This window comes from Gracilinanus agilis, chromosome 1, assembly GCF_016433145.1.
Source record: "Gracilinanus agilis isolate LMUSP501 chromosome 1, AgileGrace, whole genome shotgun sequence".
Classification (NCBI taxonomy): Eukaryota; Metazoa; Chordata; class Mammalia; order Didelphimorphia; family Didelphidae; genus Gracilinanus; species Gracilinanus agilis.
In genome coordinates, this window is record NC_058130.1 from 204137504 (window position 1) to 204209592 (window position 72089).

General features: G+C 39.2%; 1 protein-coding gene across 1 annotated transcript; it reads left to right on the forward strand.

Annotated features, from left to right (window-relative positions):
• Positions 1-21515: 21515 nt before the first annotated feature.
• Positions 21516-51203, forward strand: KPNA7 (karyopherin subunit alpha 7). Its single transcript, XM_044657412.1, has 10 exons — positions 21516-21581; positions 24875-25003; positions 28881-28963; positions 29375-29643; positions 32893-32975; positions 34818-35081; positions 37287-37520; positions 39210-39392; positions 43308-43454; positions 51108-51203. Exons 1-10 carry the CDS (start codon positions 21516-21518, stop codon positions 51201-51203), a joined length of 1554 nt encoding a protein of 517 aa, XP_044513347.1.
• The last annotated feature ends 20886 nt before the right edge of the window (positions 51204-72089 follow it).

Below are 72089 nucleotides of genomic sequence, written 5' to 3' on the forward strand. Positions count from 1 at the left end.
AGGGCAGAGATATATCTCAGCTAAACTAAGTATCCAGCACAGTGCTCTAGGTACAATTTGTTGCTTAATGAATATTAATAGAGCAGCAACAATTGGGACAACTAGGTGGCACCATGGGTAGAGCATTAGACCTGGAGTCAGGAAGATGAGTCTTCCTGAATTCAAATCTAGCCTTAAATATTTACTAGTTTTGTGACCCTGATAAGTCACTTCACTCTCTTGGCCTCAGTTTCCTCATCTATAAAATAAATTGGAGAAGGAAATGGTAAACCACTCTGATATCTTTGCCAGGAAAAACCCCAAATGGGGTGTAAAGAGAATTTACACCCCTCTCCTAGGGTCCCGCATGGGATGTTGTCTTGCCTGTGTCCCTGTGTTCCTGGAGCTACATCACTTATATCACCTAGGCTGGTCACCTAGTGTAGGCTATGTGACTCTGAATTTGAACTGGATGTAAAAAGAGAGGATAAGAGAGGCAAATGAAGAAGTGCTCTCTCTCTCTGTCTCTGGTGTCTGGCCAAGGAAGTTGCTACTGGAGATCACACTGGAAGCAGCCACATGGGAGCTAGATTAGGCTATTTTATTCTATCTTTCTACCTATTTCTCATCTTTTACCTATCCAAGTAATTCTAATAAATTTTATTAAATTATAAGGACCAGAGTCCTACTTTTACTATAACAGGAGTCACAAAAAAATCAGACATGAATGAACAATACCACCACCATTTAGTAATAACAATCTTCAAGCATGTTTTTATAGGACTTAAAGGTTTACAAAGCTCTTCCCCTAAAACAATCTGTGGGACAGAACAAGTACTCTTATTCACATTTTACAAATGGAGAAACCTGAGACTCAGAAACCTTATATATCATTTCCATGGTCACACAGCTTATGAGTAAATTCAAATCCAGGTCCCTTTTTTTTTTTTTCCTTTCTTTTCTTTTTAAACCCTTACCTTCTGAATAATGAAATGGAGGAATTCCATGTGAACTGGAATGACCTCCAGGAACTGATGCAGAGTAAAAGGAACAGATCCAGGAGAACATTGTACACAGAGACTGATACACTGTGGTAAAATTGAACGAACATAATGGACTTCTCTACTAGCAGCAATGCAAGGATCCAGAGCAAGGCTGAGGGACTTATGAGAAAGAAAACTAGCCACATTCAGAGGAAGAACTGTGGGAGTAGAAACACAGAAGAAAAACAACTGCTTGAACACAGGGGCTGATAGGAATATTATTGGGGATATAGACACTAAACGATAATTCTAGTCCAACTATCAATAATATGGAATTAGGTAAAACCCTTACCTTCTGTCTTGGAACCAATAAGGCAGAAGAGTGGTAAAGGCTAGGCAATGGGGATTAAGTGACTTGCCCAGGGTCACACAGCTAGGAAGTGTCTGAGGTCAAATTTGAACCCAGGACCTCCCATCTCTAGGCCTAGCTCTCAATCCATGGAGCCACCTAGCTGTCCACCCCTGCCCCCTCTTGATAATAATTCCTATGGTTTTTCTACCAAATCATACTTCCTTTTAGAGAAGGAGACATCAGTTTAGTTCCCGAAGACTATATTGGAGACCTTTCCCTTAAGAACCTGCTATCTTTTTCCTGTTGTTCATTTTCCTTTGAAAAGCTTTGAAGATAGATGGTTAATTCCTCAGTCTTTCAAGAACTCATCATTTCAACAGTGTAGGTATCCACTCACTGACACAAGTCACAGCATCTTGACATCTCAGGAAATAATCTCACAATTGACATTCCCCCCACTCAAAACCCCAGCCCATCACCAGTTGGTTAACTTTTGGGGGAGAACCCTTCCCACACTTAAGTCAGTTTGGTCCTCAAATAATAAAGTTTATCACAAGACTTGTCCTTAAAGCCATTCCAGCTTAGTAGTCACTTGATGTTTTGAAGGAAACCAGGCTAGGGAGCACGGTGGGAGAGAGTGGATTCCAGGCACTAGGGAAATGCATAAGGCAGGGAAGGTAAGCTGAGGCCAGAATGTGAAGAAATTTAAATGTCATCATGAGGCATAGAAGACTTGAGAAGAGAAAATAACATCAGTCCTTTGATCCTTTGAAACTACTGTTTCCCTGTTCCTAGATACTCTTCTTCATCTCCTTGCTGCTTGAAATGGGCAATCTTTTCTCCTGTGTGTTTCTCTATTTTTGCAAAAGAAGATTCAAGGATTCTCCTTTTATTTTCTAATTTCAATGTTTTTTACTTATTTTGGTGACAGCTGTCAGGTGTGCTAATTATTACATCTTTATAAATATTATTGCCACATTTTATTTTGACACAACAAACACTTCCCAAAAAAAATTTTTAATCATTCTCCATAACATACATTACTTAAAAACAGTTAAATAAAGTTGCCTCAAATTATGACAATACAGGCAGCTTTGGGGCAGTTAAGTGGCATAGATAGAATGTTGGGCCTTGAATTAGGAAGACCTGTGTTCAAATCCAGCCTCAGACACTTATTAGGTGTGGCTCTGGGCAAGTCACTCAACTTTTTTTGCCTCAGTTTCCCCATCTGCAAAATGAGCTGGAGAAAGAAATGATAAACCACACCAGATTTTTTTTAAGAAAACCCCCAAAAGAGATCACAAAGGGTCAGACATGACTGAAGTTACTTGAACAATAAAAATTGTCAATTTTCTTTTTTATAGTTCAATAATTGCTATTAAAATTATAAATACCACTCTTCTGCCTTGGAACCAATATACAGTATTGAGTCTAAGACAGAAAAGGAGGAGGAGGAGGAGAAGATAGTTGTAGTAGTAGTATAGGGGCAGCTAAGTGGTTCAGTGAATTGAGAGCCAGGTGGTACACATGGGAAGTCCCAGGTTCAAATGTGACCTCCAATACTTCCTATCTGTTGAGTCACTTAAATCTCTATTACCTACTTATAGTTCTTCTGCCTTGGAACTAATATATAATAAGGGAAAGAGAGAGAGAGAGAAAGAGAGAGAAGGAGGGAATAAGGAAGGATATATGCTTTAACTTTGGTAGTAAGATACTAAAATTGTCCATTGTACTTGATCCAATTTTTGTTGGCTCACGCCTTCATTGACATTGTTGTGTCTTCTGTGCATATTCTTTTGGTCCCGTTTTGTTAATCCTGTTTCTCTAAATTCTTCCTTGTCATCATTCTTTGAGGTGTGGTCATATTTCATTATATGAATATGCTACAATAGATATTTCCCAAACAATGGACCAGGTGACATAGTAGATACAATGCTAAGCCTGGGCTCAGGATAAGTCTGAGTTCAAATGCAATCTTAGACATTTACTAGTTGTGTGACTCTGGGTGAGTCACTTAACCTGTGTCTGCTTCAGCTTCCTCAACTGTGAAATGAGGATAATAATAGCACCTACTTCCTAGGCTTGCTGTATATTTGTAAAGCAACTGGCACATGGTAGATGCTAAGTATGTATGAAATATAGCACATGGCAGGTGCTAAATAAATGCTTTTTCTCTTCCCTCTCACCCTATTCCTTATCCTGAACCTTCTTCCTCCATCAATGGCTCTTTTTCTACCTCCCACCTATGTTAACTCAATCAGAAATGTAATCCATGGCACAACTTCAACTATCTCAATTCATTTCACAAATAGCTAGTAAGTCCTTGTACTGTGTTCAGGGCAGCATGGATTAATGGAGAGAATTAGCCTTGGAGCCAGAAAGACTTGGGTTCAAGTTCTGTCTCTGATATGTATTCTCTGTATGACCCACAAGGACAAGTGACAGAATTTCTCTATGCCCCCAAATAACTAAGAAGGTTAGACCTGCATTAATAGATATCATTTTCTCTATCAGTGAAATCACAGGGCTAATTCCTATTCCTATGTGCAAAACATTGAGCTACAAATCAAAACAACTCTAGAAAAGAGAGGTAGGTCCTGGGTTCAAATCTGAATTTATTTATTTAGTTTTTTTTTTTAAAAACCCTTACCTTCCATCTTAGAGTCAATACTGTGTATTGGCTCCAAGGCAGAAGAGTGGTAAGGGCTAGGCAATGGGGGTCAAGTGACTTGCCCAGGGTCACACAGCTGGGAAGTGTCTGAGGCCAGACTTGAACCTAGGACTTCCGGTCTCTAGACTTGGCTCTCAATCCACTGAGCTACCCAGCTGCCCCCAAATCTAATTTTAAATACTTCCTAGCTGTGTGAACCTAGTCAAGTCATTAACTCCAATTGCCTAGCCCTTGCTGTTTTTCTGCATTGGACCTGATACTGATACTTAGTATCAATTCTGAGACAGAAGGTAAGGGTTTATTTACCTTTTCATGTTTCTCTTGATTTTTGTGGTTGGATATCGAACTTTCCATTTAGTCCTGGTCTTTTCTGTGCAAATGCTTGGAAATTTTCTATCTTGTTGAATGCCCAAACTTTCCCCTGGAAGTATATAGTCAGTTTTGATGGGTAGGTGATCCTTGGTTGTAAACCCATTCTCTTGCCTTTCTGAATATCATATTCCAAGCCTTGCGGTCTTTTAGTGTGGAGGCTGCCAGATCCTGTGTGATCCTGATTGGTGCTCCTTGATATCTGAATTGTCTCTTTCTGGCTTCTTGTAAAATTTTTTTCTTTTAGTTGGAAGCTCTTGAATTTGGCTATTATATTCCTGGGGGTTGTCTTTTCAGTGTCTAGTGTAGAGGGTGATCTATGGATCCTTTCAATGTCTATATTGCCCTCTTGTTGTAGAACTTCAGGGCAATTTTGCTGAATAATTTCTTTTAGTATGGAGTCCAAATTTCCATTAATTTCTGGTTTTTCAGGAAGACCAATGATTTTCAGATTGTCTTTTCTAGACCGGTTTTCTTGATCTATCAGTTTCTCATTGAGATATTTCATGTTTCCTTCTATTTTATCTGTCTTTTGACTTTGTTTTATTTGTTCTTGCTGTCTTGATAGATCATTGGCTTCTACTTGCCCAATTCTTGTCTTTAGAGACTGGTTTTCTGCTATAAGCTTTTGATTTTCCTTTTCAGTTTGGTCTGACCTGTTTTCCAGCTGTTTGATTTTGGTCTCCAATTTGTTTATTAATTCTTTTGATTTGGGGGCATCTTTTTCTAATTGCCCAATTCTAGCCTTTAGAGACTGGTTTTCAGCTACAATCTTTTGGTTTTCCTTTTCCATCCGGTCATTTCTGGTCTTTGATTTACTTGCCTCACTTTCCAATTGTGAAATTCTGCCTTTTGAACTGTTAGTTTCTTGCCAGATCTCTTCCATCTTTCTCATGATCTCAGATCTAAACTCTTCAAGACCTTGTGACCCATTTTCATTGTTTTGGGAAGGTTTGGATTGTTTGTTCTCCTCTACTGTTTCCTCTGTTGTCTGGATTTTTTCTGTGTAAAAGTTGTCAAGTGTTAAAGGTTTTTTATTCTTCATCTTTCTCTTTTTGTTTTCCTGATGGCTTGCCATTGTAAGCTGAGTTCCCTCTCAGCTTTATGCTCACGCCCAGGATCTGTCTGTGGCTCTTTAGAGATTCCTGAGATCTCAGGTCTAGTTGTTCTGGGACAAGCCTCCTGGTGGTCTCCTTGCTCATTCTTCTGCCTGAAGCTCCTTTAACAGTCTCAGGGAGCTGCTTCTGCAGTCAAGCACCCCTCTGTGCTGGGTCCCCACTCAGGGTCCACTCCTGCACTCAGAATCAGCCCCTTCGTCAGCGCCCCAGTCCACGCTTTAATCCGTGCCTCAGCCTGCGTCTGTGTCAGCCCCTTTGCCTGCGCCTGGGCTCAGGGTCTGTGCTCAGAGTCCGAGAGTTCCTCAGCCTCCCAGGGGGTCCCAAGTCTTGCTGCTCCCAGGAACAAGCCCTGGTGAGCTGCCAATGACCCAATGAGTGCCCCAAACCTGCTCCGACTCCCGTACACTGGCTTTGGCATTGTAGGTGGTGTGGGGTGGGGGAGGGGGTTGCTCTGCTCTTGTTTTCATGGGAGCTGTTTCACCCCTTTATAGCATGGAAATGCCCCATTTCCATGTACCTCTGATGCTGCACCCTGTTGTGGGGTCCCTTCTTTCCTCTGGATTTGTTTTTATGTCTTCTTGAGGAGTCCTATATGTGTGGGTTAGGAGAAGTCAAGCAGCTGCTTTTTACTCTGCCGCCATCTTAACCTGGTGTCAGAAGGTAAGGGTTTAAAAAAAAAAAAAGAAATTAAAACAATTCTGAGGTACCATTTCGTCTCTATCAGATTGGCTAATATGACAAAAAAAGAAAATGACAAATGTTTGAGGGAATGAGAAAATTAGGACACTAAAGTACTATTGAGGAAGCTGTGAAATGATCCAACCATTTTGGAGAGCAGTTTAGAACTGTGCCTTCAGGGCTATAAAACTGCATATCCTTTGACCCAGTAATACTCCTACAGGGTCTATATCCCAAAGAGATATTATTTTTTCATTTTTTCTTTAGAGTATTTTTCCATAGTTTCCTAATTCATGATCCCACACACACACTCCAGCTCTTTCCTTCCTGCTCCTGAATCCAACAAGCAGTTCCACTGGCTTATACATGTATCATTGTTCAAAACATATTACTGTGTTATTCATTTTTTAAAATTTTTATTTTTAATATTTTCCCTAGTTACATGTTTCATGTTCTTTCCCTCTCCCCCAAATCTCCCTAGCCCTGATTAACCAATGCACAATTCCACTGGGTTTTACATGTATCATTAAGGCCTAATTTCATATTATTGATAGTTGGACTAAAGTTATCATTTAACATCTACATTCCCAATAAATCCCCATCAGCCCATGTGTTCAAGCAATTGTTTTTCTTCTGTGTTTCTCCTCCCACAGTTCTTCCTCTGAATGTGGCTAGTTTTCTTCCTCATAAGTCCCTCAGCCTTGCTCTGGATCCTTACATTGCTGCTAGTAGAGAAGTCCATTATGTTCGATTGTACCATAGTGTATCAGTCTCTGTGTACAATGTTCTCCTGGATCTGCTCCTTTCACTCTGCATCAGTTCCTGGAGGTCATTCCAGTTCACATGGATTTCTTCCAGTTCTTTATTCCTTTGAGCACAATAGCATTCCATCACCAACAGATACCACAATTTGTTCAGCCATTCCCCAATTGAAGGACATTCCCTTTTTCCAAATTTTTGCTACCACAAAGAGTGTGGCTATAAATATTTTTGTATAAGCCTTTTTCCTTATTATCTCTTTGGAGTATAAACCAAGCAGTGCTACGGCTGGATCAAAAGGCAGATAGTCTTTAAAGCCCTCTGAGCATAGCTCCAAATTACCATCCAGAATGGTTGGATCAATTCACAACTCCACCAGCAATGCATTAATGTCCCAATTTTGCCACACCCCCTTGTGTTATTCATATCTGCAGTAGAGTGATCCTTTAACATTAAAATCCCAATCATATCCCCGTCGCACTATGTGATTGATCACATATTATTCTAATGCGTTTCCGTTTCCACAATTCTTTCTCTGGATATGGACAGCATTCTTTCTCCTAAGTTCCTCTAAATTGTCCTGGGTCATTGCATTGGTACTAGTACAGAAGTCCATTATATTCTATTTTACCACAGTGTATCAGTCTCTGTGTACAATGTACTCCTAGTTCTGCTTCTTTCACTCTGTATCAATTCCTGGAGTTCTTTCCAGTTCACATGGAATTCCTCCAGTTCTTTATTCCTTTCACCACATAGTATTCCATCACCAATATATATCACAATTTGTTGAGCTATTCCCCAATTGATGGGCATCCCCTCATTTTCCAATTTTTTGCTACCACAAAGAGCGGGGTTATAAATATTTTTGTACATGTCTTTTTCCTTATTATCCCAAAGAGATTTTTTTTTTTAAAGAAAGGGGCCTTTATGTACAAAAATCCCATAGCAGCTCTTTTTGTGGTGGCAAAGAATTGGAATTTGAGGGGATGTCCATCAATTAAGAAATGACTGAATACATTGAAGTATATAGTGATGAAATACTATTGTGCTATAAGAAATGATGAGCAGGATGCTTTCAGAAAAACCTGGGAAGACTTATATGAACTGATGCAAAGTGAAGAGAGTAGAACCAAGAGAGCATTGTACTCAATAGCACCAATATTGTATGATGATCAACTATAGATGATTTAGCTATTCTGATCAATACAATGATCTAAGTCAATTCCAAAGGACTTATGATGAAAAATGCTATCCACTTTAAGAGACATTACTGATGACTTTTGAATGAAGATTAAAGCACTTTTTTCACTGGATTTTTCTTTAATTTTGCAACATGGCTAATATAGATATATATTTTGCAGAATTTCACACATATAATTGATATCACATTTCTTGCCTTCACAATAGTTCAGAGAGGGGAGGAAAGAAGGAAGAGAATTTGGAACTAGAATTTTTTAAAATGAATATTAAAATTAGTAATGAATTATTTTTTTTAAAAGTATTGTGTTAGGTATCAAGAATCTAAAGATATACAATAATAACAACTAGCATTTATATAATGCTTCAAAATTTGCAAAACACCTATTTGAGGAGAGTTGGAGAAGTCATACAAGGATTTAAAAAGAGATCAAAACTAGGGTGTGGGGGGAACAGCTAGGTGGCTGAATGGATATCGAGCCAGGAGATCCTGGGTTCAAATATGACCTCTGACACATCCTGAATGACCCTGGGCAAGTCACTTAACCCCCATTGCCTAGCCCTTAACCACTCTTCTGCCTTGGAACCAATAAACAATATTGATTCTAAGACAGAAGGTAAGGGTTTAAAAAAACTTGGAAGGGGGCAGCTGGATAGCTTAGTGGATTGAGAACCAGGCCTAGAGACAGGAGGTCCTAGGTTCAAATCTGGCCTCAGATACTTCCCAGCTGTGTCACCCTGGGCAAGTCATTTGACCCCCCATTGCCTAGCCCTTACCACTCTTCTGCCTTGGAGCTAATACACAGTATTGATTCCAAGGTGGAAGGTAAGGGTTTAAAAAAATAAAAAATAAATAAAAAATAAAAAAAACTTGGAAAGACCTCTCTGAAATAATGAAGAAGGAAATGAACCAAGGAAATATTACATAAAGCTATAGAATTAATATTAGAAAAATACTTATGAAGGTCCACTCCCAGAGAATGAACTAAGAAATGCAAACATGAAAGACAATCTATATATGTATATCATTCTTGTTTAATTGTTACATTAATTAATTTAGCAATTACATATAATAACAAATTTCCACATAAGTTTTCTGAAGTTATATGATCCAAATGGTCTCCCTTTTCCCCTTCCTTCCCCTCTCCTGAAGCTGGCAAGCAACTGAATCAAGATTATATATGTATTATCTTATCTTTTTGTTGACTGATGCCTTCTAAGGTTCAGGGATGGAAGGGGGAGGCTGGGAATAAATTCTATTAAATAAATAAATTTTAAAAAGAAAAAAATTTTAATAGAACAAAAAAATCAGTCAGTTTATAAACTTCGATTAACTGCTTACTCTATGTCGGCATGATGTTTAGCTGGAAATATAAAGAAAGGCAAAAAATATAGCCCTTGTCCTCAAGGGCTTAATGAAGGACACAACATTTAAACTACTATATATGCATACAAGATGTATATGTATGTATATATGGATATATAGTGTATGTCTCTATATATGCACATGTATATATATTATATGTATACACACATTCATTCATTACATACACATATATGTATACATTAGAGGTTATTTCAGAAGGAAGGCACTCTACTATTCTTCCAGTAATAATATTAATAATGATAATAAAGAACTTGTTATTATACGTCCTGCCTGGTTAACAAATTGGTCATTAACCAAGGCTCACATTTACCTCTACAACCCCACCCAGATACGATCTCATCCAAATAAACATTATCTGCAGGGATGTGCTGGGGACTGCTTAAACCTGCTTGTTAAATTTTACACCCAGGAAAATCAGCAATTCCTTCAAATCAGAGCCTGATTTAGTGGTTTGTTGATTGCCTAGACTTAGGAGAGTGCTGGAGAGAATATAAATAAGGTAGATTAAACTTAAAAGTGTGCGTGTGCATACATTTTTTTCTGACATTTAAACATTAACCAGGACATTCCTTCCTGTAAAACACTGTGCTAATCACTGGGGTACCCAAAGTCATAAAAAAAAATAGGTCCTCTCCTACTGGGAAAAAAAAAGGCTAATTGATCTTGCCCAAATCAGAGAAGTACTGGAGACTTTTAAACAGTCTTAGGAGGGGCAGTTAGATAGTACAGTGGCTAGAGAGCCAGCCCTGAAGACAGGAGGACCTGGAGTCAAATCTGGCCTTGGATAATTCCTAGCTGTGGGATCCTGAGCAAGTCATCTAACACCAATTGCCTAGCCCTTTCCACACTTCAGCGTTTATTTGGGAAGACATGAAACGATGTGGCCATCTCCATCATGTCTCTGTCCTCAGCCTGCTATTCTAGAGACCTTGGGGAGTTTCCTTTTGAGTGAGATCAAGGGCAATTTCTCTTGGTTGAGCTGAGTTATCTCATTCCCAATAAAAGAGCTCTTTCATTCTGGAAAAAAAAAAAAAAGATAAGAGTTTAAAATGCTTTAAAAAAAAAAAAGAAAACCTACAAGGAAGCTGAGTGGCTCAGTGGATAGAAAGCCAGCCCTACAGAGGAAAGGTCCTGAGTTCAAATGTGACCTCAAACACTTCCTAGCTATGTGATCCTGGGCAAGTCACTTAACCTCTAATTGCCTAGCCCTTACAACTCTTCTGCCTTAGTATCAATTCTAAGACTGAAGGTGAAAGTTTAGTTTTTTGTTGTTTTTATTCTTTTAAATCAGTTTTTTCATTGTTTTTATTCTTTTAAATCATTGTTTTTTATTTTTTATTGTTTAAAAAAAATTTTTTTAACCCTTACCTTCCATCTTGGAGTCAACACTGTGTATTGGCTCCACGGCAGAAGAGTGGTAAGGGTAGGCAATGGGGGTCAAGTGACTTGCCCAGGGTCATAAATCATTGTTTTTTGGTGTTTTATTCTTTTAAATCATTACCCTTTGTCTTAGAATTGATACTGTGTATTGGTTCCAAGGCAGAAAAGCAATAAGGGCTAGTCAAGGAGGTTAAGGGACTTGCCCAGGGTCACACATCTAGGAAGTGTCTGAGGTCACATTTGAACCCCATACTTCCTGTCTCCAGGCCTGACTCTCCACTGAGTCACTTAACCATCCCTGGGGTTAAAATGAAAACAAAACAAAACAAAAGAACCAACCCCCCACTATTAGGATTGTTGCCTCTGACCTCGGGTAAAGTTTCCCGTGTGAAATTGTTCTCTTGTTATTGGTAGGACTTTTGGGGTTTTGCCCATCCAGTCCATGAGAACTTAGTTTCTCAAATTCTAAATGGCTACACAAACGCTTTCTAAAAGTCTCTTATTTACTCTCCTCGAAGAGGATAGCTAGCTACCACGGGTTCCTCACTGGCAGAACTCTTTCAGAGGATAGCGACATTTCAGTTAGTTTTGAAAAGCCCTGAAGACATTTCCCCCTTTTGCTCAGGCCTGAAGGCCATGTGCGTGATGGCTGCTTTCTGCAGATGGGCTTCCAGAGTGAGGAAATCAGGCTCTCAGAATCTCTACCATTCAGGGCTTTGTTAGCTTAGTTCATCATTGGGCGAACTAGAAAATACCAAAACAGGTTTTTTAAAAAAAAGTCCATTATACAGATATTTGACTTGTCTTTCCCCAGGCCAAGTTAACAAAACTCAGGAGCTTGTGGCCAAAGGCTCCTGCCTCTCCTTTCCATTTAATGTTTATAAGTATAGACATAGTTTGTATGTGTATAAATATATACATGTGTGTGGTATATATGCATACACACATATATATATAATTATTCTCACTCTTTCCACTTGACAGGGCATGTATCTGTGGGAGCCTGAGCCTCAGGTTTATGCGGGAGGTGGGAGTTAATGGCCTTTTATGAATCTTCTTGCTCTACTATTTCATTAAAATAGTTTGCTTTGAGAGCAGCTAGGTGTCTCAGTGGATTGAGAACCAGGCCTAGAGATGAAAGGCTCCTGGGTTCAAATCTGGCCTCAAACACATTCAGTTGTGTGACCCTGGGCAAGTCACTTAACTCCCCTTGCCTAGTTTTTACCACTCTTCTGCTTTGGACATAATACATAGTATCGATTCTAAGAAGGAAAGTAAAAGTTTTTAAAGGAGGGAGGGAAGGAGAAAGAGAAAGACAGAGACAGAGAGAGAATGAATCCCACAGGTGTGAAACATTATATTTATTTTTAGATTTTTTTTCCACCTGTATTTGCTAATTTCCCCTTCTCTCTGTCTCTCTCTCTCTCCCTCCCCTGTAAGGAGGTGGAATAAGATGTTTTCTCATATCTTTTCTTGGAGACCAAGTCTATTCTCATCAATTTTGCAAAATTCATTTTGTGTTATTTTGTGGCAATTTTTTTTTCCCCATTTAAATTGTTGGAGTCATAGATTTGTATTCTTGGTTCTGCTTCTTTCACTTTGTAAGTCTTCCCATGCTTCTTTATACTGATCATACTTTCTTACAGCCTAGTAATAATACTCCATTATATTTGCATGCCACAACTTAATTAGCCATTCCTCAGTGGATAGGCACCTTCTTTGCTCCCGGTTTTTTGCTGTCACAAAAAGTACTGCTACAAATAATTCAATGTGTTTGGGACTTTTCTCCTTATCAATGACCTCCTTGGGTTATAAGCTGGGTCATGGGATGTCTGCATCAAAGGGTGTGGATATTTTAGCCTATAGCAACCTTCTCAAAGTTGGAAGAGCCAGCCATTCAGAGGCAGCCTGCTGCTTCCTTTCTACTGATTTTCACTGGGGTTAAAGGTTGTTTTATTTTTTTTTTTTAAACCCTTACCTTCCATCTTGGAGTCTTGTTTCTAGGTCTGGCTCTCAGTTCACTAAGCCACCTAGCTGGCCCCTGTCTGTCTCCTTTCAGGCTTGGTTTTTGATCCTAGAAAAATGATAGGACTGCAGTTGTTGAATGTCAGCTGAAAATTCAAGTTAGCCAATCTTCAAGTACCTAGTAAGTGCAAGGCACTGGGTCTGTTACCAGGAATAGAAAGAGGAAAGGAAAACTCTGCCCCTGTCCTCAAGGAACATACTTACCAACTAGGGCCTTTCTAATGGTTGGGTAAGTCTTCCTTTTCTCTCTTTCAGAGGTCTGCATAGGGGTCTCCTTGGGAAGTGTCCTCCCTCCCTGGAGAGGGTCCTTGTGCTTTGCCTTTACTAGAGGTAGTCAATCAGTAGAATAATCAGGGGATCACCAACTGGTGTGTCTGCTGGAGGCCCAGTTATCTGCTTTTTCTTTCTTTAAAATTGGCCAGAAGGATGGGGCAGTTTGCTTTGGGGGAGTACTTTGGTTTTTCTCAGTTTGGGACTTCTTCAATGAATGAAGACAATATTTTGATTTGCTGAAGCAACTTCTGGTGAGTGTAAAGGGAGTTAATTTGTGGTCTCTCCCCAAGATGCTGAAAAAAACATTCTTTCTCTGCTTGTAGAGGTTTCTTATTTCTTCCTCTTGCTTCCAGTCCTAGAATACTAGTAGCTCCTTCTTTCTCTGGGTGATTAGAGAGCTTACGTGCCATGGGACCCTTGGGTAAGATAGGCTAGAAGTTTAGGGTGAGCTCAAAAAGGGGGACTATTAAAACCAAATCTACTATTTAATTCTGTAAACTAACAGTGTTTTTCACTCTCGATATTTTTTATTTTACTTTACCTTACATTTTATTTTACATTATTTCTAAATACAAATAATCTGCATTTGCCTGTAAATTAACCTAAATCAGAGTTAATTACACAGCACTGGGTTGAAGACTTGGGTTTGAATCTAGACCTAGAGCAAGTTCTGTCATCTATAACATGATGGGATTGGGCCAAGTTTTGTGGTAAACACCTGTAATCACTGATGCTGGGGAAACTGAGGCTGGCATATCTCTTGAGTTTGGGGTTCTGAGCAACAGTGGGTGTGAAAGTTAATCAAACATCTTACCACTCTACTGTCTCACAACAGATGCTAAGATGGAAGGTAAGAGGGAGGTATATGTTACAAGGTATTAAAGGAAAGGGACTAGAGAGGATAAGAGTCAATTATTTTATGGAACTTACTCAAACTCAGTTAAAGGAATATTTTTAAACCCTTACCTTCTGACTTAGAATCAATACTGGGTATTGGCTCCAAGGCAGAAGAGCGGTAAGGGGTAGGCAATGGGGGTTAAGTGACTTGCCCAGGGTCACCCAGCTGGAAAGTGTCTGCAATCATATTTGAACCCAAGACCTCCTATCTCTAGGTCTGACTCTCAATCCACTGAGCTACCCAGCTGCCCCCTATATTTAGTGATTTTGCTGGATAGATGTAGTAGAAAAGTTCTGTCTCCTATTTAAAATGGCATCGGTTTTTTGCTCTAGTGATTTTTATCAAACAATTTTTTTTAATAGCCAGATTAGGTAGACTGTGAAAAGGGTTCAATCTGTGACTTATTAATTTTATGCTAGAAGTCATTAGCAAGGTAGAATCATAGAGCTTTAGGGATAGAGACTTCAGGGGTCATCTAGCCTAACCCCTCCATTTTTACAAAATGAGAAACTGAGATCTAGAGAAGTGGCATGTCCAGCTAATAGGTATCTGAGACAGTATTTAAGCCTAAAGCCTTTGGCTCAAAAGTCCACAGTACTAGGGGGAAGCAGGTTGACTCAGTCCTGGGTTCAAATATGACCTCAGACACTTCTTAGCTGTGTGACTCTGAGCCTAGCCCCATTGCATAGCCCTTACCTCTCTTCTGCCTTTGAACTAAAACCGGTATTGATTTTAAGATGGAAAGTAAGGGTTAAAAAAAAAAGTCCACAGTCCTGGGGCAGCTAGGTGGCTCTGTGGATAGAGATCTAGGGCTATAATGGGGAGGTCCTGGGTTCAAATGTAGCCTCAAACACTTGGTAGCTGTATGACCCTGGGCAAGTCACTTAACCCTGTTTGGGTTAAGTATTGATTCTAAGACAGATAATAAGGGCTTAAAAAAAAAGAGTTAGCCTCTTTCATTCTAGTTGTTTAAAATGTAAAAACACATTCCCGCCTGGCTTCATCTTGTGTATTTACAACCACTTTAAAGGACCAGATCTTCTCTAATTTAGACCCTGCTATTTCGTATTGGTTTGATTTGTTTCTACCCTCTAAAATAGGCCTACAACATAATTACTGTACTTAAGACCATTGAGACTTCTTCTGGATATACTCAATTTCACTTTTTTTAAAGCTCTGCCTCTTAATGAGAGGTTTCCACTGACTCTGAGAGAACAAAATTCAGCTGGATGTGTGTGATTACTCAACAGCGAAAGAATCTCCAAATTGGGCAGCCCCAAATTTATTAAAGGCTTGCAGCAAGAATCTGGGGGTGGAACGGGGAGAATCCATATTGCTTTCACATATACAGAATAGTTTAGAACAAAACTTGATAAATTGAGGAGCCCAGTGATTTTCCCCTCTTCTGTCTTTCCTAGAAATCAAAGGGAAATTGAGGTAAGGGGAGGGGGGGGGGGAGAGACAATGGCTACCTTATATTGTTGTACAGTACTGAATCCCAGTTGCATTTTTGAGACCCCCAGCTACAGTCATTAGGGATCTACAAAAGAGTTCTGAAAGCCCTTCTGGAAGGGTTAAGGGGGAGCTGAGCACTACTGGCTAGGGAAATGACTGGGGCTGTAGATAGCAAGCTCTTATAGCACAACTCTTCTTCCTCAGTCTCAGCCAGAGGGGTCAGCTATGAATTATTTCATCCAGGGGAAAGGCCAAAAGAAAAATCCAGTTGGGAAAGGGGAGGCAGGACCACAAAAAGAGACCTTAAAGCTCTATATACCACTTATACTCTAAGTGAGATAAAAGGATGCACAGGAAGGAAGAACAAGACTGGGCCAGAAAGGAGTCCACCTGGGGCTAAGCAGATATGCTAAACTCTACTATTATTCACTCACTGAAGGAATAAATGTCATCACCTTGATCTCAATTCTTGTACCGGGGAGCAAAGCCCTGGTTGCAATAACCTAGTTATAGCTCTCTCCCCGCTATTCCTTCCTTCTCTACTACTTCTGCAAGTAATCAAGTCAAAGTAACTAGCATTTTCTTAAACATTTTTTTTTAACTCTGACTTTCTGTCTTAGAATCAATACTGTGTATTGGTTCCAAGGCAGAAAGAGCCAAAAGGGCTAGGCAATGCGGGGGAAGTGACTTGCCCAGGGTCACCCAGCTAGGGAGTGCCTGAGGTCAGATTTGCACCCAGGTTCTCCCCTCTCTAGGCCTGGCTCTCAATCCATGAACTATGATCCTTTAAACCAGTAAATGACATCTTCATTGCTTGGCTTAGAGTCTTTAGCTCCTGAGCTAGTGCTGTAAACACTGTCTTCTTCACCTACCATTCATTTCCCTGCATTATTTAAGCTTTGACACACTGCCGGTAGTAAGGCTAAGTGCAACTCTGGAGCTTTTCCCAAGTTTTTGTGAAGCTGATGCTTCTTTAAATAGGACAAATGATGGTGATATACTATTCTTGACACTAAATGACAATCACTTTTTTTTTTCCAATGCTGGAAACCATTCAGAATTTTACCTTCCCTTCCTGGGCTGAAAATGATGACTAATATAACTGGTAACTGGGATGATAAAAGCCTTGTTAATGTTAGCTACTGTGGCATGCTGGGCCCTTGTGCCTTCCCTAGTGTTTACTTTGTAAGTGGCACGTGAGCTATGGGGATGCTTTAAAATAAACTTTTTTTTTTTTAAACCTTTACCTTCCATCTGAAAATCAATATTGAGTATTGGTTCTAAGGCAGAAGAGCAGTAAGGGCTAGGCAATGGAGGTTAAGTGACTTGCCCAGGGTCACCTAGCTAGGAAGTGTCTGAGGCTAGATTTGAACCCAGATTCTCCCAACTCTAGGCCTATCTACTGAGCCACCCAGCTGCCCCTTAAACTAAACTTCTAATCAAAAAACATATTTTGCCAAGATGTGGCTTATAATCTCTGTGTGAGCTATTTGTAAACCTCTGAGGAAAAGAAGATAGCCCTTTCTAGACCCTTGCCTTTGAGGTAAGGAGAGAAAATTCCATTCCATCAAGTCTGCTTCTTTGGAGGAAGGAGAATAATGCCATTCCATGAAGTACTAGATTCCCTCCTCTGTGATTCTGGGGAAAAGGAGAAAGAGCCACTTGGGGGAAGGGGGGTCAGAAATATTCCTTTAGTTCCTAGCACTTATCTATCCCCTTACTTGAACCTTCCAAGAACTGAGAGAATGCCATCCAGAGTTCAAACTTCTATGGAAAACGAAAAACAATCTGAACTCATTCCTTAAGATTAACAACCTCTCCCCCTCCCCTGACTTAACCCAGATGGCAGGGATTCTAAACTGCTGTTATCATTCAAAGGCCATCCTCAGTTTTCCATTGCCATTTTAAAATTCAAAACTATTTTCCCAATTTGCATGTAACAACAATTTTCCACTTACCTTTTCTGAAATTATAAGATCCAAATTGTTTCCCTTCCTTCCCTCCTTATTCTGGGAGACAGTAAGTGATTTGATCTGAATTATACACATATTATCATGCAAACTATACGTCCATATTGGTCATTATTGTAAGAGAATACTCCTCAGCTGGGTAGCTCAGTGGATTGAGAGCCAGGCCTAGAGATGGGAGGTCCTAGGTTCAAATCTGACCTCAGACACTTCTCAGCTGTATGACCCTGGGCAAGTCACTTAACCGCCATTGCCTAGCCCTTACTGCTCTTCTGCCTTGTAGCCAATACACAGTATTGACTCGGAGATGGAGGGTAAGGGCTTTAAAAAATTAAATAAATAAAACCAAATCTCCCAAATAAAAACACAAATAACCTAATGTGAAAGATCATATGCTTTGACCTGCATCTGACTCTAACAGTTCCTTCTCTGGAGGTGGAGAGCATTCTCTGTCATAAATCCTTCAGAATTGTCCGGGATCATTATCCTGTTGAGAGTAGCTAAGTCTTTCACAGTTGATCATTGTATAATATTGCCGTTACTGTGTACAATGCTCTCTCAGTTCTGCTTATTTCTCTCTGCATCAGTTCATGTACATCTTTATTCCACAATAATATTTCATCATCAATATATACCATAATTTGTTCAGCCATTCCACAATTGATGGACATCCCCTCAATTTGTAATTCTTTGCCAGCACAAAAAGAGCTACTATAAATTTTTTTGTACAAGTAGGTCCTTTCCCCTTTTTTATGACCTTTTTGGGATACAGACCTAGTAGTAGTATTACAGGATCAAAGGGTATGAATTGTTTTATGGGTATATTCTAGATTGCCCTCCAGAATGATTGAATCAGTTCACAACTCCACCAACAATGCATTAGTGTCCCAATTTTGCCACATCTCCAACATTCATCACTTTCCTTTACTGTCATATTGATCAATCTGATAGGTGTGAGGTCCTCTGTCCTCTAACTCCATCAATGTCCCATTCTAAAGCTACCTATTCCTTGTTATTTCTATGAATTTTCTCCAATTTCACTACAAAGAGAGAGGGCCTCAAATTTAGCCTAGTCTATAAAAAATAAGTTGTTATTTTGTTTTAAAAACCATTTTAATATTTTAAACTTAAGAATTGAAATGACAAAATTAAATATCCCATGGATTAAACAGAGGAAGGAAAAAAGACTGCCAATTAGGTTCTTGTGCACAGTGCTTGGCACATAGTAGGCACTTAATAAATAAGGAAAGAAGTAAGGGAGGGAGCAAGGAAGGAAAAAAGGAAGGAAGGGAGAGAGGAGAAGAAAAGAGGAAGGAAGGAAGTTGGATGCCATGGGAGAAACAAACTATCCAAAATGGGATGAGGTGTGCATTTTTAAAAATTCATAACACTAAGCTTCCTTTTGGATTAGAAATTAAGAGAATCCTAGGAAGTTATAACTAAGTACTGCCTATCTAAATTCCCTCGCAACTATTGACAACTTTGGAATCTAAGAGACTTTGAATAAAATAATATAACCCTGCCCCTCCCAATAAATAAAGATACCTACTCCTAATGTGCCCTCTAGAATGCCTGCTCCAAAGGTAACAAACTTGCTTTCATCTTAAGTCTTTTCCTTTCCCAGTCCTTTCATCCTTTGGCTCTCACTGAGACCTAGTTTCCTCTTGATGATATACACCTTCCTGGCTTCCCTTTCCGACACTGGCTGCCCTTTTTACTCATTCTCCTGACTCAATGGGAGAGATGGGAGAGTTGGATTACTCATTGCTCCCCAATGCCACTTTCAGGTTCTCCTTGTACCACTATCTCTCTGTAATTTCCTCTTTTGACTTTCACTCAAACCTTCTCTACCACCAGAAAAGTGCTGGTAAATGTTTAACAACTAGTTCTAATGAAATAATACACACTTTTAGGTTTAATCTACAATTACATTTTTTCCCCATCACTTTCCTAAATCTATAAAAATCAAGATTTTTATGAGCTGACTCCAACATGCCCTTCCTTAGCTCTCAATCAACATTCTGGGAGAGATTGCTTACAGACCTCCAGGATAGTCCCTCCACTTCTTCCTTCAAAGAATCAATCTCTCTTCTCCTCAATTCTAGCCCTCTAGATTATTTCACTTGGTGATTTTCTGGCTCCCATGAATTCAATTATCACCCCTATGCTGATGATCCTCAAATCTACTTATCCAGACCTAAATTCTCTGCTGATTTTCAATCTTGCATCACCAGCTGTCTACTGGACATCTCAAACTGGATGTTTGGTAGACATCTTAAACTCTTCATGTCCAAAACTGAACAAGTTATTTCCCTCACCCCTACGTCCTCTCTTCCTTACTTCTCCGTAACTCTTGAGGGCATACTGTCTTTTTAATTACCCAGAATTCCAACCTAGGTATTGTACAGTCAGCTATTAGGACAGAGTCAGTCTGAGTGAGTGACTCCAATGTCTTTGCTCAGCTTTGGAGCACACATGGAGAGAGTCATTTTAGGACTAATTCCATCTCCTGCAGACTATCTCCATCATGTAATGGATGCTGTAATGGGAAAGGGATAAAGAGAATCAAATCCTACTTCCTCATTGAAAGGTAGCCCAATCAGGATTGCTTTACCTGTTTATTGGGTGTTCAGGGATGTCTAGCACTTCTGGTGTGAGGACTTTCCAGCCATTTTCACCTTTGGTGTCCACCCGTCACCCAACTCTTACCTGTGGCTCCAAGAACCTACAGCAATGCTCCAGCAACTACACTGGTTGGCAGGCTAAACCCAGGTTGAGGGTAACTGATGGGCCTCAAACCTGATAGTAACTTAGAGGGATGTTTACTTCAAGCATATGAAGGTTCACCCTTTACCCCCCCAGGAATGAGTGGACCAGAACAAATTACATTTAGAGAACTTGTTTTACTCCAGCCTAATAAAAGCCTCCCCCATTCCAACTGTTTGATGCCTTAGGGCCAGGATTTCTTTCCTTCCTTCCTCTCTCTCTCTTTCTTCCTTTCTCTCTGTTCTTCTTCCTTCCTCCCCCCTCCCTTTCTTTTTCTCTTTCCTTCCTTCCTCCCTCCCTTTCTTTCTCTCCTTCCTTCCTTCCTTCTTTCTTATAAACCCTTACCTTTCGTCTTAGAATCAATACTAAATATTGGTTCCAAGGTGGAAGAGTGATAAAGTCTAGGCAATTGGGGTTAAGTCACTTGACCAGGGTCACACAGGTAGGAAGTGTTGAGGCCAAATTTGGACCTAGAATCTTCCATCTCCAGACCTGGCTCTGTCCTATGAGCCATCTAGCTGCCCCCATGTAGTAAGCACTTAAGGGTTTATTGACTGGCTGTCTGGCCTTGAAGGCTAGACATTTAAGATAACAATTGTTGGCCGGTTCTTGTTTTGTATAGAGGCCTACTCTTACTTCTGCAGCATTTACTTAATCATCCCTTCTTTCTGAAACTCTTCCTTTTGGCTTCTGTGATAATATGTTATTTGGATTCTTTATCTTTATACTCTGAAAGGCAATGAAGTACAGTGACTTTTTTTTTAACCCTTAATTTGTATCTCAGAATTGATACCAAGTCTCCATTCCAAGACAGAAGAGTGGCAAGAGCTAGGTAATACCATTGTGTTATAAAATCATAGCCTTTATTGTCTATATGAGTGATGGGCAAACTATGGCCAGTGGGCCAGATGCAGCCCCCTGAAATGTTCTATCCAGCCAGGCAAGTAGAATATAATACATTGAAACTTCGAAAGAGTTGCCTTAGAAACTGACTGACAGATGAGCATTTCCTTTCCTTTGGCCCCCTCTTTAAAAAGTTTGCCCATCACTGGTCTATACCACTCATCTGGCACTAACTTTTTAGCCTGTCTTGTATTTTTATTTTTGGATGATAAAAAAATCATGCTTTAAGCTACTTGAAGACAGGAGTGAGTATATATCTTTGTATCTTCACCAGGGCTTGACACAAAGTAAGTGTCCAGTAATTATCTATTGATTCTCTTTTGCCTACAGGTTATTTGTGTCTTCCACAGCCAACATGTCTGCCTCAGGAATCCAAAATGAGAGGATAAAAAAATTTAAGTACAAAGGACGAAATACAGATGTAAGTATAGAGTCATGGAAGAGAAGATTTAGTAATTTAGCATAAAAACTACTTGAAATGAGCAAAGTCTTTGGGCATTTAGAGGAAAGACAGAATTTCAAAAGTCCATGGATCTCCATGAAAACTTTTTGGCCACCTCTTCTTTTTCATACATGAAGAAAATCTGTCAGCTTAAAATATGATAGCTCTGGGTTAATTAAATTAATTTTTTTTAAACCTTACCTTCGGTCTTAGAAGCCATGCTAAAGAATGGTTCCAGGGCAGAAGAGTGGTAAAGGCTAGGCAATGGGTGTTAAGTGACTTGGCCAAGATCATACCAAGCCAGAAGTGTCTGACGTCAAATTTGAACCTAGGACCTCCTGTCTCTAGGCCTGGCTCTCAATCCATTGAGCCACCTAGGGGCCCCATTTTAATTATTTTTTAAGAAATTTCTTCAGTAGAAAGTCTTGGTTTTTTTTTAGGCTTCAAGTCTACTCTCTTTCAACCTCAATAACTCCAGTGGTAGGTCAGATTTGTACAACACCCCCTCTATTGGGAATATAGCCAATAGCCAAGAAGAAAGCAAAATTAAAAAAAAAAAAAAAAGTACAAAAACAGGAACCTTCTGGGCAGGTAAGAAAGATGTCACAAAGCCAATACACAAAAGCTCGGGTACTTTAATCTTAGTAGAGAATTTTATTATTCGTTATTATGTTATACATAATTCTAGCAAAGTTTGTTAGCTGGCTTCCAAGTCCTTCAGAAAAATAAGGAGTGGCAAGTGGAACCAACTAGAACATCCAGGCTCAGTAACAGTCTGACAACAAGGGAGGCCATATATGGCATTAATTATTCAACAAGAATTTATTAGAGCATGAGGCCTGAAAAAGCAGAGGCAGAGGCAGCCAGGTGGCTCAGTGGATAGAGCACCAGGCTTAGAGACAGGAGGTCCTGGGTTCAGATCTGACCTCAGACGTTTCCTAGCTGGGCAAGTCACTTCACCCCCATTGCCTAGCCTTTATTGGTCTTCTGCCTTGGAACCAATTCTTAGTATTGATTCTAAGACAGAAGTTTAGAGCTTTAAAAAAAGAAAGAAAGAAAGAAAGAAACAGAATAAATAGCTCAGTCTTCTGAGGCTATGTAGTGTAGGCGTGAACAATTCTATAGATTTTCATGGATAGAACAATAAGGGCATTGTTGAATCATAATAAAAGAATTAATATTCATCATAAGGACCTTTGTTCATCCAGAAAAGTTTTAGTATTCTCTATTTGTAACAGAGTAGGGAAGAAATCTCAACGCCTACTACAAGAGGAAGTAATGGACCAAAATAAGATCATGGGCCAACACTGACATAATTATATTAAGTTTGGCTGAAAATGACCTGAATATCTTCTATCAGAAGACATCTGACAAGTTGGTTAGCTAGGCATTTCAGTGAATAGAGTGGCAGGCTTGGAATCAGGAGGACCTCGATTCAAATCTGGCCTTAGAAACTTCCTAGCCATGTGACCCTGGGCAAGTCACTTCACTCACCTCCATTGCTTAGTCCTTCCTGTTCTGCTTTGGAACCAATAATTTGTACAGCGTCTAAGACAAAAGGTAAAGAAAGGTTTAAAAAAAAAAAGACATCTGATAAATAGCTTTGAAAATGACATATAAACTCAAAAAGGAAAGTAAAACATTTATAATAGTTGTTCATAGCTTCTTATACAATCTCCCTTTTCTGTTTTACTTTGTATATGGAAATGCTCATTTGGAGTTGGTTAAGTTCAGAATTTTTTTTTTAACCTTTATTTTCCATCATTGAATCATTACTGAGTATTGGTTCCAAGGCAGAAGAACGGTAAAGACTAGGCAATGGAGGTCAAGTGACTTGTCCAGAGTCACACAGCTGGGAAGTGTCTGAGGCCAGATTTGAATCTAGGACCTCCCCTCTCTAGGCCTGGCCCTCAATCCACTGAGCTACCCAGCTGCCCTCTAAGGTCAGAATTTTTAATAAAAAAATGTTAAACCCTAAAAAAACAGGGCATACATATATCAAAAGTCAGAATGGACCACAAAACTGGAGTTTAAAAAAAAATCAAGCTATTAAGTTTAATTTAAATTAGCTTTCTGCTGTCAGTGGTGATAAATATAAGGACTAACCCTGGCTTGTAATGTATTGTTGCCCTTTTGTGATGTTGTGATAGAACCTGGGGTGTTAAGTCTGTTTGCCCACCCCAAGACATCATCTTTATCATCTTTGAGAAGCTAAGAAGAATATTCTATCTGGTCATCTTCCTTGTTCCCAATCACAAAGTTTTCTCTGTTACTCAAATGGGTTTTAATAACTTTTGCCTAAGAATGAGGTGACTCAGTGGATGGAGAGCCAAGCCTAGAGACCCAATGGGTTCAAATTTGCCAGACATAGGGGGGCAGCTGGGTAGCTCAGTGGAGTGAGAGTCAGGCCTGGAGACAGGAGGTCCTAGGTTCAAACCCGGCCTCAGCCACTTCCCAGCTATGTGACCCTGGGCAAGTCACTTGACCCCCATTGCCCACCCTTACCACTCTTCCACCTATGAGACAATACACCAAAATTAAGGGTTAAAAAAAAAATTTGCCAGACATGGCTCTTCTGCTTTGGAACCAATACTTAATATTGAATCTAAGAAGGAAAGTAAGGTTTTAAAAAGAGAGAGGAGGATGCTGCTGGGTCGCTCAGTGGACTGAGAGTCAGGAGGAAATTCTGGGAGCATATTTGGCCTCAGACAGTTCCCAGCTGTGTGACCCTGGACAAGTCACTTAACCCCCATTGCCTAGCCTTACCACTCTTCTGCCTTAGAACCAGTACTGATTCCAAGATGGAAGGTAGGGTTATATATATTTAAAAAAAAAAAAAAAAAAAAGGTGAGAGAAAGTGTTTTAACTTGTTATTGAAGTGAATACATATATATTTATAAAACTGTACTATTTTATATTTTTATTTATATTTGTCATATTATTGTTAAATTATAGAAATATACTCTTAAAGACCACTATTGTTGTTGGAGTTTAGCAGCTCTAAATTGGGTCCAGGTTATGAGACTTTCTAGCTGTGTGACCCTGGGCAAGTCTCTTAACCCTGTGAATTAATTTTCTCATCTGTCAAATGGGGACATTGATGCTTAGCTTTATTGTGAAGAAAGCTCTTTGAAAGCCTAAGAGCCCCAAGTAAATTACTCTCATGGAATTATACATTTCAGTAAGTTAGATAAACCTGACTTTTCTTTTTTAACTTTGCAAATCAGAAGGGTGAACCAGAGTTCATTCTTGTGGATTTTATTTCTAATTAGCTGATAAGACAACAGAGGATTGCAGTCTGCGTGGAACTCCGGAAGGCAAAGAAAGAGGAACAGATTCTTAAAAAAAGAAACATGTCTAATACCCTTCAATCACTCCTATCTGAGAATCAGGATAATGAGGTAAGTTGGAATAAGTGAAATGGACCTGTGGACCAGTCACTCCAATTTAGAGGTTAAATAGAACCATCTCTGATCTTGAGATTAGAAGATGGGTGAGAACCCTAGCTCTGATGCTTATAATAATAATAGTAGTAGTAATAATAATAACAATAATGATAATGATGATGAAAAAATAATAATAATAATTGGTGTCTGTATAGCACTTTAAGGATCCCAAAGCATGCTATATACATTGCTCTGAGTCCTTCATTAGCCCTGTGAAGCACATGCCTGTTTTTACCTTCATTTTACTGACGAAGGAGCCAAAGTTCATACAGGTGAGGGGACTTGCTTAAGGATCATGCAGCTAAATAAATAAATAAACAAACAAACAAATAAATGAACTCTGTGTATAAATAAACAAATAAATGTTTCAAGCAGGCTTCAAACTAAAATCTTCTTGAAACCAACTCCTTTTCTACCATATTACCCTTATTTTCAGTTTGAAAATAGGGATGTTGTTTGGTCGTTTTGGTTGTGTCCATCTTTTCATGGCTCCATTAGAGATTTTCTTGGCAAAGATACAGGAGTAGGAGTAGCTAGGTAGCACAGTGAATAGAGTGCTAAGCTTGGAGTTGGGACTGTGTGAGTTCAAATGTGGCCTCAGATACTTCCTAGCTGTGTGAGCCTGTACAAGTCACTTAACCCTGTTTGCCTAGCCCTTCCCTGGTGAACCTCCCTCCCCCATTTCCAGTGCCCAGAGGGCAAATTTAAACGGTCTGTGAGCCACTGTGCATCCCCACCCCCATTATCAGAAAGAGAGAGAGAGAGAGACAGAAAGAGATGAGGGAAGAAGTGCTTGCTTTGGGTGCTGGGAAGAGGGGGAACAGAGCAACTCCCTGAGTGCCGGCTCTGCACAACGTGCCACATCTTCACCAATGCTGGCCTAGCCCTTGCTACTCTTCTGTCTTAGAACTGATTCTAAGATGAAAGGTAAGGATTATTTTTTTAAGATACTTGAGTGCTTTGCCATTTCTTTCTTCAAATATCATTCATAAAATGGAAATAATATTTGTATTATTTGCATTGCCTTCTTGACTAAGTTGGTTTTTTTTTAAGAACTTTTTTTTTTTTTAAACCCTTGTACTTCGGTGTATTGTCTCATAGGTGGAAGATTGGTAAGGGTGGGCAACGGGGGTCAAGTGACTTGCCCAGGGTCACACAGCTGGGAAGTGGCTGAGGCCGGGTTTTAAGAACTTTTTAAACTGGAAGATGCTGTAATTAATTGCTGTAAAATGAGTTGATATCCATGTAGAAGTGGAAGGGAAGAATGGAAGGGAAGCTGAGGGGCAAAGAAGGGTCATGGTACTATCTGGACCCAGTGAAAATGGAAATTGCCAAAGTTGGTGTCATAACATTGGCACAGCTTGCTCAGAATTCTCTAAGGTTAGTGTCTGTGTCAGATGCCAGCTCTTCCCCACAGTGACCCTGGTGCAGGGAATGGCCCTTTGGTTTGGGAGGTGACTTTTGGAGGTTGTGAGCCAGAAGACAGGAAGCATCAAGGCAGAAAAGAGAAGGAAGATTTTCCCCTTTCTTGGCTATTCAGCCCAATTCATTGGGATAGAAAAAGAAACCAAAAGTGGAAGGCTATTTCTAGAGAGAGCAAAGGTAGCATCGGCTTAGCCCTTTCTTTAGTGTTGTATCTTTAAGGAAACTGATGAGGGTAGACCAACCAAGTACCAAAAAAACACTGGAAAACTGGCTTCTTCCCTTTGTCTTTATTCTCTCTCACAGGCTCGCCCACTCCCTTGGATTCAATTATTTTTATGCTAATGACTCCCAGATATTCAACTCTATACTCTCATCTAAACTCCTTGTCTTTCATCACCAACAGCCTACTGAATATAGCCTCTGGGATGGGACATCAGCATCTCAAACTCAACATGTCCACATCAGAACTCTATCTATACTATGCTGCCAATCTGCCCCATTTCATGTGGGATCCTCCCAGCCATCCAGGATAATGAGCTCTGAGTCACACTAGACTCTTTCCTATTACTTATCCTTCCTGTCCAATCATTTGATTTTATTGTTCTTGTTGTTGTTGTTTTAAACCTTTACCTTCTGTCTTAGAATCCATACAAGAGAGGTAAGGGCTAAGCACTTGGGGTTGTCCAGGCTCACACAACTAGGAAGTGTCTGAGATCACATTTGAACCCAGGACCTCTGTTATCCAGGTCTGGCTCTCAGTCCACTCAGCCATCTAGGTGCCCCCCAGTTAACTGTTTTGGATTCAACATCTCCCTGTGTTCCCTTTTCTCTATTCACATAGCCACTTCCCTACTTCAATCCCTCATCCCTTTGGACTGGACTGGAGTGGTAGTTTTCTAACTGCTCCTCTAAGTTAGTCTTAGAAATCTTTTGCCCACAGGGTCTAAGTAGATGCTTATTAGTGAACTGGGTCAAATGAAAACAAAAACAAAAAACATTTCGGAGTTTATCTAGACCTACATTAGAATATATCTCATTGAGATATTCTATGCCACAGAAATTTTATGTTTAATATCTATCTTCTAGGTTACCCACAATTACTTGCTCCAGGATGTTCCCTTGTCTTCTTTTGTAAAGAAAAGATGGCAGGGACAGCTTAGGTGCCTCACTGGGTAGAGAATCAGGCCTGGAGACTGAATGTTCAAATCTGGTCTCAGACACTTCCTAAGTGTGACCCTGAGAAAGTCACTTAACCCCAACTGCCTAGCCCTAACTGTTCTTCTGTCCTGGAATTGGTACTTTGTATTGATTCTAAGACCGAAGTTAAGGGTTTAAAAAAAAGAGAAAGGATGGATAAAGTAATCAGTTATAGCTCCTGTTAATAATTTTCTCCTCAGAATAAAGCTTTGATACCTTTATTCTTTTTTATATTATAATATTTTATTATGTTCATTCTAATATTCTTTATTATAAAGGCTTAATACCTTTATTCCTTATTATATTATACATACTTTTTATTCTAATATTCCTTATTATAAAAGTTTGATATCTTGATTATGTTTATTATATTCTTTATGATGTTATGTTTATTATATTCTTTATTTTAAAGTTATGATACCTTTATTCTTTTGCTATAATACTTTATTATAAAGTTTGATATCAATTCTTTATTTTTATGATATATTTATTATAATATTCTTTAAGTTTCGATACCATTATTCTTGCTATAATAGTTATTAGAGTATTCTTTATTATAAAAGTTTTTGATGTCTTTATTCTTTATTATATTATGATATAATATTTATTATAATATTCCTTATTGTAAAGGTTTGACACATTTCTAAAGGTTATCTTGCCTCTGACACATATTGGTTCTATGACTCTGGGCACTGCCACTTAAGCTTTCAGTGCCCCAACAACCAACTAAGTCAGTGGTTCCCAAACTTTTCTGGGCTACTGCCCCCTTTCCAGAAAAAATATTATTTAGCCCCCTGGAAATTAATTTTTAAAAAATTTTAATAGCAATTAATAGTAAAGATAAATACACCTGTGGCCATCACCGCCGCCTCCCTGGATCACTGCAGCACCCACCAGGGGGCGGTGGCACCCACTTTGGGAATCACTGATCTAAGATAATGTTTCAGACAAATCGATGTTCCACATTGCGGGCTTCCTTACTAGAACTTTCCCAGTGAAATCCCAGGTCCAAATGAAAATAACCCCTCAGGAGGATGCAATGATGCGGGGAGGGGGAAAGAAACTGAGATGTCCCTGCTATCATCTGCTTTGAAATTATTTGATTTTTCTGAGCTGAATGGTGATGGCGCATGGTCAAAGAACCGGCCGGTGGCATTCCGTTCAGAAATCAATCACCTTGTTGTAATCTAAGTCCAGTTTTTGGTTGCAGGTTAATCTCACACTGGACGAAATAGTCAAGGGTATGAATGGAAATGACCCAGATCTCTGTCTCAAGGCCACCCAGGCAGCCAGGTATGCCCACACCAGTCTCCCGACTCTGTCTCGTTGCATCACCCAACTCTGCGCTCTTACAACAAATAACTTGTTTCATCTCTCCACGATGGCTCCATGCCACGAACCAGCGGGAGGTTGGTCAAAAGAGATACTTGATTGCTACTCTGGGCTGTCCTTGATGGCAACTTCAAGGATCCCATGTGATGTCTGAGAAGGAATTGCTTCATCTCAACTGGCCCCTACAGGAACATTAAGTCATAGAAAATACCTGTAGGGGAAAATAAACACGTTGCTTCATCCACACAAGACACTACAGGCTGAACTCCAGTGGGTGATCCAGACCACGTGGACTAGGGAACAGCATCCCTACCAGAAAGCATTTTTCTTTCCTGCCTTGCCTTACCCTAAATCTTGTCTTTGATTCCACAGGAAGATGTTATCTCGAGAAAAGAACCCACCTCTAAGTATGTTTATTGAACTGGGACTCGTTCCTAAGCTGGTGACGTTTCTGAGCTTGTCTCGTAGCCCCGACTTGCAGTTTGAGGCCGCCTGGGCCCTGACAAACATTGCCTCTGGAACCTCTGGGCAGACCAAGGCAGTTGTGGAGTCAGGAGCCATCCCTCTCTTGATTCAGCTCCTCTCTTCTTCATTCTTACACATCCGTGAGCAAGCCGTGTGGGCACTAGGGAACATAGCAGGTGAGCCTTTGACTTGGCCTTCCTGGATGACTAAGGACAGAATTCCAAATACTTTTTATAAATAGTTTTTTTTTTTAATTATTATTATTTCTTGCTTGGTTTTTAAAATAAATCTTACCTTCTGACTTAGCATGAATTTCAAGATAGAAGAATGACAAGGCAAACAAGGTTAAGTGACTTGTCCAGGGTCACACCACTAGGCAATGTCTGAGGCCAGATTTGAACCCCGGGTCCTCCCTCCCGACTCAAGGATTGGCACTCTATCCACTGTGCTACCTAGCTGCCTCTTTTATTATTTTTTTTCTTAATTGTTTATAAATAGTCGTTCTGTCCTATATGATCCAAGAGATCTTTACTTTGGGGAGACATAAGGAAGGTTAGGTAGACAAATCCCTTGGCTAAGGCAAAGACTCCAGTTGGCTGAGGAATGTAGGCCTCCAGTATAAAAGCTGGCAAAGTCTGCTGGAATTTCATGGAGATCTGATAATGAACGCCTACCTGGCTTCTAGTGTGATTGTTAAAAAGCAAATTGCTAACAGCTTGCCACCTCTCTTCTCTACTCCAGAATCCCCCAGGAGTAGCCTGAAATAGCTTTTGTGCCTTCTTTTGTTTTGTTTTAAGAAGCTAAATAGAAAGTAGCAACATGATAACTTGGATACAGAGCTGGCCTTCGAATCAATAAGACCGAGGTTCAAATCCCATCTCTGGCATTACTGGTTGCATTTAATTTCTCTGTACACCAGGCAACACTCTTATATTTTGCAGAATAGTTGCTGCTATACATTGATAGAATTCCCTCATTAAGAGGTGCTTAAACCAGTAAAATCAAGTCTGGCCTCCCCTCACCCCCAAAAAGGAAGAATTCTTGAGCACTAAATGGAAGCAAACTACTTAGTAGCAAATCTAGAAGTCGTTTGGTTTCTCTCAGTTTTCCCATCTTTGAAATAACCTGGGAATTACACTTACATAAGTATAAGATACTTTTTATACAAATGAAGTCAGACTTAAATAATGGAAGAAATATTAATTGTCCATGGGTGGACAGAGCCAATATAATTAAAATGACAACCCTGCCCACACTAATCTACTTATTCAATGCCATCTCAATTAAATTACCAACAAATTATTTTGAGCTAGAAAAAAAATCACAAAATTCATTTGGAGTAACAAAAGACCAAGAATATCAAATGAATTAGTGGGAAAAAATGTAAAGGAAAGCAGGCCTAGCAGGATCAGATTTTAAACTACATTATAAAGCAGTAATCGTCAAAACTATTTAGTACTGGCTAAGAAAAAAGAAAGATATATCAGTGGAACAGAACAAACATACAATAAACACAAGTAAGTAATTATTATAATCTTGTATTTGAACAAAGTATAGGCCCATGTTTTTAAGAACAAGAATTCACTGTTCAGTAAAAATTTCTGGGACAATGGAAAAGTAGTTTGGTAGAAACTAGGAATAAGCATTCAATATCTTATACCTTTCGCTAAGATAAAATCAAAATGGACATATGACCTAGATATAAAAGGAGATATAAGCAAACTAAACGATCTAGGAACAAATTACTTGTCAGATTTATGGATAGGAAAGGAATTTGTGAATAAACAAGATATGGGGAGCGCATTGTGAGATGTAAAATGGATAATTTTTTGATTATATTTAATTTAAAAGGTTATGTACAAATAAAACCAATGCAGCCAAAATTAGAAGGAAAGCAGAAAATTGGGGGGAAATTTTTATAGATAGTTTCTCAGATAGAGATCTCATAGCTAAAATATATATATATGTATATATATATATATAAGAGAACTTTGTCAGACTGATAGAAATAAGAGTCCTCCCCCAATTGATAAATGGTCAAAAGATATGAACAGTTTTTGAATGCAGAAATCAAAGCCATATATGGATATATGAAAAAATGCTCTAAATCACTACTGATTAGAGAAATGCAAATCAAAACAATTCTGAGATATCATCTCCTATCAGACTGACTGAAATGATAAAAGGGCGAAATGACAGATGTTGGAGGGAATGTAGAAAAATGGAGACTGTGAACTGATCCAACCATTTTGGAAAGCAATCTAGAATTTTGCCCAGAGAGTTGTAAAACTGTATATGCCTTTAAACCCAGCAAGAACCATTGTTGGTTCCATTTCCCAAGGAAATCAGGGGAAAAGGAAAAGAACCTATATGTTCCAAAATACTTGTAGCAGCTCTCTGTGTGGTGGCAAAGAAATGGAAATGGTAGGGATATTCATCCCTTGGGGAATGGCTGAACAAATTGTGGCATATGATTGTGATAGAATACTACTACACCAAAAGAAACAATGAGCAGATTAATTTTTTTTTTAAATAAGACTAGAGAAATGTGAATTCTGATTCATTGATGAAGGTAAATTCACTGGGGCAGAATGGATTTGATTATTGAGTCAAATAAAGCATTTCACCTTAGCCTCACCTCCGTGAGTTTCTAGCCCATGTTAGTGTTTATGGTTTTTCCATTTTTTCCCCTGAAATTTCAATTTTTGATTGATTTCTCTTGTTTTTACATCATCTTCATTTCCAAAAGTATCCCTTCTTCCTTCTCTACCCAGAAAGCTGAACCTTATTTTGGAACATATAGGTTCTTTCCTTTTTCCCTGATCTCCTTGCCCAGGTCATATAGTGAGGAAGGGTCCGAGCTTAACTTTGAACCCAGGACTACATGCTGAGCCACCTAGCTGCTTAACAAACAATTTTAAAGGATTCTAGTAGGAAGGAGAAGGGCACTTTAGCAAAACTAACCAACAAACACATCAACCAAATAGTAGGAGTTTGATCATGTTGTGTGTCCATAATTGCTGTCTTCTCCACCCAAAAAGGAAGTAGAAAAATATTCTTGTCTCTCCTTTAAAGACAAGACTGAGGGGGCAGCTGGGTAGCTCAGGATTGAGAGCCAGGCCTAGAGATGGGAGGTCCTAGGTTCAAATCTGGCCTCAGACACTTCCCAGCTGTGTGACCCTGGGCAAGTCCCTTGATCCCCCATTGCCTACCCTTACCACTCTTCCACCTAGGAGCCAATACACAGTATTGACTCCAAGATGGAAGGTAAGGGTTTAAAAAAAAAGACAAGACTGATCCTTATGGTTACTTTTGTTTTTCATGCATTTGGGGCTCTTTGCTTGATCTTTCCATTTGTATTGTTGTAGACATTGCTATAGCCTAGTTCTAGCTCTTTTAACTTGAGTCTTTTATTTTATATCCAGGTGACGGCCCTGAATTGAGAGATGCCGTTATCAACTGTAATGCGATCCCTCCTCTGTTATCCCTGGTCTCACCTACTCTACCTGTAAATGTTGCTACATTGAACATTTCTCCTCTAGAGACTAGGGGCTTTGGAGAGGCTGAACCTGGACTATTGTTGACTAGCTCCCTTGAGATAGAACTTCTTATGTATTCCAGATCTAGGGTCTACTCATAAAGTGGAGGATAATAATATTTTAAAAGATTTATCCAACTTGCTACTTAATGAGCAAGGAAAGCTTTTAAGCTTTTCTGCTTGTGGTCTCTGCATATAGAATCATCAATTTTAGAGCTGGAAGGGGCCTTAGGGATCACCTAGTCTGACCCCCCCCTCATTTTATAGATGGGGAAACTGAGGTCTAAAACAGACCTATTGTCTCATTAAACTGTAAGTTCCCTTAGCACAGGTCTGGTCCATAGTAAGCACTATATAAATGTTAGCTGTTATTATTATTATTATTCCCAGCACTACAGTTTGGCTACAATGATCTCCTTGCAGGGCCTGGAATCCAAAACTCCCTTTCTTTCTTTGTACTCATATCCCCAATACCTAGCACAGCTTGGCACTTAGTTGTTATGTGTCTTTCATTTTCTTTTCTTTTTAAAAATAAACCCTTACTTTCTGTCTCAGGAATAATTCTGAGGCTGAAAGGAAAGGGCAGAGTAAATGAGATGAAGTGACTTGCCCAGGGTCACACAGCTCAGAAGTACCTGAGGCCTGTCCTCCATTTTTGAAGATGATCACTGACATTACGGGGTGATATCTTGACCTGTGAGTCGTTAAAAGAGGATCCTGAAATACGTAGAGTAAATTGGATTTTTGTGGGGCAGAGTGTACAAAGCTGTCAGCCTCACTTTATCTTCCAGAGTTGTGGAAGTCCAATAGGTGCTTAATGAATTATTGATTTCTGGAGTCATATTAGTAGGGCAATCAATAGTCAATCAATCGTTAATAAATATTTATTAAGCAATCTTCCTTGAATCAGTCACAGTATCCCTGGGGATACAAATAAGAAAAAGATAGTCCCTGTCCTCAAGACGTTTAGCAATCTAATGGGGGATAGACAATACACCAAAGGAAAGCAGAACAGGGATAGGAGTCATGATGTTTGAGAAATCAAGCTGAGAAGCTGATGGAAAATGCAGAAAAAAGAAGCAAATCCCCAGACCATAGAACCAGTGTTCTTTCCCCCATATCATAATGCCTTTCCGTCCTTGCCCCAGTAATCCTTATTGTCAAATTAAGATTATATATACAGTATAGCTAAAGTAAGGGGATTGAGAAATGAAATTATGAAGCCAGGTTGGAAAAAACAACCTGATTATTCATTGGAAATCTGTCATTTATGATTCTGAAGCTGCGACACGTGGGTTCACATTTCACCTCAGACACTTACTAGCTGTATAGTAACAAACAAGTCAGTTAACTTCCTCGATCCTCAGTTTCTTCACCTGAAAAGTGGGGGACACTAATATTTGCACTACTACCTCTCTTTCTGAGGTAAGAACTTAGTGATCCTAAATTGCTCTGCAAACAGGAAGTGGTAAGTAGGGGAAAAGAGTGGGAGAGAAATAAGCATTTATAGCACCTACTGTGTGCCAGACCCTGTGCTAAGGGCTTTACAAATATAATCTCATTTGATTGTTAAATTAATCTCATTAATCCTGCCACCATTTGAGAGTCATACAAATTAATAAATATTCTCTATTTTCCTGTACAAATCATTACCTTTAAGGACTTATTGGTGAAGCTGGAAAGATTCCCTCCTATTGCTAGTCAATATTGTTACTTAAGGGACGAAGAACAGGATTCTTCTCTCTTGTCTGTTACTTACTTTTTTCCCTTTTAGTCTTAAATTTGAAGAAGCTTCTGTCCTCCACTTTCTAGGTTTCATTTCTGCGGAACGTGACGTGGACCTTGTCTAACCTCTGCCGGAATAAGAACCCCTACCCTTGTGCAGGGGCAGTTAAGCAGTTGCTGCCTGTCCTTATTGAACTCCTGCAACACCAAGACCCTGAGATTCTGTCCGATGCCTGCTGGGCTCTGTCCTACCTTACCGATGGCTCCAATAACAGGATTAGCCAAGTGGTACAGACTGGGGTCCTTCCAAGGCTGGTCTCCCTCATGCGGAGCTCAAACCTGATTATTCTGGTAAATCCATCCTGGTGCTCCTTTGGAAAATCTTTATTAGGAAAAAAAAGTTAGGAAAAAAGACCTCTCTGCCGTCTAACGCCACACATGGGTTTGAGAGCTTGGGCTGGTGATGGCAAACCTATGGCACATGTGTCAGTGCTAACACATGTAGCCATTTTCAATGTGATTGGTTCTAACTTTCTCCCCCACAATTGCTAAACCGCCTGTTGCCCTATTCTTATCTTTCCCAGACAAAAGTCCCTTTCCTGCCTTGGGAAGACCAAAAGCCCTTGTTTTTATTTTTTTAAATATAGGTTAAGGGGGTAGGTGGGTGGCTCAGTGAGTTGAGAGTGAGGTCTAGAGACAGGAGATCCTGGGTTCAAATCTGGCTTCAGACACCTCCTAGCCGGGTGACCCTGGGCAAGCCACTTAACATCCATTGCCTAGTCTTTACCATTCTTCTGCCTTGGAACCAATGCATAGCATTGATTCTAAGACTGAGAGTAAGGGTTTAAAAAATAAAATAAAATATAGGTTAAGTGTACTTGCTGTGTAAAATGGTCATAGAAATAACCTTTGGTTCCACTTTTCGGGACTCCTAGTTTTCCTACACATTTATATGTCTATAACTATACCTGTATTTTATATCCTTCTGTCTTAGAATCAATTCAAATCATTTCCTTTAAGGACTTATTGGTGAAGCTGGAAAGATTACCTCATTGCTTTTCAATCTTGTCATTTAAGAGACAAAGTATTTTTCTCCCTTGTCTGTTATTTACTTTTTCCCCTTTTAGTCTAAAATTTGAAGAAGCCTCTGTCCTCCTCTTTATAGATTTCATTTCTGTGGAATGTGACGTGTACCTTGATTCCAAGGCAGAAGAGCAGTAAAAGATAAACAATTTATGTTAAGTGACTTGCCCAGGGTCACACAGCTAGGAAGTATCTGAGGCCAGATTTGAGCCCATGGACCTCCCTACTCCAGGTCTGTCTGTCTATTCACTGAGTCACCCAGCTGCCTCATATTACATAGTTTTCATCTTACCTAAATAAAAGCTTGTGAGACAGATGTCTAGGCTGGAAGAATGGGAGACTCCTGCCTCTCAGCCAGTGATAGTCCCTGCCTGAGTATAGCAGGTGCCCATGTCCCAAACCAAGAAGCCCCGTGGGTACACCTCAGTGTTTACGTGGTGTCCCCTGGAAGACTCTCTTTGACCTGCTGTGGAGGGCCTTCGCATAGAGAGTGTTCCAGCATCTGCTGCTCTGCCTCATAAGTACTTAGGATATCCCTGTTTCTAGGATATTTCCACTTATGGCACTTATGTGTGTGTTTTCGATCTCTTTAGCATTCTGGTGAAGTATGTAGAGCTCTTCTCAGAATATTTTAAAAATAGTTGAAGGAAATGCTAAATTTCTGTTAAAGGTATGTGAAAATAAAGATGTAATTCTTTTTTTCTTTCCCATCCAAGTTTATAAATCTATTAAGATCTAATCATAGATACTCAGATTAGGAACCTTTAGCCTAGAGCTGTGTTGGTGAACCAATGGCATACGTGCTGGAAGGGCTGCTCCCTTCCCCTCTCCATGTGTACCTGAGGACATTTCTCACTTCACCTGCCCCTCTGCCCAGAAGCCCAAAAGGAGGGCTTCTTCCTTCCCCCTGTCGGGGGCAAGGCAAGGGGGCTCACATGCCATCCTGAGGGTTGCAGTTGGGCACTTGGTCTCTAAAAGGTTTGTCATCACTGACCTAAAGGTTTAAAGAGAAACGTCAGGGGCAGATAGTTTGCTCAGTGGGTACAGAGTCAGATCTGAGGATGGGAGATCCTGAGTTCAAATTTGACTGAGTTCAAATCACACACTTCCTAGCTATGTGACCCTGGGCAAGTCACTTAACTCCTGTTGTCTAGCCACTCTTCTGTCTTAGAACCAATATACAATATTGATTCTAGGATGGAAAATAAGGGTTTAAAAATAAGATAAAGAACAACAAAGTCTAAGAGGATGAACCCCAATTGTTCCCCAGTTACTCATCCCTGCTGGGCTAGTCTTTTTTCTAAAGTAGCCAATAACAAATGTAAAATTGAAATAGATTCCGGTGAATGATCTGAAGGTACAGCGTTGGGTAGAAAAATAAGGACCTCCTTCTCAGAAGGCAGGAAGAAGAACAGCTCTGGTCTACATCTAAAGAAACTGCCATAGGTTAACCTCTGGTCTCTGTCGTTTTAGACCCCTTCCCTCCGGACAGTTGGTAACATTGCGACTGGGACAGATGAACAAACCCAGATGGCCATTGAAGCGGGTGTCTTGACCGTGCTGCCCCAGCTCCTGCACCACCAGAAGTCCACAGTCCAGAAGGAGGCTTGTTGGACACTCAGCAACATTGCCGCCGGACCTAGTGAACAGATCCAGCAGCTTATTTCCTGTGGGCTGCTGCCACCGTTAGTGACCTTGCTAAAAAATGTGAGAAGGACATTTGGGTACCTTTGACCAAGGGGGTGAGGTGGGCAGGGAGGAGAGATGTGGTGGTTGGGAAGCAGTTCCTCTTCATGACCTAGACAGTATATCTCCCTTTAGGAATAGGTGAATGGTGTGTGCATGTTAGTGGCTATAAATGTTTGCAAACACTCGTTTGCTATTAGCTTCAACAATACGATCTGATTATAGGGGTTGATTGGTCTTCTTTTGGATGCCTAGGGATTACCTTATTTAAAAAAAATGGGGCGGGGGGGGAGCAGGGTAGCTGAGTAGCTCAGTGGATTGAGAGCCAGGCCTAGAGATGGGAGGTCCTAGGTTCAAATCTGGCTTCAGACACTTCCTAGCTGTGTGACCCTGGGCAAGTCACTTGACCCCCATTGCCTAGCCCTTACTGCTCTTCTGGCTTAGAACCAATATACAGTATTAATTCTAAGATGGAAGAGAAAGGTTTTGTTTTGTTGTGGTTTTTTTTTTAAGGCAAAAAATGGTGTTACTTTTGTTTTCAACAAAATCTTCATTTCCAAATACAATCTTCCCCCTCATTTCTCCAGAGAATCATCCCTTTGGAACAGAGAAGAGGCAAAGTAGTTGAGCAATGTCAACCCAGCAACTCTATCTAATGTGTGTGTAACAGCCTGCTCCAGTAGACCTTCCTCCTCCCTTTGAGCAAAGAAAATGCATTTTCTCAACTCTTCCACTAGTGCTATTTAAAAAAGAAGAAAAACACTTAAATTTTGAGGCTGGTAAAGCCTGGCTTCAGTAAACAAATAACTTTACTTGCCACTCTCTGATTATAAATGTGATTTAGCTTAATAGTATCCATATTTGTTGAATTTTCTTTTTTTTAAACCTTAACCTCCCATTTTGGAATCAACACTGTGTATTGGTTTCAAGGCAGAAGAGCAGTAAGGGCTGGCAATAGGGGTTAAGTGACTTGCCCAGGGTCACACAACTAGGAAATATCTGGGGCCAGATTTAAACTTGGGACTTCCCATCTCTAGGCCCCGTTCTCAATCCATTGAACCACCTAGCTGCTCCTGATTTTTTTTTTTACCCTTACCTTCCCTCTTAGAATCAATATTATGTTGGTTTCAAAGTATAAGCGTGGTAAGGGCTAGGCCATGGGGGTGAAGTGACTTGCCCAGGGTCACACAGCTAGGAAGTGTCTGAGGACAGATTTGAACCTAGGACCTCCTAACTCCAGGCCTGGCACCAGAGCTACCTAGCTGCCCCCCATGTTTAAAAGAGGTTCCATTTTATGAGACAGCTAATTAGCCTGCCCAAGGTCCTCAGATAGCAAGGAAAGATCTAGAAATTTAGATACACATCATAAGTTCCTAAAAGCCAAGGATGGTTTTTATTCTAAGAAATACATGGATTATCTAGATCACTTCTTATTCTATTACTTTACATAGTTCCTAGAGAGAAGATTAAGGTCAACAAGAGTATACCACTGAAGCCCATCCAATGCTGTCAAACCTAACTGTATCCCTTTGCTTCATCTTAGGCAGATGCCATCCCTCAGCTCACAAATGACGGAAGCACCAAGATGTCGGTGCATATTCCATGTGTAATCTCATTAAGCCCCCTGCAAATAGAACAAGGCATGACTCTTCAGTCTCTCTTAGAGGGTCTATAGAGAATGTCAAGAACATCACCTATTTTTTTTTTCAGGGAGAATTCAGAGTCAAGAAAGAAATTATTTGGATAATGGCTAATTTCACGACTGGGGGAACGTTGTACCAGGTGCTTGAACTCGTCAAGGCTGGATTCCTGGAGCCTCTGCTTGATCTGCTCACTATCAAAGACTGCAAAATTCTCCTCCTCATTCTTGACATTATTGAGCATTTCTTACAGGTTGGGTGTTCAAAATTAATTACTCTAATAATAAGGGACTAAGGGATGAGCTCAAACTGGATTATGCAAAACCCACCATGAAGGGTATATCGTAAAGTGTCCTGTCCAGCTTGAAAGCCTACCAACACCAACGGAGCCAAGAAGTAGAGCACTGGACAGCTTTTTATTTTTTAGGACCTCCTTTACAAGATTGTTGTGAGGATCAAATGAAATGACATATATATATATAAAGTGATCCGCAGGTCTTAAAAGTTATAGGACTATCAGCTATTATTATTATTCCATACAATTAGTGGACCTGTATTTTTAAATGAGTCCCCTAGAATAACATGATGCATTTAAATGGAACATATCGTATAAGCTAGAGTGATCTGGGGGTGGAAAGAATGAGAAATATATTTTACTTAGAATTGGACTTTGGGGCAGCGAGGTGGCTCAGTGGACTGAGAGCCAGGCCTAGAGATGGGAGGTCCTGGGTTCAAATTTGGACTCAGACACTTCCTAGCTATGTGACCCTGGGCAAGTCACTTAACCCTAATTGCCTAGCCCTTATTGTTCTTCTGCCTTGGAACCGATACTTAGTATTGATTTTAAGACAAAAGGTAAAGGGCTTAAAAAAAATTGGACTGATTCTATCCTGGTAACAACTATCTTGGCATTCATAAGTTTGTTTAACCTCCATTTTGCAGGGTAAGATTTGGGGCAAAAGCACAGGGGACATTACATAAGATGTTAACATCTAAAACAAAACTCAGTCTATCCTCCAAAACCACCTTCTCCTCTGGACTTTCCTAGTTTCATAACTCATTCTCCCTCTAACCAGTTTTGTGATCTTGGAAGAAAGCCTTAGCCTAAGCACTTCCGCTCCTCCCCAGAGCATTCAGTTGCCAAATCCTTTTTGTTTATTGCTTTGTAATGTTCTTCACCTGTTCCTTACTGTTTTCGTGTCAATTATACCAAAGTCCTCTTATTTAACAGACCAGTTCCCCCCAAAAGTGACTTAGAGGACTTCTCTATGTCATAAAACAGATTTATTATTGTTAATGACTAAATAATGCCCTAACTTGTTATTCCCTCTAACTAAGTTCAAAGAATGAGTGTATGAAGTTGAATGACTAGACTTAAAATTAATTGCTTCCTGAAAAAGACCTTTGTTTTCCAAAGGAAAAAAAATTTTTTTGTTTTTAAAAAAATCTCAAATTTTATTGCCAGTCAGAAAAAGGATGGGACTAAAAAATGTACCTCATTGGGTGATGGGAGCCAGTATCACACTAAATAGGGGGAATGATAACTTTTTTTTAAGGTACTAAATTTTATTTTATTTGTTCCCCAATTACATGTAAAAACAATTTCCAACTTTTTTTTCAAACCCTCACCTTCCATCTTGGAATCAATACTGTGTATCGGTTCCAAGGCAGAAGAGTGGTAAGGGTAGGCAATGGGGGTTAAGTGACTCATCCAGGGTCACACAGATAGGAAGTGTCTGAGGCCAGATTTGAACCCAGGACCTCCCATCTCTGGGCCTGGTTCTCAATCCACTGAGCCACCCAGCTGCCCCCTTCAATATTTTTCAAAGAATATTGAGTTTCGAATTCTTTTTTTCTCCCTCTTTCCCTCCACCCGACTCCCCACCCTGCTTAAGATAGTAAGCAATATCATATAAATTTTACATGTGCAATTACATTAAACCTCTTTCCATATTAATCCTTTTGCAGAAGGAAATTTAAAAAGAAAAAAATTAAGAAAATGAAAAAAGGCCAAATGAAAATTTGAAGTTACAGTAGTTCAATGATAAAGATGACAGTCAATATGCTGAGTAGAGAGCCCAAGTTTATTCAAGGAAAAATACTGCCATTGAAAACATTTGGAGATTTCCATCTATTTCCTCCAGAATTTATCTTCAAGAAGCCTTTTCTGATTCATCTTACTCTATTTTACATCTCTATTATAGTGATGATTTTTAAGTAAAACTTCAGAAGTTTTATGTCTTACCTCTGGTTCTGTTACTTTACATATTTCCTAGAAAAGAAATCAGTCAACTTGAGGGGGCATCGAGGTGGCAGAGTACCAGGCCTGGAGTTAGGAGGACCTGAGTTCAAATCTGACTTCAAACATTTTCAGCTATGTGACCCTAAGCAAGACACTTAACCCTGGTTGCCTAGACCTAATAATCTTAGAGTTATTACTAAGACAGAAAGTAAAGGTTTAAAAAAAAAAAACACAAGTCAACTTGAGTATTCCTCTTTTTTCATTTTATTGATTTATTTTTTAATTAATTAATTAAGGATATTTTTCTATGATTACATGATTCATGTTGTCTCCCTCCTTCCCCTCCCCCATCCCGGAGCTGACAAGCAATTCTACTGGGTTATACATGTATTATTGCTCAAAACCTATTTCCATATTATTCATTTTTGTAATAGAGTGATCTTTTAAAACCAAAACCTCGGGGGCAGCTGAGTAGCTCAGTGGATTGAGAGCCAGGCCTAGAGACAGGAAGTCTTGAGTTTAAACCTCAGACACTTCCCAGCTGTGTGACCCTGGGCAAGTCACTTGACCCCTATTGCCTAGCCCTTACCACTCTTCTGCCTTGGAGCCAATACGCTGTACTGATTCCAAGACAGAAGGTAAGGGTTTTTAAAAAATAAATAAAACCAAAACCTCTAATCATATTCCCATAGAACCATTTGATAAGTCATCTGTTTTTCTTTTGCATTTCTTTGAGTATCCTTCTTAAAGCCATCCTAGGTTGCCAATACTAACTGTGTCTCTGTTCCCTCTTAGATTCATGAGCTGTGTGACTCATCTAGAAAAGGACTAGCTAGATCTCTAAGACCACTTCTTGCTCCTTTCCAGATTTACTTGTGTTTCAAAGCTTATCCTTCCATTCTAATGGCATTTATTTGGGGGAGATAGGAAGGGAATGATACTCAATTTGAGGATGGTGGAAAGTACTAGTAAAAAGCCCAGTTCCAACCTTGACTGGAACCCATACCAAGGTGAATGCCACATTTTGTAGAAACTTCAAATCCTAGTTAAATCAACTAAAAAAAGTCAACCTCTCTCTACCTTAATCTAAAGAAATATTTTTCTCACACTCATTAGGTGTTATTAGTTAACCTCAAAGATAACAAGTCCCTGGGGCAGCCAGGTCTAGAGATGGGAGGTCCTGGGTTCAAATCTGACCTCGGACACTTCTTTGCTGGGTGACCCTGGGCAAGTCATTTAACCCCCATTGCCTAGTCCTTACCACTCTTCTGCTACTTAGTATTGATTCCAAGACAGAAAGTAAGGGTTTAAAAAAAAAAGAAAAGATAACATGTCCCTTCAGGATTTTAGCTTATAAGTTACAACCAATCACTTGCCCTCTGACTCTTGTATCTATTTTTCTGGCTAGTAGAACCATGTGTTTTAAATAACAGATTTGACCAAGAGCAGCATTGATGATGCCTATATCCACTCTAGGAATCTTGGTCTAATTCATAGGAGCATCAATTTAGAGGTTAAAGGGATTTTAGAGGCCATAAAAGACCACCTACCTCAGACAAGGAAACTGAGGCTGAAAGAACCTAATTGACCTCCTAGTAGCCCTCTGATACAAGCCTCCATTTAGCCTATTTATTTCTTTATAACAAGGGTCACACAGCTAGTAAGTGTCTAAAAAAAGGTTTGAACTCAATCAGATCTTCCTGACTCCAAGTCTGGCAATCCATCAACTGTGCGACCTACCTGCCTCTAATAAGGAGAATTGTAGCATTCTTTTTTCTCTTCTTCTTCAATGCCACTAAGATTTAACTAGGAACTTCCCTATTTGAATTTTCCGAATCAGATAATTTGGTATTTCTATTGAAATACTGATAAAGTGTAGTTTTCCTTCTCAACAAGATATTTACTCATGTTCTATCTTGCCTTCAGGTTGCAACGAATGTAGGGGAGAAGGAAAAACTGTGCATGCTGATAGAGGAACTTGGTGGACTAGATAAAATTGAGGCATTACAATTTCACGATAACACCTTGGTTTTTCAAACTGCCTGCGGCCTCATTGAGAATTACTTTTCTGAGGTATGTATTTTAGAATTTGAGTATATATACTCTTCACTCCTAATAGGTAGTTATGGTAGGGAGCAGGGGGCAGGAAAATAGCAAGAGCCCTGGAGTTGGAGTCAGAGGGCCTGAGTTCAAATTATGACTCTTCTACAACATAATATCCCTTTGACTTTGTGTAAAGTCACTTGACTTGGGGCAACTAGGTAGCACAGTGGATAGAGTGCCAAGACTGGAGTTGGGAGGCCTTGGATAAGATTCTGGCCTCAGATACTTCCTAAGCTGTGTGTCCCTGGGCAAGTCACTTAATCCTGATTGCCTAGCCCTTGCCACTCTTTTGTCTTAGCATTGACACTAAAACAGAAGGTAAGGCTTTTAAGAAAAATAAATAAATAAAGTCACTTGAGGTTTTGATTTGTTTTTTCTTTATCCATAAAATGAAGCCAGTAGTTTCTTAGCTAATATCCAAAGTCCCTTCCAGGTATAAACCCTATAAGCTTAGATCCTCATTGGCAAATTGAATGAACTTGTTGATTGCTTGGCTCAACTAATATGGCAGCCTGATTACCACATGGCCTGCTTGATAAAGAGTATGATAGCATCATTATTCTGTACCTGCTAACTGATTTGTCTTAGTAAGGAGATTTTAAAAAATTCAGTACATGCTAGGCATAATGTGTAAAAGGAATACAGTTGTTTTTTAAAACCCTTACCTTCTGTCTTAAAACCAATACTGTGTATTGGTTTCAAGGCAGAAGAATGGTAAGGGCTAGGCAATGGGGGTTAGGTGACTTGCCCAGAGTCACACAGCTAGGAAGTGTCTGAGGCCACATTTGAACCCATGATTTCTGTGGTTCCTTCCAAATGGGGAAGGAACTAGCTGCTGAGGGAATCAAAAAAGGTATCACATGGAAGATTATACTTGAACTGAACTTTGAAGGAATTGAAGAGTTCTAAAAGATAGGTGAAGGGGGATTGCATTCCTAGAATAGGGGTCAGCATATGCAATGACATAAAGTTTCTCATGGAATGCTGAATTTAGGCCTTACTTTTCAAAATACAAAGTTTTGTAAAAGGAAAAATATGTAATAAGGTTCAGAGTTAAGCTGGAGCCAACTTGAAAAGTTTTAGAGTGAGTATTTAGAGTGAGAAAATCCTATAATTCCAGGCTTAATTTTTTTTGTTTTGTTTTGTTGATTATCTAGACCAGTGATGGGCAAACTTTTTAAAGAGGGGGCCAAAGGAAAGGAAATGTTCATCTGTCAGTATGTTTCTAAGACAACTCTTTCAAAGTTTCATTGTATTAGTGTATCCTACTCATTGTATTTGTCAGATTAGGAATAATGTTGCTGCAGGTTGGATAGAACATTTCAAGGGGCTGCATCTGGCCTGCAGACTGTAGTTTGCCCATCACTGATCTAGACCAGTGATGGTGAACCTTTTAGAGATGGAGTGCTAGGCCCCACCCTGACCCCATCCCCAGACTGAGTGCTGTGTTGCCCCGAGACTGAGTGCCATCCCCTGCCTGCCTCCTTAACCCCCCTCAACCCTCTCCTCACCCCAGATAGGAGAAAGGTCTCCCATTGGCTACTGGGCAGAGGGGCAGAAGTCAGGAATATCCTCAGGAGTATGGAGAGGGGGAGGGGAACAGCTCCACCCCAAGTCCCTCTGGCTTTCTAGTAACTAATTGGAAACTAAATAATCTAATTCTAAAAACATGGTGAGTCAAAGGACAAATTTTAGAAACAATCACCAATTTCATTAAAGAGAAGGACAATGAGGAGACAGCATATCAAAATTTATGGGATATAGCCAAAGCAGTTCTTAGGGGGAAATTTATATCTCTGAACATTTATACCAATAAAATAGAGAAAAAGCAGATCAATTAATTGGGTATACAGCTAAAAAAAAACTAGAAAAAAAGAACAAAAATCTACAATTAAAGACTAAATTAGAAATCCTAAAAATCAAAGGAGAAATTAATAAAATTACAAGTCAGAGAACTTATGAACTAATAAATAAGAGTAGAAGTTGGTTTTATGAAAAAACAAATAAAATAGAGCATTGGTTAATTTAAATAATATAGGTTAAACCTAATGTTTTAGGATGCATTGTGGATACATTTTGGGGGGAATTGACTTAATTTTTTACCAGCCCCCTCCTGATGAAACTAGAAAGAGAAGTTGGAGTCAGGTTTTTAAGGCCTTTAAATGGCAAATAGAAGATTAACTCTAGAGTTAAGAGAGAGCCACCTGACTAAGTATGTAGGTGGATAGAGATGGAGCTAAAAGAGAGAAACTGATGATGCATAGAAAAGGAATGCTTATTGGAATAAAGTTCTAGAAATTGTAAGATAGATAAGATCAAAGACATAGGTAGAAGAAAATGTTTTAATGAGTAAGGTGGACAGCTAAGTGGCAAAGTAGATAGAACCTTGGGTCTAGAGTTGGGGATACTTAGTGTCCCTAAGTTTTAATCTAGCCTCAAATACTTATTAGCTGTGTGATCCTGGGCAAGTCATTTAACCTTGTTTGCCTCAGTTTCCTCATCTTAAAATAAGCTAGAGAAGGAAATGGCAGATCACTCCAGTATCGTTGCCAAGAAAACACCAAATTGGGTCCTGAAGAATTGGACATGATTGAAACTACTCACCAAAGGATTTCTAAGATGAGAATGCCTGTGAGTTTTGAGGATGGAAATTTTGTTGAGTGTCTTCAATCTTAATCCCTTACTCCACTAACTCATTTGCAATAGTTAAGATGAATGGAGGAGGTAGTAAAGGTAAAGTTGAGGGTTTTAGGATAAAAAGGGAAAGGATTAGAACAGATGCTGTTAGAGTTTAAAGAATGGAGAGGAAAGGTTGCTGTGCACCAGTGAGGAAGCAATCAAAATTATCAGCTATTAATTTAGAGTAGGCAAATGACATGAAATTTTTCTAATCAGACTCAATAGCCCAGTGGAAGAATGGGACAGATAGAAGGTACTTGGAACTGAAGATTTGCCATTCTTGACCTGCCAAGGGTTTGAGAGGTCAGGGATTCTGGGGAGAGACCAGTTGTTGAAGTCTTCAGTCATAGGTTCAAGTTTTGATATAGAGACAAGTGAAGTAAATCTAGAAAAGATAAGTCATGGAACCCAAGTTTATAATTAGGCAAAGGACAAGTTTAGTGGGAAAAGTCGAAAAAAATTAGGTTGTAGCCAAAGAAGATCATTTTGCAATTTAGGATATTAGAAGTGATGTCAGGGGCAGCTGAGTGGCTCAGTGAATTGAGAACCAGGCCTAGAGACAGGAGGTCCTGGGTTCAAATCTGGCCTTTGACACTTCCTAGCTGTGTGACTCTGAGCCTAGCCCCATTGCACAGCCCTTACCACTCTTATGCCTTAGAACCAATACACAGTATTGATTTTAAGATGGAAGGTAAGGGTTTAAAAAAAAAAAAGTGATGCTGTTCTATAAAACAGTGATGTCTAATGTTTAACCATGCCAGCAGAAATAGAGTGAAGAAGGTTGTTGGAATGGAGGCATTCCATTTTTTGAGATGTGGGGGAGATGGGAGGTTGGGAGAGTGAATACAATCACTGAGGTCTTTGAGGGAAGCTGTAGGAGATGGGGGATGGAGAAGACCATTAAGCCAATCATTAACATCATTGAGGAAATCTGGACAGCAGTCAAGGTAACAACTAGAAAAATGGGCAAAGTGGCAAAAACAGATTGCAGGTATATTAACTTTTATGGTGGTGACTATAACATTCTGCATGGTCCTGCATGATTCCACAAAAAGGAAATGAAGTTTCCATGAGAATTTAATTCTAGTAATGTTTTCCCCATGAAGCATCTTAGTTTCACAGTTATTATTTTACTTCTTCAGCATGAAAATAAGCTTAACTTATTTTGTGCTCTCTTCCCCCGCACCCTTCCCCCTTTAATCCTGGGGATATTCTAGGCTCCCTTTTCTAGCTCTCATGGTTTCTGGCCACATATATTTCAAACAATAAAAAAGTATTTTTGTGGTCAAATTAACTTGGGGAAATACTGCTCATCTCCATTGTTTGGACCTTAGTTACCTTAAGAATCTTTCCTTCTTTATACTAGAATTTTTTTAAATAATAATTTTAGGGGCAGCTAGGTGGTTCAGTGAATTAAGAGCCAGGCCTAGAGAGGGGAGGTCCTGGGTTCAAATTTGGCCTCTGCTCCTTCCCAGCTGTGTGATCCTAGCAAGTCACTTAACCCCCATTGCCTAAGCCCTTACCGCTCTTCTGTCTTGGAACCAGTATACAGTATTAATTCTAAAGCAGAAGGTAAGGTGTTTTTAAAAAAAATGGTTTTCTACAATATGGGAAAATGGGGGCTGGAAATGTGTTCTTATGAAAAGGTCTTGGCACTCCTCTAGTTTACAATCTCAAGGTCTTTTGGGAGGCATAATGTCAAAATACCCTTTTGGGACAAGGAGGAGGAATAAATTCTCTAGAGTGACTACTTGAAACCAAGGATCTCCAAATTCTTTTCTTTTCTTTTTTATTAAAACCCTTACTTTGGGGGGGCAGCTGGGTAGCTCAGTGGATTGAGAGCAAGGCCTAGAGATGGGAGGTCCTAGGTTCAAATCCGGCCTCAGACACTTCCCAGCTGTGTGACCCTGGGCAAGTCACTTGACCCCCATTGCCTACCCTTACCACTCTTCCACCTATAAGTCAATACACAGAAGTTAAGGGTTTAAAATAAAACAAAAAACAAAAAACCTTACTTTCCCTCTCAGAATCAATACTCTGTTCCAAGGCAGAAGAGTGATTAGGACTAGGCAATGGAGGTTAAATGACTTGCCCAGGGTCACACAGCTAGACAGTGTCTAAGGCCAGATTTGGAGCCAGGACTTCCCATTTGGGGATCTGGCTCTCAATCCACTGTGCCACCTCGCTGTCTCCTCCAAACAATTTTCCAATTCTATCTGCTTATTTATTTATTTTTAATACCTCAGGATGTCCTTTGGAGAACTGTTTAAAAGCATTAAAAGCACACTCATGTTTCTCAAACATTTGTTAAGTAATTGCAGAATTGTTAACACATGTAATACACAAAGAAACAATACAGAGTCCTAGAAAAATAGTTCTAGTAAATAAGGGTGGAAACAAAGATAGATGGGATCTAAGTTCTTTTTTTTAAGTTAAAAACATTTTTTTCTTAATCAATGAAAATTTCTTTCTCATCTTCTCCCCTTCCCAAAACACCTAGAATCAAAACTAATTCCTGCATTGGCCATGTCCAAATCAAATATGTCTCAGTCGGTACCTTCAGTTCATCACTTTTGCTAGGAAGTGGGTAACATGTTTCATCTTGAGTCTTCTGGAATGGTTTTTCATCAGTGGATTGATTCAGAGTACCTAAATCTTCCAAATTAGGTTGTCTTTACAATATAATTTGAATAAAACAAAAACAAAAACCCTTACCTTCCCTCAGTATCAATTATAAGAAAGAAGAGCAGCAAGTTCAGTTAAGTGACCTGTCCAGGGTCACACAGCTAGAAAGTGTCTGAGGTCAAATTTGAATCCAGGTCCTTCCAACTCCAGGCCTGGAGCTCTATCCACTCCGCCTTCCCTAACCCCCCACCCCCGACCTAAGCCTTTCAAAGTCATTTGATTTTACAATATAGTTACAGAATAAATTATTCTCCTTTTTCTGCTTACTTCACTCTGCATTATTTCATACAAGTCTTCCCAGGTTTCTCTGAAACCAATGAATAGACTTGTGGGCTGGTTCAGTATGTGCTCTGGTAAATGTTACTTAGTAATTTCATGGTTGTCTTGAATATTTTTTTTAACCCTTACCTTCAATTTTATTTTTCATTTATTTACTTTATTATTTTTTTAAACTCTTATCTTCTGTCCTATAATCAATACTGTGTATTGGTTCCAAGGCAGAAGAGGGCTAAGCAATAGGAGTCAAGTGACTTGCCCAGGGTCACAAAGCTGGGAAGTGTCTGAGGCCAGATTTGAACCCAGGACTTCCAGTTCTAGGCCTGACTCTCAATCCACTGAGCCACCCACCTGCCCCCCAGTTTTAAAATTAATATAAATATTGATTCCAAGGCAGAAGAGCAGTAAGGGCTAGGCACTGGGGATTAAGTGACCTGCCCAGGGTCACACAGCTAGGAAGTGCCTAAGGCTATCTTGGATATTTTGGAAGGTGTGGTAAAGGTCTAGGAACCTTTCAGTTCAGGATCACTTTAAGGTGGTTCCATTACCTTACAATTGATGATATCTGAAGAAGCTAGCACCCCCAAAACAAAAACAAAAAAATTCTTCTTAAAATCTGCTATTCTTAGTTGGAAGAAGGACCTTGAACCTGGTTAAGGAAAAGCTAGAGCTGACTGAATGGTGGAGCATCAGAGTGCATTTCATGTCCCCTGAATTTCCTTGAAGTCCCACTACATGTAGAAAGTGCAGAGATCCCAGGGTTGCCAGGGGCTTCAAAGGACAGGTGGCTTATTCCATACCTGACCCCAAAAATCTTTCAAATTCTTAATCATCTTCTGCTTTCTGACCTCCAATGAAGTCTAGGTCATAGGATACTTTATAAGGGTTTTAGGGGGCAGCTGGGTAGCTCAGTGGATTGAGAGTCAGGCCAAGAGATGGGAGGTCCTGAGTTCAAATCTGGCCTCAGACACTTCCTAGCTGTGTGACCCTGGGCAAGTCACTTGACCCCCATTGCCTAGCCCTTACCGCTCTTCTGTCTTGGAGCAAATATATAGTGTTGACTCCAAGACAGAAGGTAAGGGTTTAAAAAAATTTTTTTTTAATTTTTAATTGCACATTTGTGCAATTAAGTCCCATAAACAAGGCCAAGCAGAGCCATAACTGGGAATGTCTGCATGTACAAATGGAATCGAGGGCTTTTTGCTTAGTCAGGAAGCAGGGCTGCACACTGTCCAAGGGTAAGGGATAGGACCTGGGATGCTGGCACGAGGATGCTGTTTGGGGGAGTTCAAGCCAGTATATCTAGGGCTGGCTATAAATGTTATGCAACTGCTACCCTCCTCACATTTCTGGGGTTCCAAAAAGATCCTTCTACTGACCCGGTAGTAGGACAACTAGATGGTGTAGTGGATAGAACACCAGGCCCGGAGTCAGAAGACCTGAGTTCAAATACAGCCTCTGACACATTAAAGCTGTATGACCTTGGGTAAGTCACTTGATTCTGTTTGCCTCAGTTTCCTCATCTGTAAAATGAGCTGCAGAAGGAAATGGCCAATCATGTGAATGTCTTTACTAAGAAAACCCTCAATAGGTCCACAAAAAGTCAGGCACAACTAAAATGACTGAACAACAACAAAAATAGCAAAATAGCATTCTAGTATAATGCCAGTACATTAGCATTAAATTTTTTCATTATAGGGGGCAGCTGGGTAGCTCAGTGGATTGAAAGCCAGGCCTAGAGACGGGAGGTCCTAGGTTCAAATCTGGCCTCAGCCACTTCCCAGCTGTGTGACCCTGGGCAAGTCACTTGACCCCCATTGCCTATCCTTACTACTCTTCTACCTTGGAGCTGATACACAATATTGACTCCAAGACGGAAGGTAAGGGTTTTATTAAAAAAATTTTTCTCATTATATTAGTATAAATAGAAGAGACTATCAATCCCACGTGAGTGTGACCATGCTTTCCTTATTTTCTTCTAAGATTGAAAATTCTCCCCAAGATCAACCAGAGATAGACCAAGAAAGTAATACCTTCAAATTTTCTGTGGAAGAGAAGAATGATAAATTTACCTTGTAAAACAACTAACATTTCCAGAGAAATTGTACTTGGTGAATGGGGAAAGGGGAAACACTTTTTTAATTACCATATCACGGAGGTTAAAGATGTAAAGGTTTTGTATATTTATAAATAAAATTTTTTTTTCAAGACTTACAACCTTGACTGTGCTAAACTAGATTCACTTAACAATCTGTATGTTCAGGTCATACATAGGGAACTTTATGTCAGTACTTGAATATTATTTTGTGGTTTGGTAAGTACTATAAGTGAGCAGGTAAAAATGAAAATTTCTTGGCCAAGTTGTAATTTTATTTTATCTTTAAACTCTTACTTTCTGCCTTAGAATGCTATGCTAAGTATCAGTTCCAAGGCAGAAGAGCAGTGAGGGCTAGGCAATTAGAATCAGGTGACTTGACCGGGGTCACACAGCCAGGAAGTATCTGAGATCAGCTTTGACAAATTATAATTAAAAATATATATATATATATTTTAAAGTAGAAGCCAATGGCTTAGGGAGGGGGGAAAGCTCATCTTTTTTGTCAATCTTTCAATTCAAGATTTCCAGGTAGACTGAGGTTGATTTCTAAAACACTCATTTTAGTTGCTCTTTACTTAATTGTGGAGAGGGTGGAATAATTGAGGCCGTGGTTATTTTTCTATATATGAAGTGTATGTGACCCCGGGTAAGTCACAACCTTTCTAAGCCTCAGTCTCTTCATCTATAAAATGAGGAGTTTAGACCAATGAATGGCTTCTAAGGTTCCTTCCAGATCCAAATCTATAATCCTATGTCTATTAAAAAAAAAAAAAAAAAAACTCTTACCTTCTATTTTAGAATCAATACTGTGTATTAGTTACAAGGCACAAGAAAGGTAAAGGCTAGGCAATGAGAGTTAAGTGACTTGCCCAGGGTCACACAGCTAGGAAGTGCCTGAGGTCAGATTTGAACCCAGGACCTCCTATTTCTAGGCTTGGCACTCTATCCACCGAGCCACTTAACTGTCCCTAATCTTTTGTCATAACAGCACACAGAAGGAACCCATGGAAATTGCTCATGAGAGGGCAAATAGGGGAAGTCAGTCCTGTTGTAAATTTCTCCAGATATGTTTAAATTCATAAATTTAAGTGAAGGACTACAGAAGACCATGATGAGTTGGGTAGGCTGGTTTAGCCTATTCTTGGCACTGCAGATGGTTGCCAAGTTGCCCCTTCTGGTGACTTAGGGGCTACACTTCCTAAAGGTGCCTCATGTTAGGACAACAGGTTGGGGCCGGGGTTATCCCAGCCTTTGGGAGAAAGAGAGGAGTTCAAGATGCAGAGAAAGATTTGGGAGTTATTGATCCTACATGTGGCCTACCAATAAGGCATCATTTAAAGGCACCCTAAGCTAGTGTGTTTCAGTGGACAGGCAGTGAATCTCCTGAATCACCATAGTCCAATTCTGACCATTTTTAAAGATGGACAAATCTTCGACTTTCAAATGTACCCTTGATATTGTCAGCAATTCGAGTGCTTAATTTAATCTTGATTTAAAGGGGTTACAAATTTCTCTAAATGCAGTTCCTCTTATATGTGACATAAAAGCAAAAATGCAGAGGAAATTGGCATAGCTGCACAATAAAACTTCATGAGGTGCAATTTAGCTCAGAAAGCTACTCCGAACTGCTTTAAACTTGTGGCTGCCAGAGAGAAGAGGAAAGCACTAAAAAAAAAAAATCAAAGCAGTAGCAAAATTTGCCTACTATATGAAGGACAATTTATCCTACACATTTTTTTGGCTTTCATCCACCTAACTCACAGATCAGGGCTATGGTCTTATACGGAAAGCATGGGGGATTGGGGATTTGTCTATAAAGAAAAAGGAAAGGCTCTCTTTATTCTTAACTTCCTCTCAAAAGAAAAGTGGGAGAAAGGCAGGGGAGAACAGAGCAATTCTGTGGGGTATGAGGTTGGGGGACAGTTCTAACCAAGCAGAAGAAAACCTTAAAAATAATGGAAAAATGTTGTTTCTTTATTCTTCACAAAACCGCACAAGAGAAATAGTTAAGATTCAGAAATGACAAGAACCTTGGGGGGAAAAAAACCCCATGTGGTTTTTTTAGAATTTTGCAATAACAAAGGAAGAAAATCTGGAGTCTAGAAATAATCATAGTTTAGGAAGAAATGATAGTCAAGTTGCCCTGACCAAAGAAACTAAAAAAAGAACATAGTTCAAGAAGGACAAGAGGCTCTAAAATCTGAAATTCTGGCAAATGATGAGGAAAAGGGGGAGGGGAAATGGTAAAGAAACCAATGTCAAATTGTTATTCAAATTAAAAAAAAAAATCTAAAACAGTACCCAAATCTTGGACCATATGAGCCCATGGACCATAGATATCCAAGCTAGCATACATGGTTATCCACGGGGTTCATTGGCAAGGATACTGGAATGGTTTACCATTTCCTTCTCTAATGGATCCAATAGATCCTTTTGCCAGGTAATCAGAGGTTAAAAACTTGCCCAGGGTCACCCAGCTAGGAAGTATCTGAGGCCATGTTTGAACTCAAGTCTTCCTGACTCCAGGTTCAGCATTCTATCCACTGAGCCACCTTGGCAATCTCCTAGGCATACAGAGGTTAAGTGACTTGCCTAAGGTCACAGAGCTAGGAAGTGTCCGAGGCCACATCTGAACACAGGTCCTTCCTGACTCCAGGTCCAGCACGTGAGTCACCTTAGCAGCCTCCTAGGCATACAGAGGGTAAGTGCCTTGCCCAAAGTCACACAGCTAGAAAGCGTCTGAGACCAAATTCGAACTCGAATCTTCCTGACTCGAAGCCCAGTGCTCATAACTCCTGAGCCACAGCTGCCTCTGCTCCTGACACTAGCTACGTGAATATAGACAAGTTTCTCTCCAACTCTCAAGCAGAGCTAATGCTATATCATAGGCTTGTTGTGATTTGGGAGAGTTTTCCCACACAGTTGAAGTCATGGGTCCTTGCGGTATTGACATATGGACAGATGAAAGGAAGACTACATAAAACAAGGGCTAACAGAAGAATGCTACAAGCCCATAAGAATATTATCAGAAAGCTTAAAGCCCAGAACAAGCAATGGCTTGGGAAACAAGCCAACAACAAAAAGAGATTTTTAAAAATCTATTTGCAGTGTTGGTTAGTTTTGCTGAACTGCCTTTCCCCTCCTTTAAAACAAACTGTTGTATAAGAAGGCTCTCTGGGTGGGGAGGGGCCATCTATTGGGAAATGAAAGTAATATAAAAGGATAGACTTTAAAAAGTCTATGTTCATGGGATAGCTAGATAGCACAATGGATATAGAACTGGGCCTGGAGTCAGGAGGTCTTGGATTCAAATTTAACCTCAGATACTTCCCAGCTGTGTGAACCTGGGCAAGTCACTTAACCCTGATTATCTAGCTTTTCCCATTCTATTTTAGAATTGATACTAAGACAGAAGGTAAGGTGGTTTTTTTTTATGTCTATTTTTCATTTTTTAAAATATTTTATTTATTTAATAAGTCCATTAATAAGACTATTCAAAGTCAAAACAAAAAGCATGATATCTACTGTTTAAGATAGATGTATAATGTTAACAGATGACGAGGAAAGCAAACTACTCAACAGTCCCTCATTTGCTTCCCTCTTCCCTAGTAATGATTATCAAGTCAGGAGAGCTGAACAAAAGTGCTTAAGATGGAACTGAACCAAAGACAGATGAGAAAGGGAGTAAAAGAGCTTCTCACTGCTTTAAATACAAGAATATTCTAAAAGTTTTAGTGCCATTTTAAGCTTTAATCGCTTGTTTAACTATTATTTAATAATTTACTTACTTTTAAAATAGCTCTTCAAGCTTTAAACTGAACTAAGACTTTTGGGATACTCTGTATATCCAGGTTTCCAAATCCAAATAAACTGTGCTGTTTAAAAACTTTGAGAAATTAAGATTACAGGATCATAAATTTGGAGCTAAAAGAGACCTTGGAGACCATTGAGTCCAATCCCTTCGTTTTATAGTTGAGGAAATGAGGCTCAGAGAAGTTAAGTGACCCATTTGTGGTCACCCAGACTAAGAATGTACAAGACAAGATTTAAATCTAAGCCTTCCTATTTTTCCACATTCAGTGCTCTATGAATTACACATGGTGCTTCTTGATTATAAAGATTGGAAAAGGTGTAAATTGGTAAAGTCCTTGCATTTCAGAATGAAGTAAGTGGACTTACACACAGAAGAAGTTTACATTGATCAGAGCTACTTGAAAAGAGAATGGCCACTATTAGTCATTATGACCCAAGGAGGTCAAAGACAGACGGAAAAGTCCCATTTATAAGAAAAGGGTCAGACTAATACTTTTTATGATAACAGAGAACTGGAAACAAAAACGAGGGTCCACAGATTAGGGAATGGTTAAACAGATTGTAATACATAAATGTAGTGGAATGTTTTCACATAGTAAGAAATGATAAATATGAGGAATTCAGAGAAACAAGGGAGGATGTGAACTGATGTAATGAAGAAAGTAGAACCAGGAAAACAATACACAATTATTATAGCAACGTAAATAGAAAAAAATAATAATAAACTAAGGGGCAATGAGGTAGTACAATGGATAGGGCACTAGGTTTGGAGTCAGAAGGACCTGGGTTCAAATCTGACCTCAGATATTTCCCAACTGTGTGACTGTGGTCAAGTCACTTAATCCTAGTTGCCTAGCCCTTGCTACTCTTCTGTCTTAGAATTGATACTAAGACAGAAAGTAAGGGTTTGAAATAATAATAATAAAATAAAATAAAGCTATATGATGACCAAGCTTGACCCCAGAGCAGATTCAGAAAAATGTACCTCTGTGGACACCATTTTGTTGAAAGTCAGAGACCGGCTCTCAGTTCTTCTCCCAAGCTCAGTGCCGGGATCTGCTCTTGTAGGTGGGCCTTTGAGACAATAAGGTGAAGGTCAGTCAACAGATTTGTCCATACTGGGTGACTAGTGAATAAAGCTGTATTTGTCTCAAGCAGAGGGGATACTGTGGCCATCAATAACCCCTTCATTGACCTCAACTCCATGGTTCCTATGTTCCAATACGATTCAACCCATGGCAAGTTCAAGGGCATGGTCAAGGCTGAGAGTGGAAAGAGAGAGATCAATGGCAAAGCCATTGCTATCTTCCCAGGGTGTGATCCCTCCAATATTAAGTGGGAAGATGCTGGAGTTGAGTAAGTAGTATAGTCTGCTGGTATCTTTACTACCATGGAAAAGCCTGAGACTTAATCAAAGAGTGGAGCTCAGGATGCCATTCTCTCTGCCCCTTTGCTCTTCATGGGACCGAACCACCCTATTTCCCTTTAAATTGTCAGTAATGGCCCCTGCACCACTAACTTCTTGGCTCCCTGGCCAAGATCGTTCATGACAATTTTTGCATTGTGGAAGGATCCATGACCATAATCCGTGTCATTACTGGCCTCTCTGGCAAGGTGTGATGAGCATGGTGCTATCCAAAATATGTCCCTGCTTTCCTTGAAGCTGCTAGGGCTGTGCAAGAGGTCAACCCTGAACTGAATGGGAAACTCATAGACTTAGCCTTCTGTAAAGAAACCTGCCACTTGGATGATATCAAGAGATGGCTGAAGCAAGCATCAGAGGGACACTTGAAAGGCATCTTGGTCTAAACAGAGGACCGGGTAGCATGCTATGACAACAACACGTACTCTTCTACCCTTGCTTCTGGCTCTGGTGGTGTTCTCAATGACTCTTTTCAAGCTTATTGGCAATATTATACACACAGCAATAGCGTAGCCAACCTCATTGTCTACATGGCCTCCAAGGATTAAAGTAGAAAGGAATGGATCTTCATCCCCAGCCAAATGAGGAGCTCCACTCCTGGGTAGCCCACATCCTTACCCTATTTCCCTATACTAGGGTTCTCATGCCTTCTTCACAGTCCTTGCCCCGAGGCACTCTTGTAGTAGGAAGGAGATTCATTGAGTCCTATGTTGTGCACCACCAATAAAATCACGATATTCAGGACAAAAAAAAAAAAAATGGGGGACTGTGAGTACAGAATGTTACATATGCTATTAAAACTGATCAGTGTCGGGGCAGCTGGGTAGCTCAGTGGAGTGAGAGTCAGGCCTAGAGACAGGAGGTCCTAGGTTCAAACCCAGCCTCAGCCACTTCACAGCTGCGTGACCCTGGGCAAGTCACTTGACCCCCATTGCCCACCCTTACCAATCTTCCACCTATGAGACAATACACAGAAGTATAAGGGTTAAAAAAAAAACTGATCAGTGTGTCGATAATTTTTTTTTTCACTTTTCACTTTATTTATTTATTACATTAAAATGCCCAGGCATCTCCCTCCCCATACTAGAAAAGGCATCATTTGACAAAATATATATGTATATATAAAACCGTGTCTTGCTTGTTTCTATTTGTCAGTTCTTTCTCTGGAAATAGATGTACACAAGTTATTAGTTTTGCTTTTATTTTTGCTAAAAGTGATAGCCTGTGGGATAGAAGAATACTTGGAAATGAATACGATGTAAAAGCCGAATTTATCAATAAAACTTTGTCATAAAAGTGGAGGAGTAATGGATTGTATTGTGGTGCAATGAGCTCCCTTTCAACAGAAATGTTAAAGCAAACACTGGATTACCATCTGTCAGGGATGTCAAAGAAAAGATTCCTGCATGGAGTGGGAGTTTGGATTAGATGACCTCTAAAATCCCTTCCAACTCTATGTTTTTATTATTCTAAGTTACTTAATACACCACCAAAACCACAACTTGTTCAAAGATTTATTTTGTTCGTGTCTGTCGTTTCTAGCCTCCCAGTAAGTTGGTTTTCATTACTGTTAGCAATTGTAAGAGGAAAAACATCTTTTTCTTTTGGCAGGTATGTATGTGTACATCTATAGCACATCTAGGATAAAATTTGTGCTTTCACAGTAGAAAATCTAAAGTGTAACTGCTGGTATTTATTTGGGCCTCGATATACCAAATTCTATCCTACTTAAAATTTCACCTCTTAAAAAAATTAATAGATAGCAGATCCTTTTTGTTTTAGATTGTAAGCTGAGAAAAGATTTTTCCATCGAAAGGAAAAAACTTCTCCTTAGACTGAAAATATGGCCAAAAGGTTAAATACTCAGATGTTGCTGTCAACTTCAATTGCTTTAACTCCTCTTTCTACATGCTTTCGTAGGCTTTCCCTCCATATTTTCTCTCCCACCATTCCTTACAAAATTACAAAATGAAATCACATAGGTAGTTTGAAAACACTTATACAAAAAAACATTTTGAAGGCTCCTTTTCTATTATCTTAGTCTGTGTACAAAAAAAAGTATTGGTCATTTTCCTGCATCAGCAGTACAATAGAGAATAGAGAGAGTACCTACAATCTCCTTTAATATCTGGAGCATAGGTTTATGAGAAGAAAACTTGCACAATTCTTTTTTTTAACTCTTACCTTCAGTCTTAGAATAGATATTAAATATAGGTTCCAAAACAGAAGAGTGATAAGGGTTAGGCAAATGGGGTCAAATGACTTGCTCAGGGTAACACAGCTAGAAAGTATCTGAGGCCAGATTTGAATCTAGGTCCTCCTGACTCCAGGCCTGGCATTCTATCCACTGTGCTAGCTGCTCCAACCACACACTTCTCACATGTGACTTCAAGCCCTGTCTCAACTGCCAAGAGCTATCAGAAGATGGTGACTCAATTGGTTAAGATGAACTGCTATACCTAGGCTTTGGTCAAATAGCCTGTTCACAGCCTGGTTCTATTATTATGCCTCACGGAGGTATGGAGGTGACCACGGGTCCTATGATGTGATGCCAATGGAATGTAAGCTCTGACTGGTTCCATCAAGTTAAAAAGACTTCTTTACAAACAAAATTGATTTAATGTTTTGACTTTCTATACCCCAAATAAGGATTTTATATTGACAGTCATTTTTCAGACATGTCTAACTCTTCATGATCCTATTTGAGGTTGTTGTGAGGAAGTAATACTCATTTATTAATCTTCCTCACAACAAGGTTTTATTAACAAAGCTACTAGAATTGTTTCCCATTTCCTTCTCCAATTCAATTTAAAGTTAAGGAACTGAGGCAAATGGAGTTAAGTGACTTGCCCAGAATCAGATAGTTATTGAACTCATAAAGACGAGTCTCCCTATTTCCAAGCCTAGTGCACTATTCCCTGTAATACTACCTACCTACTCCTATATTTTGTATTGATTAGAAGGCTACTTAAAAAAGAATTAACACTATTAGTCATATAACCCCCAAGGAGGTCAAAGACAGAAAGGTTCACTATATATCAAAAGAATCATCCTAGTAGTTTTTGAGATAGCAGAGAATTCCTTCTCTATATCCCTCCTCCCAGAAACCCATCTCATATAAAGAGATGTTTTTAGGAGGCAGTTGGGTGGCTCAGTAGATAAAGAACCAGGGCTGGAAATGGGAGGTCCTTGATCCATATTTCAGACATTTCCTAATTGTGTGACCCTTGGCAAGTCACTTAACCTTCATAGCCTAGCCCTTACTGATCTTTTGTCTTAGAATAGAAACAGTATTGGCTCTAAGACAGAAGATAAGGGTTTTAAAAGAAAAAATTATAGTACATCCTTGGGTTTATAGCCTGAAATTATACAGACCAAATGGGTTTGCTGATAAAATGACCAGATCTTCTAAATTCAAGGGATAAGGAATTACAGATAAGAAATCTTTTTTTTTTTAGAGGAAAATGGGAAAATACAAATCAGCAAAACTACTCAATACATCAAAAAAAAAATCTAAAAATGTATTCAATGTTCTACAATTATTACCTTCTACCTCTGCAAAGGAGTAGGGGAAAGTGGTTTCTCATTTTTTGAGACATGCTTGTTTTTTGTAATTTTGCAATATCCATTTCAGGCTTTGTGGTGATTTCCATTTGCTTTGCTGTAGTGATTGTGTATGTTGTTTTCTTAGCTCTTTTTATGTATTTTTTCATCAGTTCATGTAAGTCAGGCTTCCCTGTATTCATCATATTTGTCATTTATTATTGTACAATAATAGTCCATTAAATTCATGTACCACACTTTGTTTAGCCATTCCACATCTGCACAGATTTCTAGCATGGACCCAGTGACTGAATACAACTGTTATTTGAGATGTAGCCTAGAGAAGTTTGGAAAGACTTCTCAGAGGGTTATGATTTTTTTCAGGCACAACGATTGATAAAGACAATATAAAGGTATTAGAAAATAACAATCTGCATTGGGAGAGGGAATCTTCACATCCATAAAGTCAAAGCACTTTAAAATGATGGAAACTGCATAATTTATAGAATCCTCTGACTTATGAACTTAGGTAAAAGAAAGTTATAGTACATCCTTAGGTTTGTAGTCTGAAATATACAGACGAAATGGGCTTGCTGATAAGATGGTGAGACTTTATAAATTCAAGTTATAAGGAATTATGATTGCATTGAGCTTCATCTTTTCTCTTTTTTAAGTCTCAGATTTTTTAATCGCCATGCATTTAAAAAAAAGAAAATCTTAATCACATTTACTAGATTGGTCAAAGAGTCTGTGGTAGGTTGCTAATTTTAAGGAAAGGTGAAGAAAAGTAAATCTCGTTTGTGTGAACAGAAAAAAGCCAGGGTATTATCCATGATCATATTTTATGGGAGTTCTTCCACAGAGTTAAATAAGAAGCAAATCTGACCCAGTAATTTCAACCTGCTGTCTTAAATAAGAGCATTCCTCTTCACTTTCCCTAGGGCATGACTGTAGGCAGCAGGCCACCTACAGGCATAAATCTGCTTGCTTAATTAGCTTTACAGTACTGGTCTTTATCCACAGCCTTAGAGTCCTTCAACCTGAGGCATCTGTCTGTCAAGTGGCAACTTTCCTTTCTTCTGTTGAATCTATTTTTTCTAGAAAAATAGCACTTCCCTCAAACATGCCTGAGTTCCTTCCTCCAAATGCTGTAAGAAAGATCTTGGTCAGGATCTTTGATAACTTAAACATTTTTTAAATTTTATTTTTATTATCATGAAAAACATACTTCCATATTGGTCATTGTTGTAAGAGCACACTCATACATAACTCAAACCCCAAAATAAAACCCTAAATCACTGATGTGAAAGAGAGTCTTCTTTGATCCACATCCATCTGACTCCAACAGTTCTTTCTCTGGAGGTGAAGAGCATTCCTGTCATAAGTCTTTCAGGAACCTTGCAGATCATTGCATTGCTGAGAGTAGCCAAGTTTCCCAGATAACTTGACTCTTAATGATGCCCAGGCCTCCTCTCCAGACTCTCTCCTGACAGCTAAACTGGACTTAGTCCTACAAAGAGTTAGGTGAAGAGAATGGAGGCTCCTTAAGGTAGGGTTGCATTATCCAGAAACCTGGCTAGGATATACTGAGGAAGCCCCACCTTCTCCTCAAAGTAAGCACTTTCCTTGGACCAGCCCATTATGACTAAAATATTCCATTCAGCAGCATGAATTATTTCGGGAACAAGGCCCTATTCCTTGACCTTCAGATCTTTAATAGCATGCTTGCCCTTATTAGAGGGTTCAATTGAACTGTGGAATTTTTTTATAATTGTCTTTTCTCAGCTTTAGCCAAGGAGTAGAGAATCTAACTCTTAAATATAAAAGATAGTGTTAAAAAAAAAAAAAAAGTCTCTCCTTTCGGTTGTCAGGGTCTTTCCCTAGTGACAATAAAACTGTTTTCCCATTTAGTCCAATAGAATCCATGTTCTCTAGAGAGCCACTGAAGCACTGGCACTGTGCTTAGTTAAGACATCACAGGCCTTTCTCTGTGAACAGATTGCAGTGTCTAGAATGATTATACCTCTAAGTGACAACCTGGAGATGGAAATGAACAGTGGGAAAATATGCAGCCTGTAGAGAAAGGAGAATGGTGCAAGCTTTTAAAAATCAAAGGTGGGTGAAGCTTTACTAAAAATAAATGTGTCCATTCAAAAGTTAGTCTCAAGTTCAGTTAAGTGAGTGTACATACCAGGATTTTATTAGTTCTGTTATCATTTATCAATAATTTCTTTAGAGATTTCCCAATAACAACAACAAGGACAACAAAACTTTAAATACTTTGTAAATCTTCCTGAGAGAATACTTGTGGAGTGATAACAAGGTAGCACCAGAAGGATGAATTGGTGTTATAGATATCAACTAGTCAATAAGCATTTATTAAGTACCTTTTGTGTGATAGACATTATGTTAAGTGCATATACAGATATGCAAATATGGAAACAGAAGGGAAAACAACCCTTGTCCTCAAGGAGTTTATATTTGAGTAGAGTCAAAATAAATATAGATACAGTAGATTCAAAGCGATCTTGGTGGACAGGGCACCAGCAGGTTGGAATATCAGGAAAGAGCTGGTGTAGAAGGTGGCACTTGGGGGCAGCTAGGTAGCTTTGTGGATAGAATACCGGGTCTGTGGTCAAGAGCACCTGTGTTCAAATTTGTCCTTAAATACTTCCTAGGTGTAAGACTCTGGGCAAGTCACGTAACCTTGATGCCTAGCTCTTGCCACTATTCTGTCTTAGAATTGATACTAAGACAGAAGGAAAGGGCTATCTTTTAAAAAGAAGAAGAAGGTGGCACTTAAGCCAAGTTCTCCAGGAGACTAGGGAAAGCTACATTTTCACTTAAATATATATAATAGTAATGAACAGAACAGTGTTTTAAAAAATATAGTGGGGGAGGCAGCTGGGTGGCTCAGTGGATTGAGAGCCAGGTCCAGAGCCGGGAGGTCCTGGGTTCAAATTTGACCTCAGACACTTCCCAGCTGTGTGACCCTGGGCAAGTCACTTGACCCCCATTGCCTACCCTTACCATTCTTCTGCCTTGGAACCAATACACAGTATTGATTCCAAGATGGAAGGTAAGGGTTTAAAAAAAAAAAAAAAATATATATATATATATATATATATATATAGTGCCTGGAAGGAATATGAACAGGAAGGTACGTGGCTGTTCCCTTAAACTGGAGTGACTGAAGCAGTGTACAAATGGCTACATGAAGGTACCTGGTGAATCTAATAAGTAATCACTTGTGCTGGAAGATACACCTAATAAAATCATATACACGAATTTGAAAAGCCAGTCCTTGTAAATACTTCCTCAAGAGAGCTGATGATAAGGAACACAGAAGTAGTAACTAATTATTACATATCTTCACCCCACACAAACCAGCTGCTATTAGACCCTGAATTAACTTAATTTGTTTAGATTCATGATTTTAAATAATGAGATTCAGCCACTATCCTTTTGTCTGTATTTAGAAAATCTTGGGCACATTTATCTGCCCTTGTTTCTATTTCTGTACAACCAGGGCAAGATTAAAAAATGTGCATAGAAGACAGCCATGCTGGTTCTCATCAGAAAAGAACAGATGATTTCAATTTAAATACAGTATGCATAAAGCAGTGTTTCCAGTTCAATACAATAGCCAGGCTGGGGAATTAGGTCACCTCCTTGCTTGCAGAAAATATACTCTACATGTGAGTATTTTCTCATCCATTTTTGATTATCCATGCATAGATTACCTGCTTTGTAAGTTAATGGTCTAGTTTATTCTTAATTATCAACTAGCTTCCTCTGTTGTATTACTGGACTGCTTGCTCTGGAACAAAGGCTATATGCAAACCCAGAATTCCATTCAACAAACATGGAGTGAGCACTTATTCCAGATATCATAATATGAACATAAACTAATTTAAATATCAAGTTTGGCAAAGCAAATTACAGAAATTTTAAATCTGCCATAAAAATAATAACAAATAACCCTTGTCTCACATGCCTTCTTGATCAGAAAGCCTGGAATACCCTTTGGGAGCCCCTCAGTTTCAGTAACTGGAGCCACTAGCTCCCCTTATAATATATGCAGTAAAGGGCACTCAGAAGACTCACTTCCAAACCAGAGAATTTCAAGAGTTACTCTAGAAAAATCCCTTCTCTTTCAAGGACCAGTGACATAATACACAACTCTGGGGAGAGAGAGAGAGAGACCCAGCGAGGGAAATGTTCTTTTGCTGGCAACTCTTGTACAGTCGATATTCCACTGCGTCTGTCCTCCACTCCCAACAGGCTATAGGACTCCTTTTGCTGTTGCTGTCTTCGGCTCTGCTTTCCTATTCTTTACTGTCTGGCTCACCTCCAGCAAATGGTGCGGTTTTCAAGTACAGTAGAAAGACCTTGAAACCATTCCACAGCTAATAATGTTACAGCTCTTTCTTGATTCATGGTAGCATGGTTCTCACACTGATAGCAATTGAGTCAAGATATCAGTGGAGCTGTTTCTCTGTCTTTGGGCAAGATATTATTTCCATTTTATGTATGAGGCAGCTGAAGGCCAGAGGGGCTGTATCTTACCCTAAGGCCACATAGCTATGGAGCACCTAAGAGTACTGGAGTGCTACTTACTACCCAAGTGATTTTATGCAAGTTATTTAAACTTTTTTTTTTTTAAAACCCTTACCTTCTTGTCTCGGAGTCCAAGGCAGAAAAGCATTAAGGACTAAGCAATTGGGGTTAAGGGATTTGCCCCCAAAGAGAGAAGTTTTACTTTTATGTATTTCACAAGTCACATAGCTAAGGCAAGTTTTGAACCTAGGACTTCCCATCTCCAGGTCTGGTGCTCTAATCCACTGAGTCACCTAGCTGCCCCACTTAAATTTCTTTAGTGTTGTATTTCTTCATCCATTAAATGAGAGCTTAACTAGAAGATCTCTAAGGATTCTATCTTCTAGCTCCAAATTATATGAAGATAAGAATCTCGGTCTACTTCTATGAACTGATATAGAGCGAAGTGGGCAAAACCAGGATAATTTATAAAATAATTAATGTAAAAATGAACAACTTTGAAAGACTTACAGCTCTGATCATTGCAATGACCAACCATGATTCCATAGGCCCAATAATGAAGCGTTATGCATCCAAAAGACAATGGACTCAATATAGAGAATAAGACATAGCTGCAAAAGTCTTGGGACAGTTTTTAATTTTAGAAACTGTAACTCTTGGTTCACAAAGTTATTTGCCCAGGACTATTCTCAAAGGTGGAGACTGATTGTTTGGGTCTCCTGCCAGGATGAGAAGTAGAATTGATGAGAACTTGAGAGAGATTCTGATTTTCTGAATTCTAACTTCAAGAGAGAAGATACATATTTCCAGGCTCTCTTTTCCTTTCTGAAAGGAGAGGGAAAAACTCTGGGAAGAAGTCAACATGTAAATAAACTAGCACTTCAATCACTTTTCTTCTTCACTGAATCTTTTCCTACAAAGATCTGAAGAGAATTTCTTTGAAGTGATACATTTAGAGCAGTGGTTCCCAAACTTTGGCCTACCACCCCCTTTCCAGAAAAAATATTACTTAAAGCCCCCTGTCACATACTATCACCGCCTCCTTACAGTTATTCACCGCCTCCAAATGCACCTGTGGCCATCACCGCTCCCCTGGATCACTGCAGCACCCACCAGGGGGTGGTGGCGCCCACTTTGGGAATCACTGATTTAGAGGAACAAAACCAGTAGCTTGCTCTCCCTTGATATTCACTTTGAAGTCTCTCAATTTGACCAAAAAGAGAGAAATTTCTCTTTCAGTAGAACCACCATTCACTTTTGTATATTTCATGGTCATTTTGGCAGATATATTCCTAATTATAATTAAATTTAGGATTTTTAACTTTATCACCCCATCATAGATCAATATAGTTATAAAAATTCTCTATTTGTATATTAAATCTATTCCACCAAAGACACTTAACTAGCTAATGATCCTAGGGGAATCTCTTTGGACTTCAGTGTCCTCATATATAAAATGAGGACATTGGGCTCAATGACTTCTCAGGTTTCTTTTAACTCCGAAGTTATGGTCCTATATGAATGGGTTAATGAGTAAAAATAAAATAAACAGCACTGTTCTGAGTTTGAGAGAACAAGAGATAAAGTCAAGTATTCATGTAGGTAAGAAAACATTGAAAGAAAAATGCGAGGGACCAAGAAATAGGCTAGTAAGATAACTATGGAATAGTGCTTTAGCTTTTACTGTGGGTAATAGCTGATTGAAATTCAAGACAGAGGCTTCTTGGATAGTTGGAGAGGGTGAAGCCCTGACCACATCAAAAGAGAAAAAATTCAGACTTCTTAAGAATTCAAGCACTAGAGATTCTAGACTTCAATTTGGTCTTTCAAGTATCCAGACTAAAAATACTCGATGAAAACTCCTAAAGTTCCTACCTTTTGAATGTGCTCACTAGAATCAGACATTTTTACAGCTGGTAAAGGACCATAGACATCATCTAGTCCAAAGGTGTCAAGCACACAGGCATACAACATTCCTGAATACAGTGGAACCAAATTAAAATGTAATTGGAAGATATTTAACAAAGTAAATGAAAATACAAAGGAAACAGATCATATGTGGTTTTCCTGATGTGCCATTCGGTGGCTCAAGTTTCTTTTTGAGTTTGACATCACTGATATAGTCCAATCCCCTTATTTTATAGATAGGGAATATATATCTATATGACATATATTTTATAGATGAAGAATATATATTACACACATATATTTTATAGATGAGGAAATTAAAGTGCTTGTTTAAGAAAAATCAGTAAGTGGCAAGAGCATCCTAAAAGAAACATCCTAGAGAACAGGACCATATTGTAGTAGAAAACAAAATGGATTTGCAGACAAGGTACCTAGTTTAGAATCCTGGCACTGCCACTTCCTTTCCTGAGTGACCTTAAATTATTTAATGTCTCTGGGCCTTTGTTGCCTCATGTATCAAAATGAAGGCGTTTGGTCAGGTAATCTCAAGATGTAAATCCTATATCTGTAGGTATTCTGTCTACCCAATCAATCAGTCAACCAATGAGAATTTATTAAGCACCTACTTGGTCTTATAGATCAGAAACAATCTCTACTCTCAAGTTGCTTATATTCCATGCAGGAAGAGACAATATCCATGAGGTGATTTTGGGCAGGATTCGGAATGGCATCATATGGAAAGTAACACTTGAGCCAAGTTTTAAAGGAAATTAGGAATTTTAAAAGGTGAAAGCAAATGGGGGTGCAATACATTCAGTTCACTGAAAAGACACAGAGATAGGAAATGAGTGCTATGGAGGAGTAACAGTAAGAACATCAGTTTGCCTGAACCACAAAGTTTGTGAAGAAAAATATTCTTTAAGGCTGGTCAGGTAAATTAGGACTAGGTTGTGAAAAGCTCTAAAAGCTTGCCATATATTTTGTCCTGGAGGCAACAGGTAGTCACTGGAGCTAACTCAAAAGGGAAGTCACAGGTTCAGCTCTACATTTAAGGAAAATTCCTTGGGCAGCAGTGTGTAGATGGACTAGAGTGGGAAAACATTTGAGGTAGGTGGACTAATTTAGAGGTATTTGTAATAATCTAGGGTCTGAACTAAGTTGGTGAGTTTATGAGTAGAGAGAAGACATCAAAATGTGAAAATTTTAGACATTTGGAGTTTGAAATATCTCTGGATCATCCAGTTTGAAATATCCAATTGTCAACTGGTGATGCAGAATTGAAACTCTGGGGAGAGACTAGGGCTGGATATGTAAATCTATGAATCATCAGTATAGACAACATAGACCTTGCCAAATTAATACCAACTGCCAACCAACTCATACTGTAAGGCAGATAAGCCCTGGGAGTGGCACCATCTCCCTCCCCAATACCATTAATTCTGTTTCCAGTCCAGCACCCCCCAAGATATAATCTCAGGAAGCCAGACTTGTGGGGATGTTAATTGGCAACTACTTCTGTGGGTGCTAGAGCCCCCTTCCTCCACAGTATCCAGAGCTACTAAAAAACCCACAAAATAAAGTTCTTGACACCATAGTCCTTGGCATTGCCCAATGGTTTATGACCAAAAACAGATGTGATTATCAGTAGATAATAAGTAAATAACATGAAAGAATATACATTACCATCTACTTCACCTTAGGGACCCTTAGGGTCCAGAGGCCCTTTGAAGTTGAAATCTCTATTATGCATTGTTTCCCACATTAGAATATGAACTCCTTAAGAGTAGATATTGCCTTGCTTTTTTATTTGTATCCATAGTGCTTACAGAATGCTTTGTACATAGTAATTGCTTAATAAATGCATCATTATTCATTTGTCCAGATTATAATTAAAGCCAAAGGAAATCATTAGGTCATCAAGGGAGAAAGTATAAAGAGAAAAGGGAGCTTTAGGACAGAGCCTTGAAGGACAGAACCCAGTTAGTGTGCTTGATATGGATAACAGAGTAAGAAGGGTAGTGGTTCATTAGAATTAACAAAAAGTAGTGCCAGAAAAGCCCAGAGAAAAGTATACACGAGTGCATTGCAAGCACAACTTTCGAGTAATTTAACACATGGTGAGGGTTATTGTCTGGAGTATGTAGCTAACTACAAGACAGCATATTCCATCAAGTCCTTAGATGTGATAATAGATGGCATGGAGGGTATTTGATGCCCTTGTACATGTGCTGAAGGTATGAGTACAAAATAAATTTAATGAATTCAGCTTTTTCTATTATTATTTCCATATTTTTCATGGAAATTTGTCTTTGTATGAGAACTTGCTATGATCTGGGAATATTAGAAATAGAAAGAAATGGAGAGAATGGATACAAATATCTCTTCTTAGTGAAAGAGTCTTTTGGTCAGGAGGTATATTTTAACTTATTCATTTGCTTCAATGTGTCAAAATGAAGGGGTTCAATCAGATGATCTCAAGATCTAAAACCTACATCAATATTCTGTCTACTAGTCAATCAGTCAACCAAAAAGCATTTATTAAGCATCTATTTGTTAAATAACAAGAAAAATTGAAACAGTCTTTACCCTCAAGGTGCTTAGTAAAGATATCGTATGGAAAGCAGCACTTGAGCTGAGTTTTAAAGGAAACTAAGCATTTTTTTACCCTTTCCATTTATATCTATTTACCCTTTCCAAAATCTGACCACTCAAAATGATGACATTTTGGGGATTTCAGGATGAAATTCAAGGCTTATTTGATTCCTTTATGATTCAACAGGTAGTTAGATGATAGTTAGATAGATAGGTAGAATAATCTGGGAGACTGGGAATTTGGGTTCAAATTCTTCTACTACTTATCAGCTAAGTGATAATGAATAGGGTATCTAATCTCTATGGACCCCACTGTCCTTGCTTTAAAATGAAGGGGAAGGGGGCAGCTGGGTAGCTCAGTGGATTGAGAGTGGGGCCTAGAGACTGGAGGTCATAGGTTCAAATCTGGCCTCAGATACTTCCCTCCCAACTGTGTGACCCTGGGCAAGTCACTTGACCCCCATTGCCCACCCTTACCACTCTTCCACCTAGAAGCCAATGCACAGAAGTTAAGGGTTCAAAAATAAAATAAAATAAAATGAAGGGGAAGAAGTCAAACATGATCTGGATCCATCTAGATCACTGATGGCGAACCTTTTAGAGACCAAGTGTCCAAATTGCAACCCTCACCCCGCATGTGAGCCCCACCCCCTACCTTTCCCCAGACAGAGGAGGGAGGACACATCCCCATTAGGCTGCTGGAAAGAGGGGCGGGTCATATGAGAAATGTCTTATTAATGCACATGTGGGGAGTGGGAAGGGAGCAGCCTCCTCTGGCATGCTCTGGGACACATGCCTTAGGTTCACCAATACTGATCTAGATCTTATAAGTATCTGAGTGGCATTGTGGTTTTATAGATAGTGTTTTAAGACTTGGAATCTAGAAGTCTTGAATTCAGAATCTATTTCTGATACTCAGCTTTGTGAACACAGCTAAGTCACTTAACCAGAGTCTATTTCCTCATCTGTAAGATAGGAGCAATACTTTTAGTGTATATCTCATAGGATTGCTGTGAGGCTCAAATGAAACAATCTAATATCTGTTGCAAAACTTATAGCACTATAGAAATGCCAAGTTTTAAAAAAATGTCAATTACTATGAGCTCCAGAGTAATTGGAATACACTGAGAATTTTTAAGAAGTCCCTTTTATAGATAGCATGGTTTCATCAAGAACAGGTCATGTCAGAGTAACCTCATTTCCTTGTTTGACTGGGTTACTGAACTGGTGGAAGATCAAGAGAATATTGTCTATATAGCATTTCTAGATTATCAGCCTCATTTTTTGTAATAGCAAAGAAATGAAAACAAAGTAGATGCTCATGCATTGGGGAAAAGCTAACCAAACTACGGCACATTATGGTAATTCAATATTACTATGCTGTAAGCAGCAAAAAAGATGAGAGAAGCATAGGAAGACATAAATTGATATTCATAATATAAGTTCATATGAGACATAAGAACTGATGATGATTAGAAGCAGAACTAGGAAAACAATACACAAAGTGACTACAGTTTATAATAGAGAAAACAAAAGCAGAACTGAAAGCTGTATAATAGTAATGACCAACCTTGTACTAAAAGAAGAGACATAAGAATTGTACCTCTTGCTGTTCTTTGCATAAGTGGGGGATCACGCAAATAGAACATTATATCAGATTTTTTGGTTAGTTTTGTTGTACTAATTTGCCCCCCACTATAGTATTCTTAAATATGAGATAATAGCTCTTTAGGAAGGAGAGAAGGGAATCATGTCTTGGAAAATGTAGGTGATATAAAAACAGTTATCAATTAAAATTTATTTGAAAACTTAAAAGAATATGATGAATACATGAGAAGAAAAACTGAAAAGTAAAGGAATTAGGCAATATACATACACAATTACAATTTTTTAAAAAGACCTTACTTTTTTAGTATCAGTTCTAAAACCAAAGAGCTGTAAGGGCTTGGCAAATAGTTAAGTGACTTGCCCAGGATTACAGAGCTAGGAAGTGTCTGAGACTAGATTTGAAGCCAGATCCCTCTGATTGCAGGCCTGGTCCTCTATCCACTGTGCTACCTAGCAGGCCACAAGAGTACAATTTAAAGGGAAATAACACCAGCAAAAAAACCAAAAAACAACTGAGACAAAATGCTGTGAAATTACAATGCTGGAGTTTGGCCACAGTGAATGAAAGAAAAAGTATTTGTTTATTACTTGCCAACTACTGCCAGCAGCAGAATCTGAACCTGGATTTCCAGTCTCACTGATTATTCTACCTCACCTGATTGTTGAACATAAAGGAATTAAATAAGCCTTGAATTTCATCCCGAAACATTATAATTTGAGTAAGATTTTGGAAAAGGTACTTTTATTTCTTAGCCCAAGGGTTGGGCTAAAACTGAGGATAAAAAGAGAAAAATCAACACAGTCTCTGCTCTCAAGGAGCTTACACTCTTCTTGGGGAATATAACACTTAAAAGAAAGTTCAATCCTAAGAATGTAGCAAGCAATGGAATGATAAAGCTCAGAGGTCCTGAGATTACATCAATAGGTCTGATGACAGCTCTGAAGGACTAGGAGGGTATAATCTGGTGATCATCTTTCTCACCAGAAGAAATAGGGTTGGCAAACCTTCACTTAAACTGGCTGGGTGGGATGGAATCTGGATGGTCTGAGTCAGAGTATAGGGCAAAAAAAAGGAGGGGGGTGTAGAAATCACCAACCTCCCACCTTTTCACTTTATAAAAACAGAAGTGGGGATCATGGGAGTGGAAACCTGTATATCTTTGACCTGGTGTATATTATCTAGTTTTTCTGAAATATTCTTTTTTTTTTTTTAATTATTTATTCTCCAGGAGGAGGGTAGAGGACTGAAACAAGAAGGTAAGTATTGCAGAAACAAGATATTAATAAAAACATTTTTGAAGTGTATGCCATTCAACAAATATTCTATTAAATACTTAAGAAATGTCAGTGTAGCCAATTGCTTTAGAAAATGGTTTTTGAAATATGAAGTTGGAAAAGGTCACAAAAGTTTTAGAGTTTT

Bases quoted from the DNA above. Each gene is read 5' to 3' on its own strand.
- KPNA7 (XM_044657412.1), top strand. From the start codon at position 21,516: ATGTCTGCCTCAGGAATCCAAAATGAGAGGATAAAAAAATTTAAGTAC. The intron at 35,082-37,286 runs GTAAATCCATCC...CTGTCGTTTTAG, and splicing joins GCTCAAACCTGATTATTCTG to ACCCCTTCCCTCCGGACAGT. The intron at 43,455-51,107 runs GTATGTATTTTA...TTTTCTTCTAAG, and splicing joins TTGAGAATTACTTTTCTGAG to ATTGAAAATTCTCCCCAAGA.